The 72,089-nt window shown below is 36.1% G+C and overlaps 4 protein-coding genes across 7 annotated transcripts; 1 reads left to right on the top strand and 3 right to left on the bottom strand.

The window, feature by feature from the left end:
- Positions 1 to 29,569: 29,569 nt before the first annotated feature.
- LOC113300586 (39S ribosomal protein L46, mitochondrial-like) lies at positions 29,570 to 33,709 on the bottom strand. The gene is made up of 7 exons (XM_026549789.1): positions 33,571 to 33,709; positions 31,644 to 31,880; positions 31,420 to 31,485; positions 30,880 to 30,954; positions 30,301 to 30,430; positions 30,080 to 30,205; positions 29,570 to 29,971 (listed from the first exon to the last, which is right to left on the bottom strand). Exons 2-7 carry the CDS (start codon positions 31,796 to 31,798, stop codon positions 29,828 to 29,830), a joined length of 696 nt encoding a protein of 231 aa, XP_026405574.1. The 5' UTR covers positions 31,799 to 31,880; positions 33,571 to 33,709; the 3' UTR covers positions 29,570 to 29,827.
- An 8,290-nt stretch (positions 33,710 to 41,999) lies between these two features.
- On the bottom strand, positions 42,000 to 46,726 carry LOC113296676 (disease resistance protein RGA2-like). 2 transcript variants are annotated; one of them, XM_026544986.1, is made up of 4 exons: positions 46,635 to 46,726; positions 42,608 to 46,377; positions 42,461 to 42,514; positions 42,000 to 42,346 (listed from the first exon to the last, which is right to left on the bottom strand). In XM_026544986.1, the coding sequence occupies exon 2, from the start codon at positions 45,695 to 45,697 to the stop codon at positions 43,103 to 43,105; it is 2,595 nt and encodes an 864-aa protein (XP_026400771.1). In that variant the 5' UTR covers positions 45,698 to 46,377; positions 46,635 to 46,726; the 3' UTR covers positions 42,000 to 42,346; positions 42,461 to 42,514; positions 42,608 to 43,102. The 2 variants fall into 2 exon arrangements, with proteins under 2 accessions (XP_026400771.1, XP_026400770.1); XM_026544985.1 differs by having other exon boundaries at positions 42,608 to 46,170; positions 46,635 to 46,711.
- A 2,000-nt stretch (positions 46,727 to 48,726) lies between these two features.
- On the top strand, positions 48,727 to 50,551 carry LOC113292650 (E3 ubiquitin-protein ligase ORTHRUS 1-like). Of its 3 annotated transcripts, none has more exons than XM_026541536.1 (5): positions 48,727 to 48,948; positions 49,033 to 49,133; positions 49,255 to 49,571; positions 49,656 to 49,780; positions 49,867 to 50,551. In XM_026541536.1, the coding sequence occupies exons 1-5, from the start codon at positions 48,752 to 48,754 to the stop codon at positions 50,330 to 50,332; spliced, it is 1,206 nt and encodes a 401-aa protein (XP_026397321.1). In that variant the 5' UTR covers positions 48,727 to 48,751; the 3' UTR covers positions 50,333 to 50,551. The 3 variants fall into 3 exon arrangements, with proteins under 3 accessions (XP_026397321.1, XP_026397320.1, XP_026397319.1); XM_026541535.1 differs by having other exon boundaries at positions 49,252 to 49,571; XM_026541534.1 differs by having other exon boundaries at positions 49,228 to 49,571.
- A 3,332-nt stretch (positions 50,552 to 53,883) lies between these two features.
- Positions 53,884 to 55,438, bottom strand: LOC113294337. The gene is made up of 2 exons (XM_026542729.1): positions 54,331 to 55,438; positions 53,884 to 54,025 (listed from the first exon to the last, which is right to left on the bottom strand). The coding sequence occupies exons 1-2, from the start codon at positions 55,436 to 55,438 to the stop codon at positions 53,991 to 53,993; spliced, it is 1,143 nt and encodes a 380-aa protein (XP_026398514.1). The 3' UTR covers positions 53,884 to 53,990.
- Positions 55,439 to 72,089: the final 16,651 nt, after the last annotated feature.

The raw sequence follows: 72,089 nt of genomic DNA, 5'->3' as shown, positions 1-72,089 counted from the left end.
CATAATTTGATAATAAAAACTCTGGAAAGTTAAGAAACACAACAGTAAAATTTTCTTGTTCGATTCATACCAGCAAAAGTTGATTAAAAGAGAACGAGGTTGCTTACATGCCACTTGCAATATCATATGGTTGGGAGCTAAAATCCAACTTTTTCAAGTTAACATCACGACCGAAGAACTCATTAATTCGACGTTTAGTTGGAACATAATCACCATACTCATCATATTGGTTACTGGAAATAGAAAATATGTTCTTAGATAGGATTCAAAATAATAGTTAAAATAACAGGAGAATGACCTGAAAGAAGGAAGTCTGTGGGCACATCAGTGTTAAGGAACATTTCAACAATATCATACATAAATATCCATTTCAAAATCCATAATTTCAATTTCCCCTTGTAATAAGCTGGATCAATAAGCTGACTGTAAACTTGTACCACATTATCCGTGTAATCAAGGAAGCAAAGTGATCCTTCAATCTCAAGTAGCCTGGATATATAATTTGAACATCCTTCGGGGTATTTTATAGTGTGAAATACTTCGTTATTAACACCAATACTAAGTACTTCACTCTCACAAGTCAACCAACTAAAAGACCCACTTGCGAACACGTTTGTAAATTTTATTCCAAAATATGGACTCACTTTTAGGAAATCAACATCTCTCAATGGATCATTTCCAGTACCAAGAGTGGTAATTTTCAAGAAATAATTATCACTTCCCCGAGCAAACACATTACATACTGGAAGTTCATACGAATAACCAGTAATTGGATTATAAACATGATGATTGCTTTGGCAAGATATAAGTATTGAATCGTTCACGTAATCTTGAATGAATAGTTATTAGTCAAACAAACTACTTTCTGATGTACAATAAAAAATGTTTTCTTCTTTTTTTTTAATCAAAATCAAAGAGAACAATACCATTACACTATTTTGCTACGAAAATTCAATCGTTCACGTTTGTCTCCCATTATCATAGTTGTTGCTACGCATCCTGCACATAAGATCATATTAATGTTATGATGTTAATTAAGTTGGAAAGGTTGGATCCTATCATCAAGCCATCTGGTATGCATCATAAGTGGTATATATACGAAGAAAGCATCTCCTGCCTTTAATTAGCCTTTGCGGTATGGATCAAACTATAGAATTTTATGGTTATGTTTCCGAACTTTCCAGTGTTACATTGTCAAGTTATGTTTCAAGCTTTTACTAACAATAATATCAAAGCAACAATATCAAGTTATTTGACTCAGAGTTCAAACAATTTTTTCTAACAATATCAAAACCAAACATTTTGCGTATGGTTTTCTTCTCCTGTTAATTTATGTAAAACGTTTTATACAAAAAAGATTTATATAAACTAATATAAACATGATTTTTTCTTTTCTTTGACACATAAGTTATAAGTTTATTAGAGTTTAATATGGTATCCAACACCAGGATTTCTCATATATTTAGTTGTGATGATAAACAAACATTTGACCGATTTGATTGAATTAGTTAAATGTGGAATATATTTCTCAATGATTGATTGTGAGGCTAATTATGTGTACTCAAAATTCAAATATAAGCAGGAGTACATGTGTAACAAAACTGAACCACACATCATGAATTAATATTACAAAAAGTTGAAAGTTAACGAAACAACTTAGTTAAATAGTTGTGTAATAAAACTGTTTTGGGACTTTATTTTCTACTTTGAAATACGTGTCAACATATAAAGATAGGCCAAAACATAGTCGCACCGACTCAAAAACTTTTTTCGAGAAAATTCAAACTAGGTTTTCAGTGTCTTTGTAAATTTCTTGTTCTATAGGTAAGAATGAGATGAGAGAAGGTACATAAGAGTCTTCTCTGTTGTGTTCCAGTAAGTGGTTTCACCAATTTAGGGTTTTCCACGTAAACCCTTGTCTTGAGGGATTGATTTATTGTCTATCATTTATCTTGTACTTGTAAGTGTTATGATGAGAATTCCAGCAGGATTTTCTTCTAATTCTCGATGCAATAGTGGTGAACAAAAAGCAGAAGCTGATTCCAAGTCAACAAAAAGAAATATCGAACATAGTGATGATGACGAGTAACAACAAGATAGTTTGCAATGGTGATTCAGAAGGACGGATCAGTAATTCTTTTTCTCTTCCTCCTGATACCATCGTATATGATATACTAATAAGAATGCCAATTGATAGTTTAATACGATTCAGGTGTGTATGCAAATCATTATCTAAGCTAACCATCAATGATTCAAAGTTAACCAAATTAAATTATCATCGTGAAACTTATCGTAACCGTGAATTTATACGGCTTAATCAAAATTATAGTGCTGATGATGATGATATTGGAATTGTTGGAATATTATAATTTGTAATTGAGTATATCTAAGTTATCTAATATCTGAAGTAAAGAAAAGTTAGCAAATAACATTTTTCCAAGTCGGTTCTAGTGTGAACTATTTCAGATAGGCTACCAAGTGTACGTATATTTGCAAGTCAAGTATATTTGTAGTTTAAGTATTGTACTTGTACTCCAAGTTGTTATGCCTACAAAAAGGCAGATGAATATCAATTGTATTTGTATGAGCAAGAACTGAAATAATAAGAATAGAATTTTCAGAGAATTACTCTTGCTCCACCACAACTATCTATCTCTATCTACTAGGAGTTCTCTATGAGAAACTCCAATACTATGTCCATGCATTTCCATATGTGTTCCATCAATATATCGGAGTTTCAAACGACAAAAATTATCATGGTATCAGAGCTGATTCGATCCATATATGTGTCCAAAAATTTGGCACATTCGAATCAAATGAGATCGAAAAGAAAAAAGAAAACAAGAAAAAAGAATCACTTCCTGTTAAGTGACCAAAGAGAAGTTGAAGGGGATAAAAATCATTTTTTTTTGAAGTGAGAAGACATGAAGAAGAAAAAAAGTGATTAACTGAAGATATGAAATTTGAGAAAACTAGAAAATGAAATATACGACTTCCTATCATCCAAGTTCAGATTTATTCTTTCGTTTACAACCCAAGCAGAAGTTATCTGATCACCCAAATCCAAGTATAAGAAGAAGACAAAAAAAAAGAAGGAAATGTTGCTCGTGAAATTTTCTAAGTCGGAGTTGAAGTACTACCGAAGATGCAAAGTTTCTTTATGAAGAGGAAAAAAAATAAAAACAAGATAATCGAAAAAGTCACTTTCTAAGAAGTGGTCAGAGAATTTCGTTACAGTGTTTAGGTTAATGAGTTTCGATATATTAAATTTTTCTCACATACTATGCTCGCTCATATTTTCAAAAAAAAAAATTGTGTTGGAGGTGCACGTAGAGATTACATTTCCGATATTGATATTGAGGTAAGAGAGTCACAGATGTTTGCCTCCTCAATAGTCAAACGACAAAGTATTGACGAACTTTAAAGTCTGATATTGAGGGAAGAAATATAGTGCCGTGCTTCCTCATATTGAGGGAAGAGAGCGTCAATACGATTTCCTCCTCATGTTGACGGAAGAAACATCGACGAAGATGCCTCCACAATATTTAATGAAGAAGAAAAATGACCGAGAGCCAAATTTGTCACTAAAACACTAAGACCCTAAATACGAACAACGGTATCAAACAGGAAGATAACTGGTTGGACGAGAGTGTTTCTCATCCAAAAGGATAAATCTCAAAGGTCGCGGGGTGAAATGAGTCCATCCAGGTTGGTAAACATGTATCCACAGGGAGAAACTACCACTAAGCTAGCTAGAACTGGTGAAGAAGAAACACAAAGCAAAAGAGACACTACGAGAAGACAAGTCAAGAATGACGCGAAAACTGTCGGACCTGAAGACCCTACTCGACGAAGATAAAAAGCTGAAATCTAATGAAAATAAACAAAGTAATAATCAAAATCAAATATATTACCTCAATCACAAATTAAGAGGGGGCGTTGCAATATTATAATATGTAATTTAGTCTAGCTAAGTTATCTAATATCTAAAGGAAAGAATAATCAGCATACAACAGTTTGCCAAGTCGGTTCTAGTGTGAACTAGTTTAGATAGGTTACCAAGTCTATGTATACTTGTAAGTCGAGTATATTTGTAATTTAAGTATTATACTTGTAGTCCAAGTTGTTATGCCTACAAAAAGGCAGATGAATATAAATTGTATTTGTATGAGCAAGAGATGAAATAATAAGAAGAGAATTTACAGAGAATTACTCTTGCTCCGCCACAACTATCTATCTCTATCTACTAAGAGCTCTGTATGAGAAACTCTAATAATATGTTCATGCATCACCACATTTGTTCTATCAATATATCAGACTTTCAAACTATTAAAATTTATCATGGTATCAGAGCTGATTCGATCCACATGGGTGTCAAAAAAATTCGGCACAAGTGTTTCTGCACATTCGAATCAAATGAGATCGAAAAGAAAACAAGAAAAGAAGAAGAAAGAATCACTTCCTATTAAGTGACCAACGAGAAGTTGAAGGAGATAAAAATCATTTTTTTTTGAAGTGAGAAGACATGAAGAAGAAGGAAAAGTGATGAACTGAAGATATGAAATTTAAAAAAACTACAAAATGAAATATATGACTTCCTATAATCCGAGTTCAGATTTATCATTTGGTTTACAACCCAAGCAGAAGTTATCTGATCACCCAAGTCCAAGTATAAGAAGATGACCTAAAGAAGGAAAAACAAGAGAAGGAAATGTTGCTCGTGAAATTTTCTAAGTCGGAGTTGAAGTACTACCGAAGATGCAAAGCTTTTTTATGAAGAGGAAAAAAAAACAAAAAGAAGACAAACAAAAAAGTCACTATCCAAGAAGTTTTCAGAGAATTTCTTTACAGTGTTTAGGTTCATGAGTTTCCATATATTAAATCTTACTCACATAACATGCTCGCTCAGATTTTCAAAAACAAGTTGTGTTGGAGGTGCACGTAGAGATTTCATATCCGATAACTATATTGATATTGAGGTAAGAGAGTCACAGATGTTTGCCTCCTCAATAGTCAAACCAACAAAGTATTGACGGGTTTTAAAGTCTGAAAATGGGGGAAGAAATAAGATAGTGTCGTGCTTCCTCATATTGAGGGAAGAGAGCGTCAATATGATTTCCTCCTCATGTTGACGGAAGAAAAATCGACGAAGATGCCTCCACAACATTTAATGAAGAAGAAAAATGACCGAGAGCCAAATTTGTCACGAAAACACTAAGACACACAAATACCAACAATGGTATCAAACAGGAAGAAAACTGGTTGGACGAGAGTGTTTATCATCCAAAAAGATAAAACTCAAAGGCCGCGAGGAGAAATGAGTCCATCCCGGTTTGTGAACATGTATCCACAAGGAGAAACTACCACTAAGCTATCTAGAAATGACGAAGAAGAAATACAAAGCTAAGGAAACACTACGAGAAGACAAGACGACGATGACGCGAAAACTGTCGGACCTGAAGACCCTGCTCGAAGAAGATTAAAAGCTGAAATCTAATGAAGATCATAAAAAAAAACGAATATATTACCTCAATTACGAATTAAGAGGGGGTGTTGGAATATTATAATTTGTAATTGAGTCTAGCTAAGTTATTTAATATCTAAAGTAAAAAATAGTCAGCATACGACAGTTTGCCAAGTCGGTTCTAGTGTGAACTAGTTTAGATGGGATACCAAGTCTATGTATACTTGAAAGTCAAGTATACGTGTAGTTTAATTTTTATACTTGTTGTCCAAGTTGTTGTAACCTATAAAAAGGCATATGAATATTGATTGTAATTGTATGAGCAAGAACTAAAATAATAAGAAGGGAGTTAATAGAGAATTACCCATGCTTCACCACAAATATCTATCTCTACCTACTAGGAGCTCTGTATGAGAAACTCTAATATTATGCTCATGCAACTCTACATTTGTTCAATCAATATTAAAGGGTTCTAAATATCCAAATTGTATCACATTCAAAATTTTCTAATCCATTGGTATTGTTTTCTTTTATTTTGATAAAAAAGAAGAAAAAGTTTTTCATTTTAGACCGGAAAGTGGTTTATTTGATAAGAAATCGTTCATTATAGGTTCCCCAAATGGTTTAGTACTTTTATCTTGGCGCAAAGAATCTAGTGGTCGTCATGTTTATAATCCAATTACAAGGTACTTGTATAAACTTCCTGACTCCAATGAGTTTATTGGAAAAGGGAATGATCGTCTTTACTTTCATCTAGTATTCGATACAGTCAAGAAAAGGTATAAACTTCTTTTTTTATGTACGAGAGTAACCCGCAAAGGTAGTCAATATGTCTTGAAGATTTTCACTCTTGGTACTGGAAATGATTCATGGACAGATGTGGATTTTTCGAAAATGAATCCTTGTTTAGAAGATGGTTATACAGTTTTCACAAATGGGTCTTTTAATTGGTTGACTCATGAGATAGAAATACTTAGTATTAATGTTAGTAACGAAATATTTCACAAAATAAAATATATGAAGAGATGTTCGATACATGGATCCGGGCTACATGAGATTGAAGGATCACTATGTTTCTTTGACTACATGGATAATGTCATACAAGTGGAATTTTCTGAATATGTTGAAGTATCTGTTGTATATAAGCGGAAGTTGACATTATGGATTTTGAAGGATGAGGATGCAAAAGATAAATAATGGTCATCAACATGAATGGATAAAGACGCATAATTTTGTTAAAATTTCCGGTAACACTATTGTGCAACGAAAATTCAATCGTTCACATTTTTCTCCGATTATCATACTTGTTGTTACGCATCCTGCATATAAGATCATATTTGGTGACAATGTTATGATGTTAAGTTGGAAAGGTTGGATCCTATCATCAAGACATCTGGTATGCATCATAAGAGGTTTGTATACGAAGAAAGCATCTTCTGCATTTAATTAACCTTTGTGGTATGGATCAAAATAGATAATTTTATTTCTATGTTTCCAAACTTTCCAGTGTTACATTATCAAGTTATGTTTCAATTTTTTACTAACAATAATATCAAAACAACAACATCAAGTTATTTGACTAAGGATTCCAACAATTGTTTTCCAACAATATCAAAACCAACCATATTACGTATGGTTTTCTTTTCCTATTAATTTATGTAAAACTTTTTATACAAATTTATATAAACATGAAAAACATATGATAGCTAGCACCATGATTTTGTCTTTTCTTTGACACTTATGTTATAAGTTTATCAGAGTTTAATATGGTAGCTAACACCATGATTTCTCATATACTTAGTTGTGATGATAAACAAACATTTTCCCAAATTAATTTAATTTGTTAAATGTGAATTATATTTCTCAATGATTGATTGTGATGCTAACTATGTGTACTCAAAATTCAAAAATACAAGCGGTTGTACATGTGTAATAAAACTGAACCACATCGTGAATTAAGATTACGAAAAAGTAGGAAGTTAACAAAAAAACTTAGTTAAACAGTTGTGTAATAAAACTGTCTTAGGACTTTATTTTCTATTTTGCAATAGTGTCAACATATAAAGACGGACCACACTATAGTCGTACCGACTTAAAAACTTCTTGGGAGAAAGTTTAAACTAGGTTTTTCAGTGTCTTTGTAAATTTCTTGTTCTCTAGGTAAGAATGAGATGAGGGAAGGTAGATAAGAGTTGTGTTCCTGTCAGTGGTTTTACCAATTTAAGGTTTTCCATGTAAACCCTTGTCTTGAGGGATTGATTTATTATTTATCGTTTCTCTTGTACTTGTAGTGTTGTGCTGAGATTCCCAGCATGATTTTCTTCTAATTCTCGATGCAATAATAGCGAACAAAAAACAGAAACTGATTCCAAGTCAACAAGAAGAAACGCCGAAAAGAGTGATGATAACGAGTAACAACAAGAAAGTTTGCAATGGTGATTCAAAAGGACGACTCAGTAATTCTTTTTCTCTTACTCCTGATACCATCGTATATGATATACTAACAAGAGTGCATACTGATAGTTTAATGTGATTCAGATGTGTATGCAAATCATTATCTAAGCTAACCATCAATGATTCACAGTTTACCAAATTACACTATCATTGTCAAACTAATTGTAACCTTGGATTAATCCGGCTTGTCCAAAATTATAGTGTTGATGATGACGATACTGGAAAAGTTGGAATATTATAATTTGTAATTGAGTATATCTAAGTTATCTAATATTTGAAGTAAAGAAAAGTCAGCAAACAACAATTTTCCAAGTCGAGTTCTAGTGTTTAGATAGGATACTAAGTCTATGTATACTTGCAAGTCAAGTATATTGGTAGTTTAAGTATTATACTTGTATTCCAAGTTGTTATGCCCACAAAAAGGTAGATGAATATCAGTTGTAATTGTGTGAGCAAGAACTGAAATAATAAGAAGAGAATTTACAGATAATTACTCTTGCTCCACCACAACTATCTATCTCTAGCTGCTAGGAGATCTATATGAGAAACTCTAATACTATGTTGATGCATCTCCACATTTGTTAAATCAATATATTAGAGTTTTAAGCGACAAAAATTTATCATGGTATCAGAGATGATTCGATCTATATGGGCGTCAAAAAGATTCGACACAAGTGCTTCTGCACATTCGAATCAAATAAGATCGAAAAGAAGAAGAATGAATCACTTCCTAATAAGTGACCAAAGATAAGTTAAAGGACATAAAAATCAAATTTTTTGAAGTGAGAAGACATGATGAATAAAAAAAGTGATGAACTGAAGATATGAAATTTAAGAAAACTAGAAAATGAAAGATACGACTTCCTATCATCCAAGTTCAGATTTATTCTTTGGTTTACAACCCAAGAAGAAGTTATCTGATCACCCAAATCCAAGTATAAAAAAGACAAAAAAAAGGAAAAAAAAAGAGAAGGAAATGTTGCTCGAGAAATTTTCTAAGTCAGAGTTGAATTACTACCTAAGATACAAAGCTTCTTTATGTAGAGGGGTAAAAATGAAAAGAAGAGAAACGAAATGAAAAAGTCACTTTATAAGAAGTAACCAGAGAATTTCTTTATAGTGCGAGTTTCGATACACTAAATCTCTCTCACATACTATGCTCGTTCATATTTTCAGAAAAAAAAAGTTGTGTTGATGGTGCACGTAGAGATTGCATTTCCGATATTGATATTGAGGTAAGTGAGTGACAGATGTTTGCCTCCCCAATAGTCAAACGATAAAGTATTTACGGGCTTTAAAGTCTGATACTGAGGGAAGAGAGATAGTGTCATGCTTCCTCATATTGAGGGATGAGAGCGTCAATATGATTTCCTCCTCATGTTGACGGAAGAAACATCGACGAAGATGCCTCCTCAATATATAATGAAGAAGAAAAATGATCGGAGCCAAATTTTTCATGAAAGCACTAAGACCCTCAAATACCAACAATGGTATCAAACAGGAAAAAAACTGGTTGGACGAGAGTGTTTCTCATCGAAATGATACAACTTCACAAAGGCTGCAAGGAGAAATGAGTTCATCCCGGTTGGTGGACATGTATCCACAGAGAGAAACTACCACTAAACTAGCTAGAACTAATTAATGAACAAGATAGACAAAGCTAAGGTGACACTACGAGAAAACAATTCGACGGTGACGCAAAAATTGTCGGACCTGAAGACCCTACACGAAGAGATAAAAGGCTGAAATCTAATAAAGATCAGAAAAAAATAATCAAAATCAAATATATTAACCCAATTACAAATTAAGAGGGGGTGTTGGAATATTATAATTTTTAATTGAGTCTAGCTAAGTTATCTAATGTCTGAAGTAAAGAATAGTCAGCAAACAACAATTTCCCAAGTCGGTTCTAGTGTGAACCAGTTTAGATAGGCTACCAAGTCTATGTATACTTGCAAGTCAAGTATACTTGTAGTTTAAGTATTATACTTGTCGTCCAAGTTGTTGTAACCTACAAAAATGCAGATGAATATAATTGTAATTGTGTGAGCAAGAACTGAAATAATAAGAAGAGAGTTAATAGGAAATTACCCTTGCTCCACCACAACTATATATCTCTAGCTATTGGGAGATCTTTATGAGAAACTCTAATACTATGCCCATGCATCTCCACATTTGTTCAATCAATATTAAAGGTTTCCAAACATCTAAATTATATCGTATTCAAATTTTTCTAATTCATTAGTATTGTTTTCTTTCATTTTGATAAAAAAGAAGAAAAAACTTTTCATTTTTGACCAGAAAGTGGTTTATTGATAAGAAATTGCTCATTATAGGTTCCTCAAGTGGTTCAGTACTTTTATCTTTTCACACAGAATCTAGCAGTCATCATGTTTATAATCCAATTACAAGGTATGTAGGATCAGAATCTCGCAGCAATAATGCCTCAGCAAAATTATTAACAACACAACGCAACAGTGTCGCAGAACAACTTCAGAAACGAAATAATAAACGACGTCGGCTAAATCATGAGAAAAATGTGATGGTCCTGCAAAAATTAGGGAGTTTTGCAAGATTAACATTTATAAGGTTGCGATAATGTCGCAAGCTATTTCCGAAAATAAAGGATGGATTAGCTGTCATCCACTATGAAAAACTCTATATAAAGAGCCGATCAGCTGTGAGGAAGAGGGGGATTTTTTTCTGAGTGAGAAGCAAGTAAATAGGAGAGAGAAAATCTAGAGCAGTGGTTATTCTTGATTCTTTTATCTTTTCTTGTAAGATTGTTCAAAGATTCATCAATAAAGTTAAGATTGTTGATCCAAAAATGAGTTGAATGTTAATGAAATCTTATGAGGGGTGTAGTGTAGGATTTCTTGCAACTACATAATGGTGCTAGAAACAGGGAACTGAAGGTTGAAAATTGAAGATTGTTGTTGAGATTGTTCAAATCAAGAAAGTGATTAAACAAATCGGTGAACCAGTTAAAATAAAAATGATTAGAGTCAATGAAGATGACAAAATATTGGAGTGTAATATGATAAGAAAAACAATGGTTAATGAATTCCATGAAAACATCAAGGGAAGGATACATAAACGAGATTTCGAAGGAAGGAAGGTTATGGCGGTAGAAAAAACATCACCCTTGAAAGATTGGAAAAAGCAAAAAATCACATTCATGGCAGCAGAAATACCAAAAGAAAATTTGAGCCACACATCTCCATTGGTTATTACAGTACCTATTACACGAAAAGAGAAGGGGACAACAACAAAATCCATGGATGAATGGATATTGAACAGAACTTTAGTTGATATAGGAAGTTCAGTGGATATAATATTCTATCATGCGTTCAAAGGAATGGGATTCAAAGATGAAGAAATGTCTTGTTCAACATATATTGTTCATGGCTTTGGAAAATCCACAACAAAACCTAAAGGAGAAATAGTGGTGCGAATTCCACTAGGAGAGATCGAAACACAAGTAACACTATGCGTAGTGGATATGGAATCACCATATAACATGTTGTTGGGGAGGCCATGGATACACGCAATTAAAGCTGTAGCATCAACGTTGCATCAATGCATCAGATTCCCCATGCCAAATGGAGTAGGTGAAATTAGAGGAGATATTGACAATGCAAAATTATGTTATCAAATTGAAGTAAAAAATTGTGAAGGACGGGCAAAAAAGCGACAATTTCGCAGAAAAATAGCAAAGGAGGCAAAGAAAGAGGAAGAATTTAGAGTGTACATGATAAGAGAAAAAGAAGGTAAAGGAATACCCAGCGAAATTTCGGAGGAAGGAGATCGACCTGCGAAGATGATAAAAGAGCCAACACCAATGGGAGAACCCAAGGACAGTTACACTACGGCAGAACCAACAAAAGAAGTAAATGTTGGGACTATAGAAGAACCCCTAATATTGAGGATTGGAACCAAGATGGATGCAGATGAGGAAGAAAGAATTGTCAATCTTTTGCGGGAATATAAAAGATATTTTTGCGAGGAGCATGGATGAGATACCTGTAATAGATCCGTCAATTGCATGTCATAAGTTGGAGATTAACAAGAATGTGAGACCATTTAAACAGAGAGTAAGAAAAATCGCAACAACCTACCATCCTCAAATAGAAGAAGAATTAGAGAAAATGCTTGAGGAGGGAATTATAAGAGAAGCTAAATACCCAGAGTGGATAGCAAACATGGTTGTTGTTCCAAAGAAAAATAAAGGGATAAGAATTTGCATAGATTTCACTGATTTAAATAAGGCTTGCCCTAAAGATAGTTTTCCATTACCGGATATTCCTCAAATGGTTGAATCAGCAGCGGGAAATGATAGAGTGTCTTCTTTAGATGGGTACAAAGGTTATAACCAAATCCCTCTCGCTGAAGAAGATCAAGAACATACTATTTTTTCGCTCCAAGAGGTTTATACTGTTATACAAAAATGCTGTTTGGTTTGCGAAATGCAAGAGCAACGTATCAAAGAATGGTAGAGAAGGTGTTCGCGAAATGGATACACAAAATATTAGAGGTATATGTGGATGACATGTTAGTGAAGAGTAAAGAAGCTAAAAATCATGTACAATATTTGAGGGAGATTTTTGAACAGATGCGGCATTATAATATTAAACTGAACCCTGAAAAATGCATTTTTGGGGTTGCATCGGGAAAACTTTTAGGCTACATTGTATCAAAAGAAGGAATACAAGTTGATCCAGAAAAGGTACAAGCAGTTCGTGACATGCCAACACCAGCAACGGTAAAGGATGTACAAAAATTGAACGGACTTTTAGCTTCGCTAGGAAGATTCATTTCGCGATCATCAGACAAATGTAAACATTTTTTCAATATACTCAAGAAAGGTGTGAAATTCAAATGTACTGATGAATGTGAAAAAGCTTTTCAAGGGATCAAAGAACACCTTATGAATACATCTATTTTACAAAAGGCAGAACCAAGAGAAGAACTATTGATCTATCTTGCGACAACATCACATGCTTTAAGCGCTGTGTTATTGCGAACGGACGCAGAAGTGGAAAAGCTCATTTATTACAAAGATTGTCAGCGGCACGGAAAGAAAATACATACACCTGGAGCACCATTGTCATCTTCAACCAGTGTATGGCCTTTTGGAAAGTGGGGCTTGGATATTGTGGGGCCATTTTTACCAGGATCTGGATAAAGAAGATACTTAATAGTCGCAACAAATTATTTCACAAAATGGACAGAAGTAAAGGCAGTACAGCATATTCGCGACAAAGATATCTTTACATTCATATTCGAAAATATCATTTGCAGATTCGGAATTCCGGCGCAGTTGGTATCTGATAATGGGAAACAGTTTGAAGGACAGAACATAGAAATGTTACTTAATGCATTTAAAATAAAATGTGGAAAGTCTACTCCTCTGTATCCACAAGCTAACGGGAAGGCAGAGGCAACAAACAAAACAATTGCAAATATATTAAAGAAGAAATTATAAGGACATCATAGAGCATGGTGCGAACAAGTACATAATGCAGTATGGGCTTATAACACAGCTAGGAGAGAAGCTACTGGAATGTCACCTTTTTGTTTAACATGCGGAGTTGAAGCGGTGTTACCAACAGAAGTTGTTATTCCGACAACAAAGAGAGAAGCTTGGGAGAAAAATCTTAGTGCGGTTTTGATCTTAAGCAAACTTGATGAGTTAGAAGAAAAATAGAAAGAGCTTTACAGCATATGGAGAATTATCAACGAAGATTAGCCCGAGAATATAATAAACGTGTCAAATTACGCGAATTTCAACCAGGAGATTTAGTTCTGAGAGAGACACCAATATATCAGCGAGAAAATGGTGGAAAATTAGCGAAAATTGGGATGGACCTTACATCATTAAGGAGATAGTTGGGACAGGAGCTTATAAATTAATGGATCCAGAAGGTAGAGATGTTGGTCATAGACTTGACAGACCATGGAACATATTGTACTTAAAGAGATATTATCCATAAGAAGCTTTGAGAAGTTATGTATGACGTGATAGACGCATTTATATGTCTAATATATCTAAAATTGTATATAGTGTTAGTGCTCGATTCTATACTTATTTGGTTATTTTATTTATTTGTAGGTGTTTTTGGAGAAATAAGCTTTTACGGCGAAATTGGCTAAAAAAGTGGTTTTTGCGCTCGTGGGAGAAAACTACTATACGGACTCTCACATTGGATAAGGGGCAACCTAATTACTAAGGGGTGACCCATTTCCAGGCATCTGTTAAAGGGAGACCGGGACTGGTTAGGGGGACATCCTTCTCAAATTCAAATATTGAATTTTGGCGGGAAAAAGAAGTGTCACGTCTGGCACTTTTTGTGTTCGATTTCAAGCGAGTTTTAAGGAGATTAATGCCCGGATTTTCACTGGACTTGACTTCCTAGACTATAACAAGATCAGTACAACAAATTAGACCCAGCCAATTGGGCTGGACAAGTCGGAAGAATCAACCAAAGTTCAACAGGACACGAACTCTCTGTTTAGGGTTCAAATATTTTTGAGAGATTTGTGGAAGACTTCTACGCGTGGAAAAGGAATATATATCCTCTGGAATTACTATACGCTCAATTGGAGATATTTTAGGAAGGTTTGGACTGCTGAATATTGCGTAAGATAGTTTGGCAGAGAAATAAACACGGAACTTGCTGAGGAGATAAACGAAAATATTGGGGAAGATTTAATCGACTTATTGTGTATATAAAGGCTGTTTAAAGTCTTAGGAAGGGTTATCAAGAGTTTTGGGGTCGAGAGAATCGGAGCAGAGGCTGGGAGAGACGAAGAACAGGAGCAGAAGAAAAGTTCTCTGCTGCTGCTCGAGGAGGAGGAAGAAGATGAAGAACAGACGCTTCTGAAGCGTCGTTCTTCAACAGTGCCAGCTACAGAAGATAAGTGTCGCTCCTTTGCTGCAGTTCTGTTCTATCGTTTCTTTTTGGACGTGTTTTGTGAGTCTCAGAACCACTATTTTATAACTTTTGACTCTTTTAATCACACTTTGAACTTTGAATTAATATTTTGAGTGTGTGATTGATATGAATAGCTAAACCCCAATACTGGGATGATGGAGGAAGCCATATTTTACACATATAAAAATTATATTTAATTCTTTTATGACTTCTTGCAAATGTTTTATGATTTTTCTTAATTGATTGTCATTTCTTTTGATGGTTTATGCTTGGACTTAGTACTTTTGATATTCCATGCTTTCGATTTATAGTTAATCTTCTAAAAATCTACCTTGGCAAGAATTAGAGTCCCTATTTTTATGTGAGCTATAATTGTTTTGGAAATAAATATATTAATTATATGAATGATTATGGTGGAATCCTGGGTCCTAGTGTCTCTTGATCCTGTGATAATTTTTGTCCATATATTTTTAAATCTTTCAAGTCCGAGCATCGAACTCTTATTTACCGCAATCGAAATATTATAACAAAATGGCGCCGCCGATGGGGACTTGTATATAGATTTGTTTTTAGGTTTAATTTTTTATTTATTTATTATTATTTGTTCCTTTTTACGTTTCTTTTTGTGTCTTTAATTTACAGGTTCGAAGTGGAATACTAAGGACTTGGGAACAAAAAGCTTAAAGCTAAAAGCTAAAAGAGAAGAAAAAAAAAGACATAATTTTTTTTTAGGATTTAATTTTTATTATTATTTTTTTTTTGTATATAGATTTTATTTATTTATTTTTAGAATTTGTAAATAGGCTTTATTTTTCATAATTTTTGTAATTTTTGGACTTTTTATTTGGACTTTATTCTGGACTTTTGGACATTTTTTTTTTTTTTTTAACCCTACGGAAGGGTCTTATTATTAATAAAAAAAAAAAAAATGTTTGCAGGGATGACGATTACGATATCGTCTCGGCCCCTCGGGTTCGTACATGACATAGGAGTCGTGGCCCGAGTCGACTTCAACGGTTCATCCCCCGTCTGGTACGGGAGGTAAGTCCATCGAAACACTCGCGAATCTCCTGTAAGCGAGTTACTGTATTCCTTAAGGTGATTCATTGATTGAGGACGAATTTGGACTGTTTTTAATTTCCTAGTAAAGGGCAAGGCCTGGCCAAATCAAGATAAGGACTCGGATTTCATCACCGTTTCCTTCTTGCCCGCCTTAGGAAAACGAAACCAAACGCGAACCTAAGCCTAAAATTTTGAATAGAACGAGACCAATAGGGTAACGAGCTTAATAGGAAACTCGTTCGAAAAATATTGGTTGCTCTTTAAGCACACTTCAAAGTTCATGATGGTTTATGTGAGTTGAATGCGTGACTGCGCCGCCTTGTGATAGCGGTGAGGCCTTGGGTATCAAAGCTCCACTGAGCTTCCCTCGCCTCGATTCAACTTACATTAGCTCGGATTGATTCCATAGGGGTGTGCTCAAATTGTAACGAATTCCTTTTCGAAGGAATAAAAGCTGGTCTAGAAAACAATCTAAGTGGAGCCATCATGCTTTTTGTTTGCTAGATTCTATAGGTTTGATTTGGTCGAGTCAGCCTTGTTTGTGATTGTGTATATTTCCCTTGCATTTAAGAATGTCGAACTGGTATGATAGAAGCCAATACAATGAGTATCGACCTGAATTTGAATATGGACATCATCATTTTTATGACCATGGTGGGAATAGTAGTTGGGAACGCCAACCTTTTCAAGGTTATGGTTCATACCATGGTGAGCCCAATTACTATCCACACATGCATCAGTCTTACGAGCAAGAAGATTATAGTACTAGTTCTTCGTCTCTAGAGGATACAATCAAACTATTGAAAAGTAGTCCTTTTTATGATCCTTCTGATAATTCCTCTTTACTAGAGTCAACACGTAAGTTAGCTGAGTCGACGCGTAAGTTAGATGATATGAATAGTATAATTATAGACGAAAGAACTACAATAATGAGTGAACCTTCTTTAGAAGACCACCTCAAGCGGATAGCTGAGACGAACGAAAGAATTGCTCGAAATTACTTGAATTGCCAATATAGTGTATCCAATAATACCCTTGAGAATGAAGATAGTTATTTACGTAATCAAGATAACAAGGTTAGAATTGGTAGCAGTACTTGTTTTGATGAGGTTCGATATTTTTCATGTTATAATGATGATTATGATGAGGATAGTATTGATGAAGAACATGAAATATGTAGGAATAGTGATCAGGAAGCTAGTAATCCAATTGAGCTTTATAATGATTATATTATTTCTAGTTCAAATCCAAATAATTATTATGATTATTCACCTATTCAAAAGGACGAGAATTTGATTAGGGATTCCACCATTTTAGACGATGTAGTTTTTCCTGTTGATTACGAAGCCGATAGTGGTTTAGAGGAACCGGTTTATCTTGAAACTCCTGTTTTCGAGTCGAACGATTTAGAAACTGTAATCGATGATGGTTTTGAGGAACGGTTTTATCCTGAGAATACTGTTTTAGAGTCGTACGATTTAGAAACAATAGTCTTAGATGAACTCGTAGAGATTAATGAGGATGAACCTGACTTAGAAGAATCAATTGCCCATTTTCAGGAATCTGATGACCTAGAAATTAGGGAGATTGTGACTAGTCTAACTAGAGACACTGAAAACTATAAGTTTGGGGGTGATTATCAGTCTCCATGTTCTTTAACTCTTAGAAAGTTCCCTCGTGTAGGACTTGACATTTGTGGCTCAACCATCTTACAAGATTATCTTCGTACACTTTTACCTGAACCTAATGATGTCCAGAGAGAAGCTCAGTTGTTAGAAACCCATCCTCTGGTTGATGTGGTTAACCCAGTCTATGATACCCAGATTGACTTTGTTTTCCCACCAAATAGTTTTCTTCTAACTGTGGGAACGTTTCAAATGAGTCGAATATTAAGTTCTGAGACTAAACCTAAGTATTTTAGGTTAATAGAATCGACACATTTTCCTAAGAATGACCACTACTCTCACTGTGGTCAACTTTGTAAGTCATATCTGATTGACTTAGAGGATCCGCAATTATTTAGGTTATTACTTCGTGATTCTAAGTTCGTATTTGAGTTTTTACAGACTCTAAGACCTAGTGATTCGGATCCCATCTATGAAGAAACACAGCCAATGAAAATATTCTATTTAGGCCCTTTCATAGAACATGAACCTGAACCGCAATTAGCGATAGTTTTCAGGAAAATAGGTAAGGGCATGCTTTTCTTGTCCATTTTCTTGGTTCACTGCAGTTTCCTTTGGTTAGTTCTTTTTGGTTTTGAAGACCCACAGTTATTTCGACTGTTACTATATGATTCGAGGTGACTAATCTTTCCTAAGTCTGGCTGAAGACATTAAACTTAGCACTTCTTGGGAGGTAACCCAATATTCATGCGACACGGTAATATCTTTCCTTATCTCTTTTGCTTCAAATGGTAACAGTTTCTCCTTGTTCATGCTTTTAATTCCATCTTTAGAACATTGAGGACAATGTTAGATTTAAGTTTGGGGGTATGGGAGAAACTTTTTAGTTGCAATAAATAAACTCCAGAGCTTAGAAATTTATGCCTATTTAGGATTGCACTAACCAATCTAAGTGGATGGAAGCATTTTGGTTGTAGGAGTTGAGGAACTAATCTGATTAGATGGAAACATCTAGAAGAGTCTATTCATAAAAGCACAGAGCTCAGGTGTTAGAAATAACATGATAGTTTCACCATATCTCGTTGAGTCCTTTTCACTTCTATTTTTATTTTATTTTGTTTTTAAACTATGTTACTCTAAGTGATTAGGTGGGGCTCACGATTCAAGTTGTTACCAATGCTAGAGTGAATTAGAGTGATTGAGATACCAAGAAAAAAAAAAGTTGAAGAAAAAAGTTGGAAAAAAAGAAAAAAAAATTTGAAAAAAAAATTTGAAAAAAAAAAGTTGAAAAAAAAAGAAAAAAAAAAGAAATTGAGACCAGACCATTTGACCAAAAGGAATAAATTCAATAAAGTCGACCACTGGTACCCTTGTATATGCCAGTTGTGTTGACCTAGAGTTAGGTTATCGACCACTGGTACCCTTGTATATGCCAGTGTGTTGATATTAGTCAGACTAGTATCTCAATCCATTAGGATAGGTTCATTTTGGCGGAGGCCTTCAGACAGATATGGGAAACGCCGTTCACTTAGTAAACATCAAAACCATATATGTTTTTCTATATCCATCTTCTTGATCTATCCATGTGATTAGTTTTGACTCCGAATATGATGTCCATAGTGCAACTATCTGAGTAGAGCTCTGTCACTTTATATGAATTTTAGTATGCTTGAGTGCAAACTCGTGTACTACAATTGGAATTTCGCATCAGGGTACTTCTTCCTGTAGTCAATAAGTATGCCAACCAAGGAGATTCTTTAGTGCCTTCCAAGGTTCTGCGTATATAGCTAAGGTCTGGAGTACAGGTTTTGTGGGTATATCTCTTGTAAGCCCTCCCGAGATTGTAACTCGGCCACTAGGGCCACCTAGGGGTTTAAAGGCTTATTGCATACGCTAAATGCAATCGACGATGCCTGCGACAGTGAGTTAGGATTTTATTTTGTAGTTTTGATTTGCTCGGGACTAGCAAATAATAAGTTTGGGGGTATTTGATAGACGCATTTATGTGTCTAATATATCTCAATTGTATATAGTGTTAGTGCTCGATTCTATACTTATTTGGTTATTTTATTTATTTGTAGGTGTTTTTGGAGAAATAAGCTTTTACGGCGAAATTGGCTAAAAAAGTGGTTTTTGCGCTCGTGGGAGAAAACTACTATACGGACTCTCACATTGGATAAGGGGCAACCTAATTACTAAGGGGTGACCCATTTCCAGGCATCTGTTAAAGGGAGACCGGGACTGGTTAGGGGGACATCCTTCTCAAATTCAAATATTGAATTTTGGCGGGAAAAAGAAGTGTCACGTCTGGCACTTTTTGTGTTCGATTTCAAGCGAGTTTTAAGGAGATTAATGCCCGGATTTTCACTGGACTTGACTTCCTAGACTATAACAAGATCAGTAAAACAAATTAGACCCATCCAATTGGGCTGGACAAGTCGGAAGAGTCAACCAAAGTTCAACAGGACACGAACTCTCTGTTTAGGGTTCAAATATTTTTGAGAGATTTGTGGAAGACTTCTACGCGTGGAAAAGGAATATATATCCTCTGGAATTACTATACGCTCAATTGGAGATATTTTAGGAAGGTTTGGACTGCTGAATATTGCGTAAGAGAGTTTGGCAGAGAAATAAACACGGAACTTGCTGAGGAGATAAACGAAAATATTGGGGAAGATTTAATCGACTTATTGTGTATATAAAGGCTGTTTAAAGTCTTAGGAAGGGTTATCAAGAGTTTTGGGGTCGAGAGAATCGGAGCAGAGGCTAGGAGAGACGAAGAACATGAGCAGAAGAAAAGTTCTCTGCTGCTGCTCGAGGAGGAGGAAGAAGATGAAGAACAGACGCTTCTGAAGCGTCGTTCTTCAACAGTGCCAGCTACAGAAGATAAGTATCGCTCCTTTGCTGCAGTTCTGTTCTATCGTTTCTCTTTGGACCTGTTTTGTGAGTCTCAGAACCACTATTTTATAACTTTTGACTCTTTTAATCACACTTTGAACTTTGAATTAATATTTTGTGTGTGTGATTGATATGAATAGCTAAACCCCAATACTGGGATGATGGAGGAAGCCATATTTTACACATATAAAAATTATATTTAATTCTTTTATGACTTCTTGCATTTTTATTAAATGTTTTATGATTTTTCTTAATTGATTGTCATTTCTTTTGATGGTTTATGCTTGGTCTTAGTACTTTTGATATGCCATGCTTTCGATTTACAGTTAATCTTCTAAAAATCTACCTTGGCAAGAATTAGAGTCCCTATTTTTATGTGAGCTATAATTGTTTTGGAAATAAATATATTAATTATATGAATGATTATGGTGGAATCCTGAGTCCTAGTGTCTCTTGATCCTGTGATAATTTTTGTCCATATATTTTTAAATCTTTCAAGTCCGAGCATCGAACTCTTATTTACCGCAATCGAAATATTATAACATGACGCAACAAAACGATTGCGCATAAACATTCAATGAAAAGAATAGTTGCGAGATTATTCATATCAAAACAAGATCATGATATACGAGAACTTCGCAGAGATAATAAATTCTACAAAAGACAATCAGAGAACAATGACAAAAGAGAAAGGGGCGAACCTTTATGGCGTACACCCTAGTTCGTGAATAAAATTTCGCAAGAGGCAAATGTAAGACCTAAAGTACGTCATATAAGGGGGTACCTGTTGCATGGCTCAGGGGAAGGCTACACCGCTACCGGAACCCGAGTCATGGATATTTGGGGTCAATATAGCCCATCCGGAAGAGGCACCTTAGATTCTCAGCTTAAGCATAAGACTTAGGTTGGGCGACTAAGGTAATAAGGACTCTCCCAAGGAGTGCAGAATCTGACCAAGGCGCCTAGGTACACGGTTTAGTCAAGAGTTCCAGGGGCGTCTGGAGCGTACCTTGCCATTCTTGACAAGTCTTGGCTTATACTGCACTCGTCCCGAAGAAAACCCCACTTAGGGTGCAGTCTCATAACCATAAACCCTATAGGTAAAAGGGATAAGAGGCTACGAAAACAACTGGTTGTTGTTAAGACCGGATTGGAGGAGCCAACATTGTATGGTAGAGGTACGCCTCCTTGAAGGGGCAACCAGGGGGGAGATAAGGGCGGCACCCTCCATTAGGGAGCTGATAAGTGTCTTAAGACGCAAATGTCATGAGGATTTTTACTCGCAAGGGTATTAAGGCTTGTCATATTTGTGCGACAATCCTGAAGAGGCAATAATACTAAAGAGAAAGATAAGACGAGATCGACGGGTTTTCGCATGAAAGTGCGAAGACGTCCTGCGATTTCGTCGCACGACGACAATGTCATGGGGCTTTATTTTCGCAAGAATATTTAGGCCTGTCATATTGTCGCAACAATCCTGAAGATGCAATAATACAAAATAAAAAGTTAAGTCAAGATCAATGGGTTTTTGCATGAAAATGCAAGGACGTCCTGCGATTTTGTCGCAATGACAAGAGGTGGCATAATAAGACCTTTAATTAGGAAGGCAAAATAAGACCACATGACAAAACAAAATATTTATAAGTATTCATAACAGATCATTTCTCGCAAGAAAGATAATGAGAGGCAAGTATGGCATTATCTTTCTCGCCAGCAAAATGCGAAATTATTAACAACACAACACAACAGTGTCGCAGAACAACTTCAGAAACGAAATAATAAACGACATCAGCTAAATCATGAGAAAAATGTGACGGTCCTGCTAAAATTAGGGAGTTTTGCGAGATTAACATTTATAAGGTTGCGATAATGTCGCAAGCCATTTCCGAAAATAAAGGATGGATTAGCTGTCATCCACTATGAAAAACTCTATATAAAGAGCCGAACAACTGTGAGGAAGAGGGAGATCTTTTTCTGAGTGAGAAGCAAGTAAATAGGAGAGAGAAAATCTAGAGCAGTGGTTATTCTTGATTCCTTTATCTTTTCTTGTAAGATTGTTCAAAGATTCATTAATAAAGTTAAGATTGTTAATCCAAAAATGAGTTGAATGTTAATGAAATCTTATGAGGGGTGTAGTGTAGGATTTCTTGCAACTACAAGGTACTTGTATAAACTTCCCGTCTCTGTTCGGAAAGGGGATGATCGTCTTTACTTTCATCTAGTATTCGATACATTCAAGAAAATGCATAAAGTTCTTTGTTTATGTATGAGATTATCTCGCACATGTAATCAATATTTCTTGAATATTGTCACTCTTGGTATTGGAAATGATTCATAGACAAATGTGGATTTTTCGAAAATGAATCCTCATTTAGAATATGGTTGTACCATTTTCACAAATGGGTCTTTTAACTGGTTCACTCATGATATGGAAATACTTAGTATTAACGTTAGTAACGAAATATTTTACAAAATAAAATATTTGAAAGGATGTTCGATACAAGGATCCAGGCTACTTGAGATTGAAGGATCACTATGTTTCCTTGATTACATGGATAATGTCGTACAAGCGGAATTTTCTGAATATGTTGAAGTATCTGTTGCATACAAACGAAAGTTGATATTATGAATTTTGAAGGAGAAGGATGTAAAAAATAAATAATGGGCATCAACATGAACAGATCAAGATGCATAATTTTGTTGATATGTCTGATAACACTAATTTGCAACGAAAATTCAATCGTTCACGTTTTTCTCCCATTATCATAGTTGTTGTTACGCATCCTGCACATAAGATCATATTTGGTGACAATGTTATGATGTTAAGTTGGAAAGGTTGGATCAGATCATCAAGCCTTTTGGCATGCATCATAAGTGGTATGTATACGATGAAAGCATCTCCCGTCTTTAATCAACCTTTGCGGTATGGATCAAACTAGAGAATTTTATTGCTATGTTTCCAAACTTTCCAGTGTTACATTTTCAAGTTATGTTTCAAGTTTTTAGTAGGTGCTTTGTACAACATTATTTATTTTTTGTTTTCTTGTCTATTTTACTGAATTTCATCGCCGTCAGAAAGAGTGATAATGATTATGTATATGTATTCAATAATGAATTAAAAGTTTGATGCCTACACCATAATTTTCTACTTTGCAATGACAAAAAAACTATGTGTCTGGTGAAATTGTTATATGGGCAGGTTCCAATAACATAGTTACAATGACATGGTGATGTCATTTTTTCTACAAAACCCGAACGACATTGAGTTTGAAGTTAATTTTTTTGGTGACATGATCCTGTTATAAAGCTCTACGCTCCAACAAAAAATGAGTGTGTTTCGAAACGTATAATATTACCACCTACAATTTTGAATATTAATCTTTGAAGATTAACGGTTAAAATTAAAAAAAAAATGGATGGTAAAGTTTCGTATTTCTGAATACTCTCATTTTTGGTAGGAAGGTAAGAATTTCATAAGAGGAACGTGTCACCAAAATATTAGTTTTAAATTCATTGTCGTTTGGATTTTCTTGAACAAATGGCATCACCATGTCATCATATCCTTCCCCATTGTTATAAATGTTTATAGAGAGATTTCAAACCTATAAAACGAATAACGAGATCAAAATTACCTGGAGAATGAGTCCACTGCCGGAGTTTTGACAAACCATTAAAACTAAGTCAAGGTTCTTAGACTTTATGTTGGTTTAGCAACAAATCAGTTTGGCTTAAGGTAATCCTATTTAGCTTAAGGTAATCATCTTTTGGTTAATCTGGGTTAATGCTAATTAGGATTGCAATTAGCAGCTTAGGTGTCCTATGACTCACCTGTTGAGGTGTCATCCAACTAATGATGGATAGGTTGAATGACACATAGCTATTGACTCGGCCCTTTTCTAGCCTCTTATACAAATCTATTCTTCTTATAATCCATTAATGAAAAAATGAGAGGAAATAGAAGTAGAAGCTAAGTCATGTCTGTTTCATGATGTTTTTGTTTCCTTTAATCTAGTTGTTTCATATTGTATTGAAGCTTATGTATATGCATGTGTTTATGTGAGTTGTTCATGAACTGAATATACCTTATATGTGTTATATTATGAGCTACAGAACATGTTAATACTAGGGTTATGCTTATTTCAGTTTAAGGATACTTATAATCATGTTTTAACATAAAGATATGGTGATTATAAAGATGAAATTCCAACATTCTACTTCTATTCCACCTAGCTATTTCATGTTCTTCATCTAGGTTATAAACTGAATTCTCTTGGTTAAGTTATTTATGGATATTGTTGCTGATAGCATGAATTGTTGATAACACGAGAATTCATTATTGTTTCTGATCTTCATATTTGTAGTCGTGTTCTGGTGTTTAAGCATAATTGTTTAATTGGTTTCAAGCTTACAATTATGAGCATGTTAGACTACAAAGATGGCAGCATCCCTGTTCAGTTTTTTGTTCTTCTTTTCAAGAAGATAATGATAAGTTAAATCTTGGTCATTGATGTTATAAGGATGAATAAGTGTGGATGCTATGTGGTTTTCCATTTAGTAGTTTAATTCGGCTATTGAATGAATCAGGTATGTGTTATCATCGGGTTTATGGTTTTGAATCTGTGTGCTTCATATTATGGGATTTTCCTTCACTCTAGCATGATTAACTAAGCTTAATCTAAGATTTACTACTGTGAAAAATCAATGTTAGATACTCTGTTTAGTTCAGACTTACATCTGAAACCTCTTTAGATAGTAACTTTTATCACTACATCAGATTGTATGTTGTGGTAGTTGGAAAATATTCAAGTTACGATTGGTCTACTTTTTTAGACTTGTGGCAGTGGGTAGTCTAGTGGTCATGTTTTAATGTGTATATGCATGAACATACGCATCTAAGCCATGTTTGATTTCATGCTGACTAAGGATTTGCTTGTTTGTATGAATGTCTTCAAATGACTGCTAATTATTATTGTCCACTCTTAAATGATTGGTTGTTCTTTGTTTGTGAGCCAAGTGTGTTTCGAGAATGCATATTCAGTTATTAGATGAGCTTGTACTGCTACTGCATCTATTCTTTGTAAGGTTCCTGGTGTATGTATTGTTGTTATTGTAAAAAAAAGGGTTACTAGTGACCTAATTTATTCATTAGGAGCATGGTTCCTTTGGATAGCATACATGTGATGTAGCTTGGGAAATGAAATATGCTAATCATGTTTGTATTTTTTTATACATATCTACTGGTGTTAAATGAATAATGATATGTATGTGTGGTCATTCTATGACTTCTGTTTTGAACCATTGTTGATGTTGTTCATACCCAACTTACTGCGTCAAATGAGCAGTTTCACACCAGATTCTTGCTCGTGCAATCTCTGTAGAGAATTGGTGTGGGTATTTTGAATGGGTTCTAGAGTTGATGATATAAAATTCCACAAATTGGGTAATCATGTATTATGCAAATCAGTGGGAGACATGTTGGTTGTGCAAATGAATAGAAGTCAAGTTTTGAGGTTTGGAGTTAGTAAAAGCTTTTCCTGGATGTGCCCGACCTCTTATTTCTCAAGTTTTAACTTTTCTATCAGACCCAAAGGTTTGATAGTCAAGTTTAAGGTATGTCATTCTCTTTAAGGTACAGATTCGACTTGAGTCATAATCATTTGATTTCGATTGTCTGAAAGTTGTTATTAAAGATATTTTGTGTCTTCCATTACTCAACTAAGTCTCGCCAAAGTGATACTTTGAGAGTCTGGAAGGGTTTTCTAGTGAGAATGAAGATTTTTTTGTAGTCTAGTTGTTTTGCAAGGGTTATTGCAGAAAAGCAATACTGAAAGTGTTGTACTACAAGTCACAGTTGCATGTGTTAAGGAAGGAAACGTAGCTGCAAAGCCTTATGAATTGGCAGAAGTTGGAGTTTGAGGGAGGTCATCTTGTACCCATGTATCTAACTGGAGATGCACGTTCGGTGGCATTCTTCAGCTCTGTGGCGTTCAGCTGACCCACCATTGAAGAATTCTTTCCAAGTCATTTCTCAACTTCTAAGTCATTCTTTTCGGTAGTAGTCAGGTATATGCTTTTACTTTACAAATCAAATTTGGACTTCGGCTGTCACAGTGAAGATAATCTGTACTTTTATTACTTGACAAGCATTGCCAAAGTGATGATTTGAGAGTAATGAGAGTGTTTTAATTATGTTGAAGTTTTTTCCTGTGGTTTAGTTAGTCGGGAAGTTACTACAAAACTCAATGCCAGAAGTGTTGCGATAGAAAGTTTTGGTTGCATGTGGAAAGAACCAAGATGTAGATACAGTGGTGAACGGTTTTGGTGGTTATGCACCAGATGTTGAGTCAAGTAGTGGAAGAATGTCTGGTAAAAGGAAAAAATGGTTTTTACAGTCCCACATAACTATATGTCATGAAGAAAAGGGTGCTGGCTCTAATGGCTGCATGATAAAATCAGTCAAGTTCAACGTATTGTTTTACCTTTGAGGTTAATAAAGAGATGAAGATGCTGGTTGTACAAACCATGGAAACCATAAAGTATCAAAGAATCTCTTCATCAGTTTTCAGTAAAAGAAAGGTTTGTTATAATTTTCATCCTCTATTAGGCCCAAAGATCTAATAGTTAAAGTTTGAGGTATGCTTTTCCTTAAGGTGCAGGCTTGATTTCAAAGTACACCAGAGAAATGGAACTGTGTTGTTTGCCTTTTAATTTCTGAAAGTATGACTAAATATTTTATACTTTTCATTACTCAACTAAGTGTCGCCAAGCGATATTTCGAGAGTATGAAAAGGTGCTCTAATGTGAATGGATTTTTCTTTGGAAGCATTACCACAGAGAATCAATGCTGAAAGTTTCTAGGTAAAGTCTCTGGAAGTATGTGGCTAGTTTGAGAAAGAGATGAAGAGTCTTGTGGTTCAGACCACGGAAACCAAAAAGTAGCTAAGAATTCTTCATCAATTATGGTTAAAGAAAGTTTTGTCTATGATTTATTTCGAATGTTACGAGTATAATTTTTTCCCAAAGGTAATTCAGATTTGTGATATTTGGAATGAATCATGTTTCCTACTTATTGAATATTGTGCTCTATTGGACCCAAAGGTTTATAGAGTTGTTATCTCAATGCATTAAAAACTAATCTCAAACTTGTTAGGATTTGACTCATGTATGTCGCAATTCTGCCCAAAGGTGTCTTGCGATGATACCGAGTCTTGTATTTTGAAATTTAAGATGTTTATTTGTGCTTATTCGTAGGCCATCTGTTTGCGTTTGTATGTATCGCTGTTTAAGGTGATAATAAGCATGTATGTTATGAAATAAAGTTTTTGAAACTGGAAGTAAAGATCATTATACATCATGGTCTACCCAAAGGTGCACCTGATGGAAATGAATCTATTCTAATGTTTCATTTGTGTATAATAAAAGTGTTGACAACATTGCATATGGCAGAGTTATGAAGAACAATGGGAGTGTGATAACATTGTTTTGTTTATCATCTTAAATAAGTACTTGTTCTTGCTATTTAACTTGTTTGTTGTTTATGGTGTTTAAGGAACGGAAAATCAGTGGGAGATCATACAGAAAGTCCCTTTCGCGACATAGCTTGTAATGAGCACAGATTACGTCTCGAGTGAGACACAGACAAAGATATCTTCGGAGATCAAGGTCTCGAGTGAGACACAAATGATCTTTTCGGAGACATAGCTCTTTTGAGCACAGTTAAGGATCTCTTCGGAGATCAAGGTCCCATTTGAGACATAGAATAAATATTTCAGAGATTAATCCAATAAAGAGATGAATAAAGGGTCTTGACGGAGACATGTTTCATTTTGAGACAAAATTTTTTCTATTCGGAGATATATCTCTTATTGGGCAGGTCTGTATGCATGTCTCGACGGAGATGTTACTCATTAACTGAGCCAGTTAAATGTTTCGACAGACATACCTTAATTGAGCTAGTTGAATCTCTTCAGAGATGTCTCTCCGGAGATGTTAAATGTCTTGTCGGACATATCTCAATTGAGTCAGATGAATCTCTTCAGGGATGTCTCTTCGGAGATGTTAAATGTCTTGTCGGACATATCTCAATTGAGTCAGGTGTATACTTGTTATATGTTTCGACGGAAACATGCCTCTTAATTGAGTCAGATGTATACTTGTCTCGACGGAGATGTATCTAGAAATCATATTTGATTGCGGTAAGAACATATAAAGTTGCGGTGAAAGCAAATAAAGATGGATTCAAGTTTAAGTTTTCTAGTTTTGAAAAAAAATGTTTAAAGTTCAGTTTGTTTTGGCATAAGGTTAAGCCATTTAAAGTGTATGCATAAAGTTTAAAGTGCAGTTTACTTAAGTATAAAATGGCCCGTCTAGTTTTCTGATTGTAGAAATGACGTATGCATCTCTTAAATGGTGTGTGGGTCTCTATGGTCGAATCCTAGCATACCTTTTAGACTTAAGCGTGCAGTTTAAGTAAAGTTTTTATTGCTAACCAATGTGGGAGAATGTTAGACTTTATGTTGGTTTAGCAACAAATCAGTTTGGCTTAAGGTAATCCCATTTAACTTAAGGTAATCATCTTTTGGTTAATCTGGGTTGATGCTAATTAGGATTGCAATCAGCAGCTTAGGTGTCCTATGACTCACCTGCTGAGGTGTCATCCAACTAATGATGGATAGGTTGAATATCACATAGCTATTGACTCAGCCCTCTTCTAGCCTCTTATACATATCTATTCTTCTGATAATCCATTAATGAAAAAATGAGGAAATAGAAGTAGAAGTTAAGTCATGTCTGTTTCATGATGTTTTTGTTTCCTTTAATCTAGTTGTTTTCATATTGTATTGAAGCTTATGTATATGCATGTGCTTATGTGACTTGTTCATGAACTGAATATACCTTATATGTGCTATATTATGAGCTATATGACATGTTAATATTAGGGTTATGCTTATTTCAGTTTAAGATACTTATAATCATGTTTTAGCATAAAGGTATGGTGATTATAAAGATGAAATTCCAACAAAGGTAACCTAACTATGCAGTAGCCTATCTTTTTCAGTGTCTTGATAAAACAACAGCAAAGCATTCTTCACATGTTATCAGGAAAAAAGGAAAGAAGGTTTGAATGTATATTGACAAATGTTCAAAAGAAAACGAACAGACATTTAAATCAGTAGAATGGCGGTTGTTTCATATAGGCTATTTGAAACAAGGAGAGAATTATTGAACAAAATTTTGGATCCACAAAAAGGGAGGCAAAAATACCGACACAGCTTAATTTTAGTACCAAAAACATAAATTAGGCTTTCTGAACCAAAAGAAAACAAACAAACTAATGCTGTGTGATACGAAACCTAATTGAGGATTCATCAAAGAATTAATAACCCAAATCAGCTAATGATCATCTTATTAAGGAAAGCTGCTTGCTCAGGATAATACTCCAGCAACTCGTCCTTGGTCACCCAAACATAGTCCTCACATTTCCCGACGTTAAACTTGTTAGCAGCAATTACTTGAGACTTGAAAAAGAATCTCTGTAATGAAAAAGAAAAGACGATTTTTGAGTGACTTTGTGCTTCAACAAATAGAAAGGGAGAGAGAGAGAGAGTCGTTGAAAAGGGGTACCATTTGAAAACAAATACCTTAAGCAATGGAACGTCATTCGAATCTTCCTTGGGTGGTATAATCATGTGAGCAAAAGGAGCATTTCCAACAAAGTATGTATGTGAAAGATCCCCAATAACAGATTGTAGTGCTGACTCTGCACACTGCAAAACAAAACATATTAATTACATTTTACACGAGAAACACGATAGTCAATCTAAAAAAATCTTACCAGAAAATAACAAACTGCTATATTTACCTTACGCAGTGTCTCTTCCTTCTCATAGATTTTTTCTGGAAAATGCCAGACAGGCTTTCCTGCAGGAGAGTCGTAGCTGTTTCCATAGAGAAGAAGGTAAAGTCTTCTATCAAGTGCTCGTTGTAGTGACCTTGAAAGATGAAAGGAGACCAACCATTAGGATAATGCAAGCTTAACAGATTTATTAACAATGAATTCCCTACTTCTTCTATGTTTTTTACTTTTGTAACGACCATTGTCACACTCTGTTCTCTGTGATATTGTTATCAAATCTCATATTTAAAAGGAAAAATGAATATTTTGCTGGCACAGTAAGATGAACATGATAGAATTCCTGTTGTTAACTAAGCATAATCCAGGATTTCAGGGGTGCAAGGCCATGATAATCAAACCAAGAATCAAGCACCTAGTTATATATGCCAGCTGAAATGGGGATTTCGACTTACTCCAACACCAACACCAAAACTAATGATCATGACATTGGTAATAAAAACATGTCCCAGATAAGCCATTTCCTCAGTAAGACTGCTAGCATTCCCTCTGTGCAATACAAGATGAACAGCTGAAAAAACTACTTACTTTCTGTCGTTATTCTTGTCCGCTTCAGTTATCCTTGGAGCTGGTACATATTCAATTTGGATATCACCTTTCCCCCTGGTTAAAATGAGCCCAAGTTAATGCATAAACAAGAAAAAATAGTTGAAGTTTGGCCCCTTAAGCTTCTGATTATTAACAGTCTGCTCTCATGTACGTGCAGATTTACAACATCAGCTAAAAATAATTGAAGTTTTATTTAACACAGCCTATACTAAAGGGGGCAGCAATAGAAGATGAACTGGAGAAAGATCTCAAAGCAGAGATCTGTGATTTAAGTCACCCAGAAGAAAACGGTGCTATAGCCGAGGAAATGAACAAGTCGATGAAAAAGAGGACTATTTTTACAGCTCGAAAGGCCTGTAAGACGCTAACTTATACAGCTGAACCCACAATATATGAAAATCAATAGAGCAAAGTATTGTACATGGAAATATTAATCGACAACATATAAAGCATAGACACATGTGCGGTGTAAGGAACCTTAGGCATGTAAGTCCAGCATTAAAATCAAACTTGGTTTACCTGGCATCAGATTTTCCTAAAACATCATCAGGATACTTACGCCGGTATTGCTGTCCCCACCGGTACCTAAAGAACAAAGGACAAAATCAGCTGCTTAAACACTCATTTTCAACTTGGAAACACCAAATTAGCTAATTTTTCTCTAAACGTGTACGATATTCTAGCAATATGTTGACCTAATTTTTATACAGCAAAAACTGGAGATAAAGGCAGACAAACATTACGAGAATTCTTGAAATGCATAAACCACTGGGTCAATCTTTGGAACAACAACTGGTAATCTCTCGAATAATACAGCAGCAACGATCTTATCAGCACTGGTTGTGCAGAATCCTCTCGTTGTTTTTAGTGATCGAGAGAAAGAAGCAAGTCTCTGCATTTCTCTAGATTAGAGTTTTAGTGGACTTGGCAATACCCTCCTTAAAACCCCTGGAAGTAGTAGTCTAGCGAAATCCAGTTTCCTGTATAAGAAAGAAATGTATGGAGTGATTAACGACCCTACTTATCACACGCATCAATTTCCTGAAGTAATTCAAAAAGATCTGCACAGTCTCATACCAGTTGCAATCGAACATATTATTGCTTCAAATTATCAACAAGAATTATAATTATTACTCATGGCCAATAGAACTACATAATATCAACTGATGTATCCAGAATACAGATACAATATTCCAAAGAATCTAAAATTCCCCACTACCACGTGTTATTAGTTAAGCATGGATTACATGATGGATGTCCCCATTAATAAGGTACAGGTCCGACTAGCTATATGATTCCTAAAGTACCTTACGAGCTAAACACCCATGTTAAATGAAGATCAAAAGAGGAAACGTTCCTGGAGTAATTATGGAGTGATTAACGACCCTACTAATCACAAGCATCATTTTCCAGGAAGACCGCATGCAACTTTAAAGGTCTCTTTACTTCAAGAAGATCCACACAGTCTCTACCAGTTCCAATCGAACATATTACTTCCAATTTCTCGACAAGGTTTACAATTATTAATCACGGCCAATAGAAGTACATAATACTATTTTTTTTTTGTGTGTGTGTGTACTAATTAACATATCCAGAATACAGGTACTATACTCCAAAGAAGCTGGAAATTCCCCACTACCACATGTTATTAAAAGTTAAACATGGATTCAAGATGTATATCCCCTATAATAAGGTACAACTGTACAAGGCTGAGTAGCTAAATGATTCCTAAAGTGCCTTACGTGCTAAACACCCATGTTAAGCAGCTTAAAGGAAGACCAAAAGATGCCTTCACAAACAAAACATTTAACATATATAGTAAATGACATGTAGCTAGCAACCTATACATCTCCACTACCAAACAGGATTTATATGGCTCCTGGTGTTATCCATGTTGGAAAAACATAAAAGCGAGTAGGGGGAGCATAAGCCTTCTATACAGAGGACGGAGCATATAACTAGTGCCAGTAGGGGGGAGGCCTTATATGCACATACATGTGCTGCCTCCAGTCATTTCATAACATTGCATTCATACCACCCCCAGCACTGGCCCAAATTATCAGTACATTCAAGCATCAAGCAATACCCACTATAAAAGGGGAGACACAGAGACATCACAGACCCTGATAAGAAAGAAAGAACCTCTTTTTTCGGAAGATGTAAAATTACAAGGAAAGGGAAGCTATTGAATTTCTTTTTTTCTTTTTTTTTTTGGTTTAGCTGAACCCTGATAAGAAAGAACCTCTTACTGTTTTTTTGCACTTAAGTTCCACAAATTATAAACCCTAACAAATACTCTCTACTAATTTAACTGAACTCTCACAAATCCACATGTGGTTCATTTCAATAACCAACCAACCATTACTAAAATTTTGATGATCTTCATAACCACTTACAGTATAAGATGAACCCAAAGATTTTCTAAGCAAATAAATCAATTTTCGTGATAATCCATAACTCTAAAACCCTAAACTGGACAAAACCCACTTTTCAAAATCACTTAAGAAAACCTAAACTATAAGCAATTCAAAAGCACATGATAGTAGTAATTTCTTCAAGACATTTCATCAAACAGTGACTGAGCACTGTACCAAAATGTTCTTCAAAGGAAAAAAAAAGACAGAATAATGTAATCACACCAACAAATGAAACTGACAAATTAAAAATTACCTTGGGTTTCTGAATCGATCATCAATTAAAAACGTCTCCACGAATCTGAAAGATATCAATCAAATCAAGTTTGAGCTGAGGGTTTTAGATTTTTTCGGTTTCACTTAGAACTGAGAAGAAGAAGAAGACTCGAATTTCTCTCGACTGAATAATAGTAGTGGGCTTGGTTAATAAACTCAAAATGTGCAAAACAAAGGGTATAATAGTCATATACGCAAATTGGCATTGCCAGCGGACAGCTTCCTAAGGGCGGTGTACCGGCCATTCCTTATACTGGTTATTGCTTTAAAGGTTTACTGGTTACCGCTACCTCTGTTTCAGGAAAAGTGATATTTTGGCTTATTTTTCCTCGCGTTTTTAGGGGCCATCCGAAAGGATTTAGGGGCCATCAATTTAAACCCAGCCAAAGACTCTAGTTAAGGGGTACCCTATATGATATTGAAGTTACATAAATGCCCTTCTGGTAAACTGTATAAAAACCAAATCAAAAAAAATTCTACTCATTTCAACTCTTCTTCTTCCAGTTTCATATTATCTTCCGATTGTGGAAAAAAAAAAACTTTCCCTCGTTCTTGTGTTCAACCGAAACATCGCCGCGAATCGTAAAATCAAAACATCGTCGATTCGTTTATAAAACAATGGATAAGGAAAATGAAACCCACAGACCTAGAACCAAAAACGTTGCTCGGGGTATCGATCCAAAGATTGGGATTTTAGCAAGAAATAAAGAAATTGTTGCTGCAAATGAAGAAGAACGTGAAGAACGCGAAGAAGAAGTACCCGTCGATGTAGTCGGTTGTTGCGATTCCGATAGTCAAACACTTCGTCAACTTCAAATGACCCCAATTAGGTAAGAATCTATCATTTTTGGGGTTTATTTCGCTTTAATTCGACGAATCGAGAAAAAAAAATTCAAGGGTTTTCGGTTATTTATCCAGATTCGGGCGATATTCATGCTTATTTACTTCCGAATGTAGTCGTGTTCTTCATTTCTCAAGAACATCGACAGTATTCGGGAGAAATATTTGATGGTTATCGGCCGAATATTGTTGGCCATATCTTCCTGGATACAAACTGGTAATAATCGGTAGTTTAATGAATTTTTTGGCTCCCGAATATGTTTAAGTAGACACACAGTATTCGGAAGTACACTCACTACCGAATATATATATATATATTGAAAAAATCTCAAAATTTCTGATATAGGAAAAATCCCATTTTGGGGCCAGTATTTATTCGGAAGACAATATAATGTTTTATACCTCCGATTGTGTAGGATAAAATTTTAGAGTTTCTGAACTCCAGTTGATGAATATTCGGTTGTAAACATGTTTAGTTATATTCCGATTGTTTTTCATTCGGGAAAAATATGTGTCTTCTTACTTCCGAATTTGTTCATTCGGGTTATAGTTGTGTACTTTGTCTTCCGATTGTGTAGGATGAAAAATTTAGAGCTTCTGAACTCCAATTGATGCATATTCGGTTGTAAATATGTTTAGTTAGCTTTCGATTGTTTTGTATTCGGGAACAGTATGTGTCTTCTTACGTACGAATGTGTACATTCGGGTTATATTTCCATACTTTGTCTTCCGATTGTATAGTTTGTAAATATTGTTCCTTTCTTTGTTGTTTAGACAAAGTCGAGAAAGGAGGAAGAAAGTGACAGCTAGTGCAAGGAGGGAAAGGAGTGCCAAAGATAATTCAAGTGCTCAACAAAGCTTACAAGAACAAAGCAGTCAACAAGGAGTGCAACCAAGTGCTGAACAAAGTGTAGAACAACAAGGCAGTGAACAAGGGGTGCAACCAAGTGTTGAACAAGCCGCTCAACAAAGTGCAGAACCAACTGCTCCACAATATACACCCCACCATGAAATTGAACCAGTTGATCCAGTGCCAAGAGTAGAAGAAGAAGGACAACCAAGTGGTACCCAAAAAGCCAAAAAAGGAAAAGATGGTGTAAAGAAGGATATTGCTAAGAAAGCATCACATCTTGTCCCTCAGCACTTGAAGAAGAAGGGTATTCCAGCAGGCACAATCCTTGGGCTACCGGCGGATGGAGGAAAATTGCTATTTGGATACAAAGACTCATGGGCCAGAGAAATATACGAAACCGAGGTAATAAAATTACTATTTTTTATTAATGTATTGTCTATGTGTTATATCGTAATATTTGTATTAAGGATTTTTTTATGTACTTTAATAGGATCATCAAGATGTGTTCCGTCTACTCAAACCTACAGCCGCACCAACAAAAATGCTTGCGTGGCCTTTATCCGGTGAATGTGAAAGGTTCAAGTCAATTGTTTCCAACTCGGGGTTAGCTAATGCCGCCGAGAATTCATTGTTGGAACATGATCGTGTGGCCATATCGGCGTTCGTGGAGAGAATGTATCCTGAGATCGATACTTTCCATATGCCGTTTGGGGAGATGACGATTACTCCGGATGATGTTGTGCAGATTCTTAACCTTCCCGACCAAGGCACAACTGTGAAGTATAACTACACAAAGCAGTTAAGTTGGGCACAACTTTATGCTCTAACTAAAAAGTGCTTAGGTTGGGATGAAGAGACAACAACAGCAGAGTTTAGGAGGCATGCAAGTTACAGAACAAGACAGATCAACATTACAGCTTTGATGAATATGTTCCGAGGCACCTTGGAGAAGGAAAAGAATGGAACGTTAATTGATGAGCAAGTGAACCACGCTGCCACCGCATATCTCCTTTGTGTATTGGGATGTGTCACATTCCCCAATACTTCTGGCAACCGGATCGACGCCAACCTTATACAACTTTTGGATCCTCTCTATGAAGTCGGTGACTATTCTTGGGGCACGACATGCCTAGAATTCTTGATGGAAGAGTTGAGAAAGGCTTCGAGGCTAGGAACCTGCCAAGTTTCCGAGAACGTGGCTCTATTGCAGGTTTTTTCTTTAACTCTATAACTCACTCTATAGTTATTCGGTAGACAATACATATGATGCATATTCATAACTCCAAATGACGCATATTTGGTAGGAAATGATCCATCTCTTTTTCCGAATGTTGGTTATTCGGTGGCTAGGTACTTATTTTGTTTTCCGATTATATATATAATCGGAAGTATTCTTTTGATATTAGAACCGAATATACAGGACAGAAAAACTATAGGTTACTGAACTCCAAATGACGCATATTCGGTAGGAAATGATCCATCTCTTTTTCCGAATGTTGGTTATTCGGTGGCTAGGTACTTAGTTTTATTTCCGATTATATGTAATCGGAAATATTCTTTTGATATTACTACCGAATACACATGCCAGAAAAACTATAGGTTACCGAACTCCAAATGACGCATATTCGTTAGGAAATGATCCATATCTATTTCCGAATGTTGGGTATTCGGTGGATAGGTACTCAGTTTTATTTCCGATTAAATATAATCGGAAATAATGTTTGGAAATTACTACCGAATATACACAATCTATTTACTAAAACTTGGTTTCTTATGTATATAGGCATGGATCTATGACCACTTCCCTATCCTGAAGTTGGCCGGAGAGAACCCGGGGTGGTGCAAAGGTACTCCTAGAGGAACAAAGTATATATTTGAAGACAACCGTTCTAGGACAAAAGAGCAGCAGTTGATTCGCATGAGGGAGATTTTGGACCAATTGAAGGCCTCAGACGTATGCTTTGATCCATACAAGGAAGATCGAGCCAGTGGGCATATAAATGTTCGGTCGGACTTGTCCCTTTATTTTGGACCATTGTGGCACCCCACAGGATATGTGATGTATAACCCCTCTAGGGTGATGCGACAACACGGGTATATACAACATCAACCTGTGGAGAAAATGGGGGATTACTACAAATTGGAGTTGGAGTTGTGATCTTCTAGTGGTGACAATCTCACGATTGTTCACACAGGCCCACCTACTGTTCTTGATAACTGGGATAAGAGGAATGACTTCATTATCGACACTGGTAGACGAACCACCCGAGGTGATGAAAATTCTCCAGACAATATGAGTTGGTATAACAACGTATCACCTCCTTTGGTTATCCGTAAAATCAAATCCAACACTACTGCGGCGGGTTCAAGTTATAATTGTATCATCAAAGACAAACCAACTGGTTATGATAGACTGGTGTGTGTTCTTATATTTTTGTTCATTTTATATTATTCCTATAAATCTTAGGTAATTACCGTTTGATGTTATGTCATTACGTATAAAAAACAGGTGAATAGGTTCAAGCGTGTTTCCTAAATGTTAACTGCATGCCTGAAGAGCGGAGATCCCATGCCAGCTGAGAAGATCAAAGAGGCTAGTGACCTGGTTGATAATATGGATAACGAAGATTATGCTGCCCAGTTTGGGGAGAAAGTCACGAAGAGGCATCCACCCAAGGTGGCAGTATCAAAGACGGGTAAAAGAACTCGAGCTTCATCAAGCGCTGAAGGTGCTCCAACTGAAGGTGCTCAAACCCGTGGTCGTGCAGGACTGGGAGGTAGTCACGGTCGTAAAGTAAAGAAGAGCAGATAAATGACAATGATTTGTGTTGTACATTCGGAAGTTTGGGTAACTAAGTTTACTTCCGATTATTGCAAGTTCAAAATTTGAAAAGTATCAGTTTTTCCCAAATTATGATTTTTGGGCCATCGTACGTTCGGGACTTTACAAAAAAAAATTATCCTCCGAATATTACAAGTTCAAAACAAACCATGCCATGGCTCTAGATGGTTCCAAGGGCCAATATAGAAGGTTAGACAACCCATATTCGGAAGTTTGGCTAACTAAGTTTACTTCAGATTATTGCAAGTTCAAAATTTGAAAAGTATCAGTTTTTCCCAAATTCTGATTTTTGGGCCATCGTACATTCGGGACTTTACAAAAAAAAATTATCCTCCGAATATTACAAGTTCAAAACAAACCATGTCATGGCTCTAGATGGTTCCAAGGGCCAATATAGAAGGTTAGACAACCCATATTCGGAAGTTTGGGTAACTAAGTTTACTTCCGATTATTGCAAGTTCAAAATTTGAAAAGTATCAGTTTTTCCCAAATTCTGATTTTTGGGTCATCGTACATTCGGGACTTTACAAAAAAAAATTATCCTCCGAATATTACAAGTTCAAAACAAACCATGCCATGGCTCTAGGTGGTTCCAAGGGCCAATATAGAAGGTTAGACAACCCATATTCGGAAGTTTGGGTAACTAAGTTTACTTCCGATCATTTCAAGTTCAAAATTTGAAAAGTATCAGTTTTTCCCAAATTCTGATTTTTGGGCCATCGTACATTCGGGACTTTACAAAAAAAATTTATCCTCCGAATATTACAAGTTCAAAACAAACCATGCCATGGCTCTAGGTGGTTCCAAGGGCCAATATAGAAGGTTAGACAACCCATATTCGGAAGTTTTGGTAACTAAGTTAACTTCCGATTATTTCAAGTTCAAAATTTGAAAAGTATCAGTTTTTCCCAAATTCTGATTTTTGGGCCATCGTACATTCGGGACTTTACAAAAAACATTATCCTCCGAATATTACAAGTTCAAAACAAACCATGCCATGGCTCTAGGTGGTTCCAAGGGCCAATATAGAAGGTTAGACAGCCCATATTCGGAAGTTTTGGTAACTAAGTTAACTTCCGATTATTTCAAGTTCAAAATTTGAAAAGTATCAGTTTTTCCCAAATTCTGATTTTTGGGCCATCGTACATTCGGGACTTTACAAAAAAAAATATCCTCCGAATATTACAAGTTCAAAACAAACCATGCCATGGCTCTAGGTTGTTCCAAGGGCCAATATAGAAGGTTAGACAGCCCATATTCGGAAATTTTGGTAACTAAGTTAACTTCCGATTATTTCAAGTTCAAAATTTGAAAAGTATCAGTTTTTCCCAAATTCTGATTTTTGGGCCATCGTACATTCGGGACTTTACAAAAAAAAATTATCCTCCGAATATTACAAGTTCAAAACAAACCATGCCATGGCTCTAGGTGGTTCCAAGGGCCAATATAGAAGGTTAGACAGCCCATATTCGGAAGTTTTGGTAACTAAGTTAACTTCCGATTATTTCAAGTTCAAAATTTGAAAAGTATCAGTTTTTCCCAAATTCTGATTTTTGGGTCATCGTACATTCGGGACTTTACAAAAAAAATTATCCTCCGAATATTACAAGTTCAAAACAAACCATGCCATGGCTCTAGGTGGTTCCAAGGGCCAATATAGAAGGTTAGACAACCCATATTCGGAAGTTTGGGTAACTAAGTTTACTTCCGATTATTGCAAGTTCAAAATTTGAAAAGTATCAGTTTTTCCCAAATTTTGATTTTTGGGTCATCATACATTCGGGACTTTACAAAAAAAAAATTATCCTCCGAATATTACAAGTTCAAAACAAACCATGCCATGGCTCTAGGTGGTTCCAAGGGCCAATATAGAAGGTTAGACAACCCAAATTCGGAAGTTTGGGTAACTAAGTTTACTTCCGATTATTGCAAGTTCAAAATTTGAAAAGTATCAGTTTTTCCCAAATTCTGATTTTTGGGCCATCGTACATTCGGGACTTTACAAAAAAAAATTATCCTCCGAATATTACAAGTTCAAAACAAACCATGTCATGGCTCTAGATGGTTCCAAGGGCCAATATAGAAGGTTAGACAACCCATATTCGGAAGTTTGGGTAACTAAGCTTACTTCCGATTGTTGCAAGTTCAAAATTTGAAAAGTATCAATTTTTCCCAAATTCTGATTTTTGCGCCATCGTACATTCGGGACTTTACAAAAAAAAATTATCCTCTGAATATTACAATTTCAAAACAAACCATGCCATGGCTCTAGGTGGTTCCAAGGGCCAATATAGAAGGTTAGACAACCCATATTCGGAAGTTTGGGTAACTAAGTTTACTTCCGATTATTGCAAGTTCAAAATTTGAAAAGTATCAGTTTTTCCCAAATGAGTATACCAAATCGTTTGCATAGTATAGGAAAGTGTCGGGCCTCAAATAGAAATCATCAACAAACTCTTCAACGGCCTGCATATGAAAGCAACAAATTATTATACAATAATCGGAGGTTATTAAATAAGTCAAACTTCCGAATATACTATATTTAGAATCTTATCGGTTACCCAAAATACCCGATTTATGCAAATGAATGTACACAGTTTACTGAGTGCAAAAAATGTTATAATCGGAATCTAAAATATATAGTAAAACAGCCGAATATAAATAACCGGGAGATAACTTTAATCGATAAACATCCGATTTTCAAGTTTTCGGAAATTTTATTTTGAGTCCACTGTTATATTCGGCAGTCAAATAATGTTAAACTATTACCGATTGTAAAGGATAAGAATACTGAGTTTTGAAATTTTTTGAGGAATTCGTTTTTGGGGCCATTCGGAGGTAAATAACTCTACATAACTACCGAATGTAGATTTTTTTGGAAAACCAGTTTGGGTTTTTTTTCTCATATTCGGCAGTAAACTACTATCTTGGAACTACCGAATATACATATTTGGTACTCAGTGTGTTATATTCGTAAGTTTATTCGAGAAATTATCTACCGAATCTGGGTAGTTCATGGCATTCAATGCATGCAATAATCGGTTTTTCTAGTTTACAAAAGCACACAAACGCATGCAAATCGAGTATTTGATTTTCTTAACACAATACTCGTGTTTTACATGCATCGTTAGCTTCAATATTAGGCGATTCTCCATTTTCTTCCATGAAAGGGTCGTCTAGGTTTTCCTCTCCACAAAAGTTTGGATCATTCAACATATACCCCAAATCGTTTTCGCCATGATTCTCACCTTCTTCTTCATATCCATCCATTTTTGTAGTGATAAAATGGGTTTTCCTTTTTTTTCCTTCACCTTCTTCTCTATAACTCTAACAACTCAAAAATGAAAAAAGAAATGGGAAAAATGAAACATAAATCATTCTAATACTGCACCGACTACAATCGGAAGTCTGGGTAAATTTTTTTCTTCCGATTGAAATCGGAGGATAAAAATGTTATCATATCCTCCGAATATATAAGAGTAATTTTGCCATTACGAATTACGCCAGATAAGAGCTGGCTACATTTTCCCTTTGGGTGACCTTTTTTGTTTTATTGTTGGCCCCCTAAATCCTTTTGAGTGGCCCCTAAAAATGCGAGGTTATTTTTAGGAAAAAAAATATGAAAGTATCATTTTTCTAGAACCGAAGGGAGTATATAAGTCAATTTTTAAAGCCTGTTGTGGACTTCTGGTTTTGTTTCTTGTTTAATCATGTCAATGAATGTGCATTTCATTAAAGAAAAAAAAATTAATATTCAGCAATTTAGCAACACTGGGCACTTATATGTGTCAAAAAAAAAAAAAAAATTGGGCACTTATTCTTTCTTTGACAATAACAACAACAGGACAGAAAAGTCTGCAGAAAGCAAAAGAAATAGCGAGTAAACAAGACTTTAGCATTGTAAGCATCCTATGCTGACTGCAAGCCAACTACACCAATTATCATTTGCAGAAGAAAGCAAACACCAGAAATTTACCAAAACAAATTATCAGATTCATCCACAAAGGGGTACAAAAATTCATCCACCAAGGGGTACAACATCCTGTGTAATGCTTTAAGACATTTTGCAACTTCTTGCCTCTTGTTTTTTCTTCATACTGACCACTTCATACGGGATAAAGCTGCCAAGTTCAGTTTCAATGCTGATCCAGAGAGAAGCTGAAACACCACGGCATGGGACGACTTATATACTCTCCACCCACTTTGCCACCTCCGGAAGTTCTACAACAATAATAAGATTCATGGTATCACCACAAGACCAAAAATTACATATTCTTACAGTAATAAATCTCCTAGGCTTGAAGCAAACATGATTATTTTGTTAAAATTAATTACCTATCTATCTCATCCCTGTCATCTCCATTATCATGCGGCTGCGTGATTCGAGTTCTGAAAGTTGGGAGAATTAAATATCTATTAGCTACGACCAAAAAATGTACAATTCACATACCATTTTATATACAGATGAAAGAGAGAACTAACCTTTGCAGCCAACATATTCCTCAACAAAATGAACTTGCAGGTCTTTGACAAAGGTGAGGGAACTGAGATCATAGGGTATGGAATTCTTCAGTTTGTTGCAACCTTTGATGTATAATTCCCGCAGAGAAGTACATAGTCGCAAATCAGGTAGATAAGTTAGAACAGGGCAATCTTCTAATTGCAATAAGCGGAGAGAGCTACTGAAGGGGGTGCCATTGACTTCAGGAGATGAGGATAATAGTGCTGCTTCACTGCTATCTTGAGAACGAAAACCTTGAAAATTTATGCAGCCATAGATTCTGAGAGAATGAAGATGAGTACTGTTTTGGAGTGCCCCAAGTGGGAAACATATAAGCTCCAGAGAAAAATATATATCAATGGATGTGAGTGAGGCCAAGCCGCCTCCTCTGCTGTCTAAAATGGAGCTGAGTATTCTACTGTTGGTACTCTTCAATTCCAATGCTTCAAGAGAAGAAAATGAGCTTGGCGTGGTTCTCAATCTTTCGCAGCCATCGATACACAGCCTCTTAAGGGAGGGAAAGAAATACAAGTCGGAGGAGGATCAGCCCATTCTTCTAAAGCGCACATATTGAGAATTCCAAAGTAAGTCAAGGAAGGGAACAATGTTCTGGCTGTTGTTACAGTAAAACTTTCAGTACTGCTACCACTTTCTTCTTCTCTTTGGCTGCTTTCTTGGTAATAGAATTCATCACCCAAGCTCTTCAACGAATAAAACTGGTACAACTCAAGAACTCTAAGACATGGAAGTAGTCCGAGCGTGGGAAGCCGCTCACAAAAGCAATTCACGATGTACAGTTCCACCAAATGAGGAAGGCAATAAGGCGAACCAATCCACTTTGGAAGCGTTAAACCCCCAAATCCATCTATGCTTAATTCTTTCAAATTAGAGTGAGGTTGCAGTCCCTTCAACACCATATCATCATTGAGCATGCTTGTACCATCACCACATGAACTCCAATATAGAAACAAACCCTGAATGTGTTGCTTGTCCTTTAACTTCGCTTTCTCTGCGTCTATTTTGCCTCTGACATTTTCGAGATTTCTTATCTCTAAAACCCTGAGGAAGTTTAGGCCTTCTAAATCTTCAATCCCACTACAGACCTCTTCTTTCCTTACCAAGTAAGACCGTAACTCTTCAAGGCAAGTTAGTCTTTCTATACCTCTAGGCATTATCATTCTATCAGCATCATCACTATACCCAGGGCTGGGTAAAAATAGTTGTCTCAGTTTCGGCCAATTCCTTATCTCCTTCGGAAGCTCACACTCATTTCCTGGCTCAACTATCTCCAAATTGCAGAGACTGTTAATGCAAGATTCGGGCAGTTCTTTAATACTAGTACCTCTCACCTTAAGGCACCTTAAACGTGTCAATGCTCCAAGGTCTTGAGGTAATGATTTTAAAGACCAGCAATCCTCAAAACTCAACCCCCTTAGATTTTCAATGCAAGTGAGTGAAACAGGTAATGCCGTAATTGATGTGCCTCTAACATCGAGAGACCTTAAATGTTTCAAAGACCCAATATTTAGAGGCAAGGCTTCCAAACTGCAGCAATTACTGAGATCTAACTTCTGTAGGTTTGTGAGGCTTACAATAGAATCAGGAAGTACTTGAGCGTCAGAGAACCATGGACTAAGATGCCTTAAGTTTCTCAAAGATCCGATGTCTTTGAGAATCTTGTGAACGTTTTGGCATCGAGAAAGTACCAGTGTCTGCAAATGGTAAAGTTGATAGATGGAAACTTCAATCATACAAAATGACAAATTAAGGTACCTCAGATGCTTAAACGTTAATGTCGAAGACATAATACTTGGAATATCCTCCGCACCAAGCAAACAGACAACCCGCAGAAAACAATTACTACTAAATAAACTTCTAACTCCAGTTCCCGAATGCTCGTCTTCTATGGAAAAAATTGTCTGCAGTTTTCTTGCCTTACTCAAGAGTTTGGAAAATATTTTTGATGCTTCTTCGTCTAAAACCAACCGCAAACGACGAATTTCAGAAATATTTTCCAATCCGCTAGCACAGAGAGTAGTGGTTTCGTGAACACCGACAACAGTTTGTGCAAGATCATGTACTAAGTCATGCGTCTTGCACGTAAGGATGTCGCCTAGTGGATCCTTTACTACATTGTGAAAGAATGAACTTGATAACAAACATTGAAAATAATTGCTTCCAACATCTTCAATGGATCTTCTACTAACTCTAGAAGATGGCTGAAGGAACCCTTCAGCCATCCACAATTGAATCAGAGTTTCTCTATCAATCACCCAATTTTTAGGAAACAAGGTGCAGTAAGAGAAACACTGTTTCAGCTGCGAGGACAAGTTATCATAACTCAATTTCAATACTGACATGATTTTGCTGTGACCTTCTGTTTCATTAAAGACATCATTATCTCGGATTCGCAACCAATCTCTCTCGTCTCTTTTTAAGAACATAAGACTACCGAGAAATTTGGCTGCAAGTGGTAATCCGGCACATTTTCTTGCTATCTGTTGTCCTATACATGCCATGCTTGCAGTCTCAAATGCTCCACCAGGAGAAAAGGTTCTGTTTGTGATGATAGACCAACATTCTTCTTCATGTAAGGTTTTTAAGTCGTATGGTGGAACTATACCCCTAACCACAGAAGCAACTTGGTCACTACGTGTAGTAACCAAGATTTTGCTCCCATAAGCACCAACACGGAGCATACCCCTAAGTTTCTCCCAGTTCTCCGCATTCTCGTTCCACAGATCATCGAGTACTAGTAAATATTTTTTGCTTCTCAGCATTTCCTGAACTTTACTAACCAAGACCACCACAACATTTGACACATCCTCACACTTTCTTTCAGTAATGGACTCGATTATATTCATTAAGATCTTTTTTATATCAAAGACATCAGCTACACAAACCCACATTCTTGGTTCAAAGTTTCTCATTACTGAGTCATCTTGGTAGACCAACTGAGCTAATGTGGTCTTCCCTAGTCCCCCCATTCCCACTATGGATACCACGGAAACCTTTTCATGTTGACTAGAATATACAGATGACGACGATGATGTGTGGACTGTCATTAGCATCTTTATTATCGCTAATTATCATTCTCTCTACCAAATACTCTAAGTTCATCTACATGGGATGCAGTTAGCCGGTTTTGTTGCTCAATATATTGATCATGCTCATCATCACTAGTGCTACTACTCTCTTCCAAGTGAAACTTAGCGATGTCACTAGAAATTCCATCTAAGTTTTTATTGATATCTTTAATTTTATTTGACATCTTGATACGAAATGAAAGTGGGTTGGAGAATGAAAGAAAGCCCCGTACCTTATCCTTCTTACCATTCTTTTCATACCGCCGGATGGCTTCATAGGATAACTCATCTAAAACCTTATTAGCATCATAAACAACATCCTTGAGCCTTCTTAACCAAAGTCTCACAGCAGCATCCTTTACTTGCTTTCTCTCAGCATCATTTGTGACAGCCTCAATCATCTCTAGAGTGTTTTTGAGCTTCTTGAGATCGTCCGCAACTCCCCAAGCTACACCAACCTGTTCAGTGACAAGAGAACCCAAGCTTTTCAATATGCTTGTTGCACCACTGACAAGCATTTCTTCAACCGCCATATTGATAACTAAGATGGACGATGATATGCAGAAGCGTTTGAGTTGACTTTAGATATTGCAGAATTGTGAAGATTTCTGTGCAATAATGCAATTCCAAATTCGCAAATGGACCTTGCCGTTCCCAAACACAAACTGGGATACCTAATTCTTTGTTAAATGTATGACGCATGCCAATTGATTGGAAAAAAAAAACTGAGTGAAGGGCTGACATTTTTCTTGAATGATTCATCTGATGACGATGATTTTGAAGTATTCTATTTCAATTTGATCAAATTTAATTGAATGACAGCAACTTCAAATTAAAACTATTATAGATAATTCATAACAATTCATTCGTATAAAAATAATCAGAGTAAAAAGAAAAAGAACATAAAAATGTATTTACTTACTTCTACTTCGCCATGTAATTCTCCATGGATGACAATGTGGAACCGTTGCCTCTTTATGGCGCAGACTCGCAGTGAACATGATGGCAAATGAGAATTCTGAAAGTGTAAACAAACAAGGAGCCACCAAAAAGAATTGGCTTTAGGCCTCCAGAAACACAGGACCGGGCCTGATGTATGGGCCTCACTTTCACCCATTGATGATTATAATAACAATAACACAGAACGATTTTTTGGGGACCATGGTTTTTTTGCGGGACTATGATTTTATTTTGGGTAAAGGCATTAGAAGTAATTTTAGATCACTCCATATCTAGTTATTTATTTAATACCTAATCTACCCTCTTAATTAATTTTAGGTTATGATCAGTGAATGATTTAGTTAAAAACAATTAGTGAGATTAAATTAAAATATGGGTTTATTATTAGTTGAGTAGAATTATTGAGAGAGTAGAGTTAGAGAAAATGAAGGAGAAAAACATGGAAAATAATTTTTTTTTCCAATTCACTAAGTTTGAATATTCAAATGATGAAAACTCATCTGATTCTTCATCTTCATCCTCTCCTAGAATAATTGTTAATCTTCAAAATGATCCGGATTTGAACTGGATTTTGAACAGTTCAGTTACTTTATATGAAGAACAAGTAACCGAACTCATCTGAAGCTGTAGTTCGATTGCCTCGTGAGATGAACAAGTAACCGAACTCATCTGAAAGTGTAGTTCGGTTACTTGTTCCAAACACGCAGGTACCGAACTCTCAAATAATAGAATTTCTAGGAGTTACAGCGTTATGTTCGGTTGGTTCTCAACTAACTGAACTTTGGTGTACAAAGTTTGGTTGGTTCGCAAACTGCATGCACTTTTGATCTAACCGAACTTTACGTAATATAAGAGTATATAAGTTTACAAAGTTCGGTTCTTTCGCAAACTTGAACCTAACAGTTAACCGACCGAACTCTGAGTTCGGTTTCTGCGATAAAATTGTGAAATTACCGAACTTAACAAACAAAAAAAATGTGAAGTTTCAGCTCTATTGGCTAAGTTCGGTTACTTTATAGTTTTAAAAGTTTTTGCGAACAAACCGAACTCTATTGGCTAAGTTCGGTTATTTTGGAACTCAACATAGTGGCCACAACAACACAGTTCGGTTAGACTGGATTTGTTTTTTTTTCGGTTCTAAGGGTGGAGTTCGGTTACTTTGTAGTTTTAAATTTTTTTGCGAAACAACCGAACAAAGAGTTCGGTGACTTAGTTTTAAATCCAATAGAACCGAACTGTTCTTCGTGTTCTTCATTTTCAAGAAGTTCGGTTAGTAAACTAGGGTTTTTTGGAAAATCGGCCTAACCGAACATGGCTCTGTAACTCCTATTAAAACCCTATTTTAATGATTTATATTCGATTGAAGCAATCAAAATCAAATTAAAGTGAAGGATTTGTTGGAAAATACCTCCGGAGTGGTCCCATGGAAAAATCAGGTTGCGGCTGGCGTCTTTTATACTCGATAAAATTATTATGTAACCGAACTAAATTGTGATTGCATTGATGTTGTTACATTTCTTAAATAGGCGGTGGCGGTGGTGGTGGGAGGAGGTGGTGGTGGTAATCGGTGGTTGGTGGTGGTGATAATCGGAGGTGGTGGTGATGGTAATCGGCGGTGATGTGCGGTGGTGGTGGTGGTGGTAATCGGTGGTTGGTGGTGGTGATAATCGGAGGTGGTGATGGTGGTAATCGGCGGTGGTGGTGGGAGGAGGTGGTGGTTATATATATATATAGGTGGTTATTAGGTTGGTTTTAAATTAAATTAGGTTAAGGATAGGTTAGTCATTTCAACATTTTAGAACACCCATTATCACTATAGGGAAGGTGGCCTAATAAAACCATGGTCCCCTCAAAAAAAAAAACCGTTTCGTAACAAAACCTAGTCATCAAAGTCTAATAGATTTCCTCGTACACTTCCTAGTATCCCGTAATAGAGCCGTTAACAAAAGATTCCAATCTTAAATACAAAATTCAAAATTTTCGACCGTTAAACCATATTCATAACCTTTTCTTCTTCGTCTCTTTTCAATATCGAGGTTTTCTTTATTCTTTCTCCAAACACAAAGAAACTAAACAAAAATGGCGACGGAGGAATTCCAAAGCCCTCAAAACCATAAAAATGTTGTTCACAGAGACATCATCATCAGTCCTGGGTTCAGATCTGTGGCTGCGATGGCTGGTTGGGATGAAGAAGCCTTATTAGCAGCATCAGAAGAAGTAGCTGAAGATACACCAGAAAAAGAATCATCAAAATCCCCGCAAACTTATTCAATAAGGTAACGATTTGCACAATTGTTTTTGGGATTATCATCGTTTTTCTTTTCTGAGTTCACAAAGTTTTCAATTGATTATTATTACAGGAAACGTAGGAGATATAGTCCTGTTACAAACCCTGTATTAGTTCTTAACCTTGATGATGAAGCAAGAGCTACACACCATGACGGGCCTGTTGCTGGCAAAGGTATTGATTTGTTTAAAATTGAGTGAAGATTTGTTTAATTGAATCAGTTTTAGAAATTGGGTTTTTGTTGAAATTCGATTTGTGTTTTATATGGAACCACAAATTGAATCTCTGAAAGAAGAGAGGAAACAAGCCGATCCCAAATCTGAGGAAATGCCGCCTGCAAATCTTCCTTGTATGAGGGAAGAATCATCTTGTGCTGCAAGTGGAAATTTAGAACCACGAATTGAATCTCTGAATAAAAAGAGGAAACAAGCGGAGCCCAAATCTGACGAAACGCCGCCTGCAAATCTTCCTTGTACTGTAAGTGGAAATTTAGAACCACAAATTGAATTTCTGAAAGAAAAGAGGGAACAAGCCGAGCCCAAATCTGATGAAATGCCGCCTGCTGCTAATCTTCCTTGTATGGATAAATTGAAGGAAGAATTATCTTGTGCTGTAAGTGGAAATTTCTTGATTCTGAATGTTAAATTGATCAAATCAAATGTGGATTTTTCTTAATTGATTTTACCATATTTACAGATTTGCTTGGAGATTTGCTATGAACCAAGTACTACTCCTTGTGGTCACAGTTTTTGCAAGAAATGTTTGAAATCTGCAGCGGATAAATGCGGTAAAAAGTGCCCGAAATGCAGACAACTGATTGGGTATGTCTTTAATTTTATTGGGTTTACTAAACTTTGTAGCTTTTTAGTGTATTAAAGTTTTTAGGTTATGTGCTGCTGATTTGCAGAAATGGAAGATCTTGTATTGTGAATACAAGTCTTTGGAACACAATACAGCTTTTGTTTCCACAAGAAGTAGAAGCAAGGAAAGCTGTTGCGGCCAAAAACAGTCGAGAACAAGTCAAGGCTCAGAGTACTGTAGGAGGAGAGGATTCTATTTCAAGAAGACGAAGTGGTAGGACTAATTCAATGGTGATGATGACAAATCCAAGTAACATTAGAGTGAGTTCTAGTTCAGGAAATCAAAGTGGTAGGTCTAATTTTACGGGGAATTCAGTAAGATTGAGCAGCTCAGCGAGGAACAGAAGAGATAGGCCTAGTCAAGCCGAGGATGCTGCATTAGCTTTGAGATTACAAAGAGAGGAGTTTATGGCGGCTTTTAGGGCCGCAGAAGAAGCCTCAACTGCCAGAGAAAACCTTAGAGCACTGGCTTCAAGAGCTGTTGACATCCGTCTTGGAAGAAGACTGACATAGTTCTTTTGAATTTTTAGCTTCTGAGATTCTAGTATTTTCATGCTGAAAACTTATTGTTTGTTTGTACGTAATATTTGATCAAGCAACCATGGTATGGTTGTTTATTTAGTGGATTGCCGCGAATTAAGGTACGGGTTTTTTAAACAGAAGACCCTTTTGAATGTAATGTGCATCGAGTATACTTAAATCCCATGTAGTCAAGTAATGTGGCTGCTTTGATTCTTCCAAAACTTTGTGTGGTTTGATTGTGCACTTTGAGATTTGCCGAACAGCTTTCTTAGTTTCTTGATTCATTTGGTGAATAACGGCAATCGAAGGTATTTCTTAGAATACAAAACTTGTATATGGAAAGTTTGTATATGGAATAGTTTTCACCAATGTGTCCACTATCATCTTTTATTGAGTATATATATGTTTACAAATATAGTGAATATATCACAGCAAATTCCTAGGATCTAAAACAACTAATGGAGATAATACAGGAAAGTTAGAGCTACCATAACGGTGTACACAAGACTCGGAGTTTACATAAGACTCGGATTGTACACAAGACCTGCGCTGTGGGTACACGCCAACTTGCTTGGTAGTACGTTGTTGCAGTTTGCCACTGCTCTGGCAGTAAAACATGGCCAACTTGTTTGGTAGTTTGCCACTGCTGTGGCAGGTTATGTGCAGACGTCCAATACCCCCCCTCAAGTTGGAGCGGGAGGATTATGAGGCCGAACGCCCAACTTGCTGACAAGACGTTTGAAGTGATCCACACCAAGCGGTTTAGTGAAGAGATCAGCCAATTGAGCTACATATGGAATATAGGTTGGTTTTATAAGACCAGACATCAATTTTTCACGAACAAAATAACAATCGATTTCGATATGTTTAGTGCGTTCGTGAAACACCGGATTTTCAGAAATGTGGATAGCAGCCTGGTTGTCACAATAGACTAGAATTGGCTTCGGAATGGTAACACGAAGATCAGTGAATAAATAATGTAACCATTGTAACTCAGAAGTTACCCTGGCTAAAGCGCGATATTCTGCCTCAGCAGAAGAGAGAGAAATAGTGGATTGCTTCTTGGATTTCCAAGAGAGAGGACTATCGCCCAGCATGGTGAAATATCCTGCCGTGGAACGACGAGTAATTGGACAACCTGCCCAATCCGAATCAGTGTAACCAGCGAGTGACAAAGAGCTGGTGGCAGAGAGAAATATGCCATGACTAACAGTACCTTTGAGATAAAGGACCACACGATAAGCAGCATCCAAGTGACCAGAACAAGGCTGTTGCAGAAATTGACTTAAATAATTCACAGAATAAGTGATATCAGGACGAGTTACCTGAAGGTAGAGTAGTCGACCAATTAAGCGCCGATAAATACTCGGATCAGGTAGAGGATTTCCTGAGTCTGGTAATAATTTAAGATGTTGTTCCATAGGAGAAGCAACAGGTTTAGCTCCCAAGAGACCAGAATCCTGAACAATGTCTAGAATATACTTACGTTGTCCAAGAAAAATACCTTTTGGAGAACGAGAAACTTCAATGCCTAGAAAGTATTGCAGACGTCCAAGGTTTTTGAGCGAGAATTTTGCTTCCAGTTTATGTTTAAGATCTTGGATGACAAAGGTATTATTACCTGTAATAATGATATCGTCGACATAAACCAAAACATAAATAGAAACTGCGCCTTTGTGAAAAAGAAAAAGCGAATAATCAGCACGTGACTGTATAAAACCTTCCTCAAGTAATGCAGTAGAAAATTTAGCAAACCATTGACGAGATGCTTGCTTAAGACCATATAGAGATTTATTGAGTTTATAAACACGAGTATCTCCCTTTTTCTGAAAACCAGGAGGTAGTTTCATATAAATTTCTTCATGAAGATCGCCTTGTAGAAAAGCATTATTGACATCTAGTTGGTGTAGAGGCCAATTGAAAATGGCAGCAATAGACAATAAAACACGAACAGTGACCAATTTAGCAACATGAGCAAAAGTGTCATGGTAGTCAATACCTTCCTGTTGTGTGTATCCTTTTGCAACCAGGCGTGCCTTACGACGCTCAATGTCACCATTCGGTTTATATTTAATTTTGAATACCCATTTACAGCCAATGGCAGATTTTCCAGGGGGAAGAGTAGTTATAGTAAAGGTATCATTATCTTTTAGAGCAGTATGCTCTCGAAGTATGGCATCACGCCACTCTGGAATTTTAATGGCCTCCGTAAATGATCGTGGTTCATCATTGGTAATAACAGAAGAGAGAAAAGCACGATGTTGCGGAGTGAATTTATCAAAAGAAATATAATTTGTAAGAGGATATAGAGAGTGGGATGTACCTTTGTTAACAGAGCAAATGTAATCTTTCAAGTGAGAAGGGCGATGATGTTCCCTGGTGGATCTGCGTAAAATATTGTCAGTAGTATGAATAGGGTGAGAAGAAACTATGGCATCAGGAATTACTCCCGGAGAACTGGGTATAGAGTCATCCACATGAGAGGTAGCGTCACTTGGAGCTTCTGTGAATGAACCAGAGTTAGCATCCTGCAAAGGAGGTGAGAAGCTAGGAGATGATATATCTATCACAGGGTCTGGTGGAACATCAGACCTGGATTCCTCATAGGAAAAAATCAGAATCTATAGAGGGGACAATAACATTGTCAGATGTTAACTTAGCATCTTTGAAAGGAAATAGATGCTCATGAAAAATAACATCTCTGGATACAAATGTTGTCTTTGTTAGAAGATCCAAAATAATGTAACCTTTGTGATTATAAGGATATCCCAGAAATATACCAGGCTTAGCTCGAGGATCAAATTTAGAAGTGATTTTTGTGTTCCGAGCATAACATAAACAACCAAAAATACGTAGATGTCGATAATTAGGGACAGTACCAAGGAGAACCTCATGTGGAGTTTTATGTTGCAAAACAGGAGTAGGCATTTTATTAATAAGATAGCATGCTGTAAGTAAACATTCACTCCAATAAGTGATTGGTAAATGGGATTGAAAACGTAGAGCACGGGCTACGCTAAGGAGATGACGGTGTTTACGTTCCACAACACCATTCTGTTGAGGTGTGGAAACACAACTCCGTTGATGATGAATACCATGGTCTCGAAACCATGTTTGTATTTCTCGGGATAAAAACTCCGAGCCATTATCAGATTGCAGTTTTTGCAAGGATGAAAGAAATGGAATTTGAATACCACTGGAGATTTGATTAATTTTGTTAGAATATTGGGTAATAACAAAATTAAAAAAATACTTAATAAATTTAAAAGTTTCACTTTTGGTGTGCATGAGATAAATCCACGTACAGCGTGAAAAATCATCGACTATGGTGAGAAAATATTTAGCACCTGTGAGTGAAGGTGTCATAAAAGGACCCCATATATCGCAATGAATAAGTTCAAAACAGCGTTTCGAAGACAATCAAACTTTATTAAAAGATAAACGACTTTGTTTTGCCAATGGACATACATCACAGAAGTGAGTAGAATTAGATTTAATATAATCAAAATTACGACAAAGAAATTTGAGACGGTCTGGGCTAGGATGACCTAGCCTGCAATGCCAAACATCGGCAAACGCTTTATTACATAAGATTGTATTGGAAGACTGCTGAGGATGAACTTGGAGATGATAGAGACCAGAGATAAAATCAGCCTGACCAATCATTGTTTTCGTGACACGGTCCTGAAAGAAGCAGACATTGTCGAAGAAATAAGCGACACAATTAGTTTGGCGAGTTAACTGACTCACAGAAATAAGATTGAATTTGAAATTAGGGATATGATGCACATTTGACAGTTTAAGGGTAGGCGAGAAAACAACTTCGCCAATATGCTTAACAACGGAGAATGATCCATCCGGTAGTTGCATTTGAATCAGTGATTTAACAGGCATATAGGAATGAAAATAATGCAATGAGTTACAGATGTGGTGTGTGGCACCACTGTCCACAAACCAAGGATCGGAAAAAGATATTGATAAAGAGATACCTGCGAAATTGGCACGAGGTTCAAGCTGTGCAGATTCTGGCGCAGGGTTGATTAAGGCCAAAAGACGTGCATATTGGTCAGCAGACAGCGTCGGAAGAGCATGCGGAATGGCAGACGCATCAGCTGGTGTAACTGCAGTTGCTGCAGTGAGATGCATATTGCTGTTAGCCGGAGATGGAGAGCTACTGGTGCTGGCAGGAAAACCATGAAGTCGATAACACTTGTCTCTGACATGACCAAGTCTGTTACAATAGTCACAGAATGGACGCTGACGTTTATTCTGGTTCGCTGGAGGTCGAGAACTGGAGGAGAAGTGACGATTGGAACTGAGAGCAGCAACATCAATTGTTGGAAAAGGAGCAGCAGTGATGTTTTGTTGTTCTTCCTCTTGCTGAACAAGGTTGAAAATACGGAGTGCAGTGGGGAAAGGGTCCATGGTTAGGATTTGGCTGCGAAGGTTAGAAAACCTGTCGTGCAGACCCTGCAGAAACTCCATGGCACGCTCCATTTCAAGTCTCTCAATCATGTGCTTTCCAGCACCACAAATACAAGCTTCAGTAGAAGCAACCAGGGAATCATATTGATCCCACAGTGTCTTGATTTTTGTATAGTAGAGAGAAACAGGCATGGATTCCTGTTTGATGGAAGCAATAGAGGACTTTAAACGGAAAAGAATCGGAGCATTGGAAACACAAAACCTCACCTGTAAATCCTTCCAGATAGCATGAGAATTGGGGGCATATAAACAGCTAGCCCTGATGTCTGGTTGGCAGGAGTTTAGAAGCCAACTGCCTACAAGGTCGTCACATCTCTTCCAACATTGAAACTGCAACGCATCTGTTGGGGGAGGGAGAGAACCATCAACAAAACCAAGCTTACCCTTAGCATTCAGGGATTTTGTGATTCCTCTCACCCAGGAACCATAATTATCCCCTTGCAAAAGAGGAGAAGACAACACTGTTGCAGGGTTATCACTAGGATGAATTATGTAAGGGTCTAGGGTTCTAGGATTTCCTGAAGGATTGATGTGGGTTTCATTGGTTTGTGTGGGATTTCCGGAAGAGTTGTGAGATGGAGAGTTTGGGGATGAATGATCGGATGCAGTCATTGTGAATGAAGAGAAAATAAGGACAGATATGAAGCGGAAGATTTGATATTAAGGTTCCTAGGATCTACAAGGATACCATCTTAGAATACAAAACTTGTATATGGAAAGTTTGTATATGGAATAGTTTTCACCAATGTGTCGACTATCATCTTTTATTGAGTATATATATGTTTACAAATATAGTGAATATATCACAGCAAATTCCTAGGATCTAAAACAACTAATGGAAATAATACAGGAAAGTTAGAGCTACCATAACGGTGTACACAAGACTCGGAGTTTACATAAGACTCGGATTGTACACAAGACCTGCGTTGTGGGTACACGCCAACTTGCTTGGTAGTACGTTGTTGCAGTTTGCCACTGCTCTGGCAGTAAAACATGGCCAACTTGTTTGGTAGTTTGCCACTGCTGTGGCAGGTTATGTGCAGACGTCCAATAGTATTAGAGATCTTGGTTGTTATTGAAATTTCAAGAATCAGGTAAAAAGAAAAAAAGGTTCTTGCAAGAAGTGAGCTAGTTTTGTACTATGTTATCTTTTTGATATTCGGTAAGAAGTGAGCTAGTTCTGCACTCAAACATCTTTTAATAAACGAAACAAAATGTGTGGTTATGGCACAACTAACAATGCCTCATCCTCTTTAATACCCCAACACGAGTGGTTTGGACAACATATAGCTAGTGGCTTACATTGGAGATCAGAAAGGCATCTGGGGGTCCTAGACTCCTAGGCCAAGAAAGTGGAGATATGATTCCAGAGACTATGGACTTTAGAAGATATAAAAGAACAATAATTCTAGAATGATTGGGGAAAAAATAGTCTCGTAGGAAAATCTATTGGCTACGTGCTCAAAAAAATTCACAGGATTTTCCCCGAAATTCCACCTGGTTGGTGCAGCATTGTAGCATGACTCGCTCTATGCAAAAGGAGTACTCAAAAAAGTAGCAAAAAAAAAATGCTCTTCTCTCGATTAAGTTGAAGGATCATTACTCATAATCATAGATATTAGGACACCAGCGTCATGGTGGAGAGGGCTGACCGAAGAAAAACGAAACACCGCTGATTGCATAACGCTTTATACATCCTTTTTTTTGTTGGATTGTTAAACGATTTATGCATCCTTTTTTGAGGCATATATATCGTTTTAGGGGTTGCATAACCAAATTAGTTGATGCATGAACCAAAACACAACTGTATAAACTATCATGCATCCTTTGTGGTGGCTCCATAATTCATTATGCATCTTTTTTTTGTTCGAATGATATTTTTAGTCATATACTACCTCCATTTCATAAAAGGAGATACTTTCACATATTCATTTTTACCTGAAATAGGCAAAATTGAAAAGGTAAAAGTATCACTTTCCCTGACACGGGGTGGAAGTATCACTTTTCGTGACACATGGGGTGAAAGTACCACTTTTCCAGAAACGGGGTGAAAGTATCAATTTTTCTGACACAAAGCGAAAGTATCAATTTTCCAGAAACAGGATGAAAATATCACTCTTCCAGAAACGGGGTGAAAGTATCAATTTTCCTGACACAGAGCGAAAGTATCATTTTTCCTGAAACGGGGTGAAAGTATCATTTTTCCTGACACTGCGTGAAAGTATCACTTTTCCTAAAACGAGGTGAAAGTATCACTTTTTCTGACACGGAGCGAAAGTATCATTTTTCCTGACACGGCGCGAAAGTATCATTTTCCCTCGCATGGGGCGAAGATAACATTTTTCCTGACACGGCGCAAAAGTATCATTTTTGTCAACATGGAGTGAGAGTATCATTTTTCCGGACACGGCATGAAAGTTTCATTTTTCCTGACACGGAGTGAAATTATCATATTTCGTGACAAGGGGTGAAAATATCACTTTTCCTATTTATTGGGCCGACCGACCGAAGCGAGGGAGGACCCTATATATGGTGACTTTGTGTCAATGTAAAGCATGATTTTTTTTCCAATTTGACACAAAAAAATTGAATTTGGTTTAACCAAACTTTTGTTGGTTGTTTTTTCGCTTCCAAAAATACCCCTCCTTTTTATTCCAATTATTATAATTTTTTATATATCCTGTTTTTTCCGGAAAAAGTGTTACTTTCACCCCCATGTCAGGAAAATTGATACTTTCGCCCCATTTCAGGAAAAGTGATATTTTCGCTCCGTTTCAGAAAAAGTGATACTTTCGCCTCCATTTCAGAAAAAGTGACACTTTCACCCGTTTCAGAAAAGTGTTACTTTCGCTCCGTTTCAGAAAAGTGTTACTTTCGCTTTGTTTCAAGAAAAGTGATATTTTCTCCCCGTTTTAAGAAAAGTGATACTTTCGCCCAGTTTCAGAAAATTGATATTTTCGTCCCGTTTCAGAGAAAGTGATACTTTCGCCTGTTTCAGAAAAGTGATACTTTCTCTCTGTTTCAAAAGAAGTGTTATTCGGCTCCGTTTTAGAAAAAGTGATACTTTCACCCCGTTTCAGAAAAAGTGATACTTTGGCCCCGTTTCAGGAAAAATGATACTTTCTCCCAAGTTTCAGAAAAAGTGATACTTTCACCCGTTTCAGAAAAAGTGATATTTTCCCACCGTTTCAGGAAAAGTGATATTTTCGCCCCGTTTCAGGAAAAGTGATACTTTCGCCCCGTTTCAGGAAAAGTGATACTTTCGCTCCATTTCAGAAAAAGTGATACTTTCATGCCCCCCGTTTCAGAAAAGTGATACTTTCTCTCGTTTCAGTAAAAGTGATATTTTCTCTCTGTTTCAGAAAAAGTGATACTTTCGCCCCATTTCAGATAAAATGATACTTTTGCCCCTGTTTCAGAATAAGTGATGCTTTCACTTTTTGAATTCGGCCTATTCTAGGCAAAAATGAAACTGTGAAAGTATCCATTGTTTCTGAAACAGACGAAGTATATACCTAAAAATATCATTCCAACAAAAATAAAAATAAAAATGCATAACAAATTATGGAGCCACCACAAAGGATATATAACAGTTTATACCGTCGTGATTTGGTTCATGATGAAAAACCGGAGGTCTAACAACCACACCCAATATTTCGTTTAAGCAATCTGTATGGAAAAACTCCAATATATTTCCAAGAGAATCAGTTAGACAGTCCAACTCAATCAAGGAAAATACATCCAAGAGTTATATCTCATTTTTTTCAAATCAATCTACAAGTGAACAGATGGAAATCTGTGAGCCGGATTAATTAATATGAGAAATAACTTGGATGGTACCAAAGACCAATATCCAAGCGTCAATCAATTTCAATCAACAACCAAAGGTTGGATTCACCAATTGATTGAACTACGCACAACCTGTGATATTTGAATTATATAAGAATATAATTCGGAAAAGAAATAACACGGACGCCAGAAATTTTGTTAATGAGAAAACCGCAAATGCAGAAACCCCCGGGACCTAGTCCATATTTGAACACCACACTGTATTAAGTCGCTACAGACTCTAGCATACCACAAGTTAACTTCAGACTGGAATATAGTTTAGCCCTAACCAATCCCACACTGATTAAAGTACAGTCGCGTTCCTTACGCCTCTTGAACTACGCCGGATTCTGCGCACTTGATTCCCTTAGCTGATCTCACCCACAACTAAGAGTTACTATGACCCAAAGTCGAAGACTTGATAAACAAATCTGTCTCACACAGAAAAGTCTATTGAATAGATAAATCTGTCTCCCACAGAAATACCTACGAGTTTTTGTTCCGTATTTTGATAAATCAAGGTGAACAGGAACCAATTGACACAACAGACTTATATTCCTGAAGAACATCCTAGTAATATCAATCACCTCACAATAATCTTACTCGTATGGAAGCGAAATAAGATATTGTGGAATCACAAACGATGGGACGAAGATGTTTGTGACTACTTTTTATCTTACCAATCGGAGATTAAATCTCGAGCAAATCTTAGAGAAGATAGTACTCAGTACGATAGAACAAAGTAAGATCAGTACACGCAACTACAGAGAAAATAGTTGGGTCTGGCTTCAAAATCCCAATGAAGTCTTTAAGTCGTTAATCTTATAATGGTTTTAGGAAAAACCTAGGTTTAAGGAGAATCGACTCTAGCCGCAACTAGTATCACACAGAAAGTGTGGGGATTAGGTTTCCCAGTTGCTAGAGTTCTCCCTTATATATCCGGGTTTGCAATCAATGCTACCTTGGTAACAAAGCATTCAATATTCACCGTTAGATGAAAACCTGATTAGATTCAAGCTAATATCTTTCAACTGTTAGATCGAACTTAGCTTGTTATACACAAATGAAATGTGACTTCATTTAGGTATGATTAACCATACCTAAACGTGTGCACATGGTTGGATCAACAATAGTTAACCGAAATTAGTCATATGAACACTTTCATATCAACCTTGTTCATCTTAATCACAACTAGTTCAAATGACTCAAATGAAACTAGTTATGGAGTTGTTCAATTGTTTATATTCTCATAGAAGTATACAAGACACAATTGAAGCAAAATCGATTTTGATTCACTCGAAGCAATTCATGAACATTATAGCCACGGTTTGCAAAAGATTGAATTCCTTATTATATAAATGTATTTGTTCATGAAAAAACCGATTTTAGAACTTAACCCACTCAAGTGTGCAAACAGGTACGCATACTTAGAATCCCGGACTTGGTCTTGGTTCGCCAGTATGCGAACGGGTACGCATACTGTCGTACGTGACCAAACTCAGGTGAATTCCAGGACCTAAACGTTTCAGCCGGTACGCATATGGGTATGCATACTAAGTTCCCGGACTTCAAGTATCAAACCAGTACGCATGCGGGTATGCACACTATAGTTCCCGGACTTTGAATAACTTGCAACAGTTAGCATACAACTACGCATACTGTGTTATATCAAATCAATGGTTAATCGTTCTAAACTCCATGTTAATTATTGAAACATTCTTGGAAGATGGGAATAGCTGACTCACATAAACTATTAGCATCAAAGCAATTTCAAAGTGATCAATAGATCAATACGAAACATTCCGAGTCTACATCAAATGATTGTCTCACACAAATCATGTAAGATGTTACCAAGTGATTTTCACATGATCATCTTTTGACTTTCGTCAAGAATAAAGATGAACTTGGTTAAAGCGAAAGCTTACCAACACATATTTCGAGAAATATGTAAGTGAGTTAACTCAGTTCGAAATATCAAATGTGTATAGAATAAAGTCTATATATCTATACGACTTTTGTTTGAATATAAGATAGAATAGAAATGGAATTCTAAGTGATAGATGAGCTCAAGTCTCCACATACCTTTAGTTGATGAAGTTCCACAAGCTCCCCTTAGTAGTTCTTCTTCTTGAATCGATGAACGCCGTGAAGTCTAATGCCCAACTACACATTCTATCCTAATCCGAGACATAGCTATAAGTAGACTAGAAATCAAGACTTATAGTTTTGACAACTAAACTTGACAAACAAGCTTGAGATAGCAATGCTTGCGAGTTCGATCGAGCAGTGCTCTAACAATCTCCCCCTTTGTCAATTTTATTGGCAAATATATCAATACATATGGATTACAAAATAAATAAACTTTGTAGCTTCTCATCCAAATGCTTGATTTCATTGGTTCTTCAACATTACTCGAAATCTTCGTCACTTCCAAGTACCCCAGTGATTCTGAACGTGTTCAATTCAGCATCATAGTTGTTGAAGATCTGTATCCAACAAAAAATAAAAAAACCATTGTTCTTAATTATTGTTATACAATATTATTACACAGCATCAAAGTCCAATTGTATCACAACTTTTACAATAATACTACGATGATATGTATCACGCCACCTTAGTCAATACTTCATCTCACAATGAAAACCACTCCCCCTTACATAATGATCCATACACAACATGTATTTCTAGTATGAACTACATAATAATTTTCCCCCTATTTGTCAATATAAATTGGCAAAGATACGAAAACTAGCGGGATCATAATGAAATTCTTATAGAGATACTTCATGACTAAAAGAGAACATATCAACTTTGTTTCGATGATTTCACATAGTCGAAACTTAGTGTATTCATCAAGTAGTTTATAAAAATACAAGAAAACCCCTACAATATTCCACAGACGTACTCCCCACAAAGATTTGGCAATTAAGCACAAGTTCAATTAAGAACTCTCCCCCATAAAATGTCATTCCTGAAAGGAACAACAAGAGCGACTTTACTTTCACAAGAAAAGAAGGATTTCTTTGGACATTAACAAATTACATGAAATATGAATTCGTATCCAGAAAACTCAATTAAATTAACCACAAGAGAACCCATGATTAATTTAATCGGAAATACTCAACATAAGAAAACTTACGGAGCCATACAGTACTTTCACATAGAAGTAGATCAGGGAAAGATCAATACTACGGAATATTCAAAGATTCATTCTATTTTTCATCAATATTTGCATAATGATATCATAGACTTAATCTTTGCAAACAAAATTTCATTCTATTTCCCATCACTGTTTGCATAATGACATAATAAACTTAACTTTTGACATATATGGGACAATCATAGTTCACGGACGCAAACACACATATTCCATAACAATTTTTGCAATATATAAAACCAATAACAATCATAGTTCATCTTCCAAATAAACTTTAGAATTTAAATTAATAAATCTAAAAATATTGCAAGATGAAAATCATTGGCAATAGCAATGTGTAATCACAAAATAAGCTAGTTCAAACCCTAGTTAGCCTTTTTAAAACACAAGAATAAATTCTCATAAGAAGTTTCCTAGACAAAATAAAAACCAACAAGCTAAAAACAAAAAAAAGGACTCCTAACCGATCATGAAATGAAATCAAAGAGCTTTTCCGGAACCCTCACGAGTCTTGAGACCTTTGAGCTTAAGATTGACAACATCCACTGTTTCTTCAGAGAACATATCCTCATTGAGAAGATCTTTAATACGTGTTTTCATGAGAACAATTTCAAAGTTACCCTTTTTCAAACTCAGTTCTTAACACATCGAGACCCTTCATAGTATCAACAAGCTGCAGTTTTGCTTCCTCAAAATATTTAAGAAAATCATGAACCACTTTGGCCGAAACCATCTCCTCATTTTCAACATATTGATGAGAATAGGCATAGTAGCATGAGGTATCAGGATTTTGACCATCAACATCTACTAAGGTTCTTTTCTTCCTCCCTTTGGACTCGAAACCAATACCTTTATCAAGAAAACCTCTTGCAAAACCACAAGTGCGAGAAGGTGAAGACATTCTTGATAAAAAGAAAATATCCTAGAGTACGCGTACGTGACTCAATAGGTTTGGTATTTAAATGGTTTCTTAGGGACGTAACTTTTAGGGTTTCTAAAGACAGTACGTGACAAGTAAGTCATGGGTACCCGTACGAACACAACCCGAACCCAAAATAAAAAACAAAACGAAACTGTAATGAACCCTTTTACAAGTTATAATTTTGCTAAGTGAAGATTCTATTTCACAATTTTTGGCTCAATAAATTTTATATATCCACAAAGAAAAAATTTAGATAACAACAGTAGAAGGCAACATAGTTGCAACAAAAACTTTTTCAAAAATAAAAAAGACGACAATCGAAGAGATTCTCGAGACACAAACAATACTTGGGCAACACTTATTTGTAGACAATAGTTTAGCTATGGACGATAAGAGAATAGCTCAACTAAGCAGAAAGCATTTTACCAATAAGTATACCTGATTATTAGTAAAACTTACTCAACATGATTTTTGTGAGTAAGGATTCAACCCTCATGACTAATTAACACAGGTATGAGCTTAACGCTCATCGAATGAATATTATCCATGGTTGATCCTCTTTTTCCTTCTAATTTTTGGAGGAAACCCTTTGTGATGTGAGAAAATATCATAAAACTTACTATCATCAAAGTATGAGAATAAGTTTGAATACTTACCAAAAGAAGTTTGTATGGAGAATTTTGACAGCCTGTTGATAAGATCCTTGTACCCCTCAATTATCAGATTAAGGTTGTTCTTCATATTTCCACTGTTGCTTCCACAAAATGGTACCTTTTTCACATCTTGAACATCATTCTTCACATTAGGTTGAGAAGAACCTCTCTGAAATCTCCTTGAACGTTTTGTATTATTTCCACAATTGGTTCGAACGTTCGATGAGCATATTGAACTGACTTTCATGGAAGAATTCACAGGGACGAGTACTAAAGCCAATAGGTTTATACATCTGAATGTCAGTTACACCTTTGAGTATTAAATTTAAGGTGTGCTGAAGTCGACGAAAGTAATTCTCATTCTTCAGTTTGCTCTTTCATTGAACATGTCTTTTTAAATCACAAAAAAGACACACTTTCTGATCACCAGAGTGATTAGAGTGTGTAGCATTAGACACATCATTAGAATATTTCTTCCTTCCATGAGACGTGGTAAATCCATGATCAGTGGAAGAACCACGCACTTCTTTAGCTATAGGAAGGATTTGCAGTTTAGCTTCTGAAGTTGTTTTTATTAGAGAAACATGATTAGAACTAGCCACGTTTTCTAATATTATGGCAGATTCAGAAGTGATTGGTATGACAGACTCCACAGAATGACCTTTGTCTTGAATAGAGAGATTACTCAATAGTCGTTCTATTTCAGGGGCATCTTCTTTGAGTTTAGCCTCGAGTAAGGTTCTGGAAGAACAAACAACAACATTTTCCTCACGAAGAACCTTTAATTGGGAATCAAGATCTTCTACCATACCAACCATAGTATTGACCTTGTGTGTCAGCCTATTGATTTCAACTGTCTGGATTCTAAAAAGTTTTAGAATCGCTGCACTTTCTTGGGCTGCTTCCCTTTCTACTTCAAAGTCAGACTCGTCAGTAAGAAAATCAGGATAACACATATCAATACTAGTCCGTTTTGTGTAAACTGCATATTAATCTATATGTGACATAGACAAGTCTTTCTCTTTCATAGATTTCGTAGAAACAGAACTTTTATTTCTAGTGATGCGTTTTTCAGAGATAGAAAAATTGTCCGTAGAGCCAGATTGCTACTGAAAATGCGAGGGTACCCAAATATACCTCAAGCTAAAACTTTTCCTTCCTATAAGTCCTTTTTCTAAAAGTGATTGTCTATGGACTGAGTCGATACAATACAACAAATCGGTTCATACTTCGTGTAATCGTCTATGGATACGAGATCGAGACAATACAACAACGAAGTATGTTTACTTGATACAAAGGTTCGGACTTAACCAAACACAATAGGATTGCTTATCAAGTAAATAGGAAGTAACGTTTGTGTAATTTACTTTAATTATAATAAAACAATTATAATGCGGAAAATATAAAGTAAATGACACAGCAAGATTTTGTTAACGAGGAAAAACGCAAATGAAGAAAACCCCGGGACCTTATCCAGAATTGAATACTCTCAGGATTAAGCCGCTATATAAAATAAACCAACTTCGTATAGTTGAGACCAAACAACTAAACCTATAGTTCACCTAGTTCCGTCTGTATTCCCACGCTTCCGACCTGTAAACAAGTCACGTACTTGGACCAATTCCTTTGGTTCGTATTCCAAACAGTAAAGGAACAACAAATTTGTTTGGTATAAACTCTCTTCAACCAAGTGATATGAGTTGGACAAATGCTCTTATGTTTATCTTAACATAAACTCCTTTGCCAGGTTCCAAGATCTATCTTATGTTCAATTACCAAAAGGTAATCGTTAAGATTTTGCAATCAATACCTTTAATCCCAAGGAAATGTATTGATGCCGATCTACACAACTATTCTATCAAAATACCACAAAGATATATCGATTATAGTTGGATCCTCTTTTACCGAAACAAGTATTGTGCACACCAAAGATTTATATAACCAAGTCAGAAATATTTTATCTCTTCTTTGTCTTCAAATCTTCTTAGATCTTCAATAAACACCTGCACGCAACTACTTGAATCTCTTGTGATCAATCACACACAGAACGGAGTCTGTTAACAATGGATTATCACAAGATCGTCTTTAGCACTAAGAACAGTCTAAAGGTCCCTGTCGAAACCTTGAACTAGTTTGAGTGAATCTTATATCAGAAGAGAAGGTTCTCAAGCATAAACAAACTAGGTGCAATCAAAGTTCAACCACCGTTAGTCAATCAAATCAATATGAAAACAAAATATAAACCACAATTATCTAGTTTCCCACCAACGGTACGCGCTAGAGCTTCTCAATCCCAAAGAAGAATTTAAACTGAGCGGTCGTAAGAGATTTCGCCTAATTAGGTTACTCTCCTCTCCGAATAGGCGGCTTCACTAGTAACAATACAATAGAGGAAGTTTACTGTCACGAAGGATTAGTTTGCCCGAAATGCAAACTTCAAGTATTTATAGACAAGGAAGTTTGGACACCAAGGAATTTCCGAAACCAAAAATATTCTCAAGATATTCTATAATAATTTCCATATTCGGTTTTCATAATTCCTGTGAATGATCTGTCCAAAATAATGATCGAAAATCTCCTTGGAAAATCTTTAACTAGAAAATGCACATTACTAATTCTTATTTTCCATATATAATTAAAAAACTTAATTAAAAGATTCTTAACTTATTTAATTTCGATCCTGGGATTTACTTCCTTCTTAGCCGTTAAGGAATATTTTTGAACAATAAAAAAATATACGCATTACTGCATGTGTTCAAAGTGTGTCGACATCCTTTCTTTGTAAGTCCTCTTTCATACTTACTCACTTGAAACCGAAACTACAGAGTAATTATGTTTTGATATGTTATCATGGATATAATTGCCCGACGCAATTTTCCCAAATAGTTTAGCAAACCAAAAATCAACTAATCACAGTAGTTCCTTTGCTACACCGATTGTATAAATACAACCGCTTCATTCGATAAGACCAAAAAAAAAATAAACTCTATTTTTCTCATCAGGTTCTAATTATCCATATAACTTAGACCTTTAAATTTTAAAGAAGCCAAATACTAGGTTAGTTAACTAGCATTTCCTTGTTTAGGCATTCGATTAGACTTGAATAACCGAAACCTCCACTTTGATAAGTCTAATTAAGATCAGAATTAACTTAGTTTATCTTATCGGAATCGAATTGGACTAAACAACTCATCCCGTCAACATATTCTTTTGTCAAGCCATAAATAATTCATACAAACCAAAACAAATTAACTTGCATAATTATTCACCTCAACCGAAAGCAATTGAAACAACATAAACATTAAAGCATTGCAATTGCACCGTAAAATTTTGTAAGCCTAAACGATTGATACCACACAACAAAGTAAGATAACAATAGTTTTTCTTAACCGGAACCAATTGACTCACATACACATCCATACACATATAATGGAATAAAAATATCAATTGTAACGAAATTTTGTTAAGCAAAAGCAAAAAGATATAAGCAATAACATTAGGCTTTTCTTAAACAGGAAAACAATTAACTAACAAGATTGTTACCTCACTTTCGCATCCAACTTCTCCAATATGATCGCATCTTCTTCTTCCAGGTAGAATTGATATCGAAATACCATTATGTTGTCATCTTTATGCAAAACAAAAGAATAACAACAACCAATCTTTACCAGAGAAAGGTTGAAACTCGGTTTTTAACTATTGCAAGCAAAAGTTGAAAACCTGCAAAACACGTATGCTTTTATGCTAAATCAAAACCGATTCAACATATTGTGACTTTTTCACATATTGTTTCTATCAGAACCCCTCATGATCCTTTGATAAAACCTACCAACATGGGATAGAACTTAATCCCGCTAAATCAAAAAGTCACCCAAACCATAAGGGTTCACACCATATTATGAGACCGAATATCAAGGTAATAAAACCGAAATCAAACATACTATAAACATTCATAGCAATAAATAAAGCATTCAAGCACAGGCTATGAAAATCAAAAACTATCACAAGAAAAATTATAAATCAAATAACTTTATTCATAATAGTTTTTATTCATAATAGACTTAATACAATCAATGAAAGAAATCAAAAATTGATGTCTATTTTTCTAGATTAAGTATTATAGTAAATAACTTAATCTCTAGTGGTGCTCTTGTTGTTCACCGAGGTTTCTTCAGTGTTCAAACTGTTAAAGTATGTCTCAAGAGACTTGTCTGCTAATGGGGTATCGTAGGCTCAACAAATTAATAATCTTATTTGCACACAATTAACTGGTAATATAATGGAAGCAAGGATCGTTCCCACGAAGAGCAGGGAGTTTAGTTGTCAAAAATGTCACAAATGGGGTTTTTTGTTTTAGATTCAAAAGCTAAATAAATAATAAAGCAATGAGAAGTAATTAAGATTGCAAGCAAAATGGAGTGAGATGATCGAGGAATCCTTCTTCGTAACTAAATATTCATCAAAGTAGTATATTCATCCATTCATCATTAATCATAGATTATTACTAACCGTAAGATAACAAATACGCTTAGCTATCTCCAAAATCCCTTAATCCACTAGACAACAGGTACGCTTAGTCGCCAGAGTCTATCCGTCTGAACCACCTTGAGGTACGCTTACAAGGTGTAATTCAGTCGAATGCTTTATGGTCTGTGAATTTAGGTTTAATCCTAGTAGTTAGACTCAGTACGCTCGGTCTACTTTCTAGTGTTGTGTTTACACGCGATTGCTTTACGGAATCCCTCCGCAAATTCTCACGTTCTCTACTTGTGTAAGAAATTATTCAACAATTACGGGTATCCTAACCCTTATTAGCATTAGATTGAGTTAACAAATATACTCAGTTGGCCACCTAAACAATCTATCAATCAATCATATTCATTTTTAATAATAAACACAAACAATAATCATATGAAGAAATCAGAACAGATTCATATACTAAATAAAATCATATATAGTACTTAGAATTCATCCTCAATCAAATAAGTAAATTAGCTAGACATAATGGAGTTTATAGAAAGCAAACTGTAGTTGTAGAAGAACTCTATCTACTGTTGCTTCTGTTGCAGGAGATCAGCCACTGTCGCCTTGTTGGAAGAAAACTTTAGCTACTACTGCCTCTGTTGCAAAAGATCAGCCACTGTCTCCTTGTTGCTATAACCTTTCTGCTACTAGTGCATATGTGAAGTCTTTATGCTTCTGTTCTTATCTGGAGAATTTTATCGAGCAGTTTATGGGCGTGAAAGTGAGGGTGAGGAGATGACTTTCTGTGGTGATTCGAGCTTCTATTTATAGGATTTTATTCCTCAAATTTCGAATCTGATAATCACAAATATTCCTTAGCCGACTCAAACCCTAAAATTGTCTTGAATCCTCAATGTTCATCTTGAAATTCAACGGCAAAAGCATCACTCGGTGGATATATTCAAGCTTTTGAAACTTATCGAAACTTCTCTTCCTTAGCTGCCAAGTCGAATTGGATAACAACCCAATCTTCCTAACCGCCACAACCTAATATATCGTTCGTAACTTCTTCATGCGAACTCGGAATTACTTCATCCTTTCGCCGTTGGCTTTATACTTTAGTCCTATTCAAGATGAAAAGTAAAAATCTTGTACTTGGACAAGTTCCATTGGTCTTTGGCCATTCTCCATTTGTAGCTAGCTTCTTTTATTGCACAATTAAGTGTCAATTCACTTCCTTTGGATGATTCGCCTAATAAAACATAAAATAAGAGAAAACAAGCGTAATGTACAATAATTTGCAAGAATATAAACAATTACTAGCATGGAATTAACACTAAATATATGTAAAATATGCACTTATCAAATTCCCCCACACTTGGCTTTTGCTAGTCCTCGAGCAAACTACCTAACTTAAAACAAAATACAACAACTCCATTTCGCCGAGGATATGGTTACACTTAGCATGTGCAACAAGCCTTTAAACCCCTAGGTGTCCCTAATGGACGAGTTATAGTCTCGTGAGGGCTTACGAGAGGTATACCTACAAAACCTACTCCAACTTCAAAGCGTTCCATCTTCCCAAGCATCCAAAGAGCTATGAGGACATAGAGTTTCTGCATGCTAGTAATAAGAAGTTAGAAACATCAAAGAACATATTCATTCTTAAATCTTGAGTGAGAAATAACCACACCATAATGAGAGAACGCGTGTTTGAGAGCGATCAATAAGCATTTCGCCTCGACTTCTGCCTCACTGAAAAGGATTTTATGATAATTGCACTCAATAAGACAGCTTTTTTATGGGTCTCACTTGTGTGCAGGTAGGAATGAAGAGAGAATCCTACACACGTTGAATGGTGGAAAGGAAACCTTCCGAATTATTTCTGGAGACCCCACAAGATCGAGGGAAATAAATATATTTTCTGATGATCTCTAAGAAAGGAAATCAACCACTATAGCAAGGATGGGAGTACTTACCACCTTCACATCCGATCGGCAGTGACGAAAGCACCACTCTCACAGCATCCAATAGAAGCGTAGTCTTCAGCTCGTCTTCTTCATCTTCTCGGTCTTCGTCTTCGGCTTCAACTGTTGATGATAAACTCTTGAACTTCGCAGAACTTTGACAATTTGTAACTCTTTTCCTCAATTTTCTTGTTGTTTGAAACTTCTTTATATGTTTTTCTTCCACATGGCCTTATTGATGAAATAACAACCTAAATGAAAATCTCTTTGTATTATTATTATTATTATTATTATTATGAAATGTGCCTCTGAGGGCTTTTATTGAAAATAGGAAAAATAGTAATATTACATGGAAGGTGTTAGTATTATTATTATTATTATTATTTTTATTTTTTATTTTTTTTTGAAAAGAGATTGCAACTAATACAATAAATATGAAATACAATTAACATGGCCATGTGAGAAGTATGTTACCACTTTGATCTTCACAACTTGTAATGTCTTTGTATCATAAACTTCAATAATTCTCATCTTTTGATTTTCTTTGCTCTTGTAATAAGTCTTCAACATGTATATAAAAATCCGCTCACTGTTGTTTTTACTTGGATATGAAATTTTTGCTCTTCCTTGAATTGTTGCTTGTAAACCTCAAACGTCTTCAACTTCCCTTGTAGATTCTGATGTCGCTCCACTTGTTGATGATGATGGTGTGTTTCTATGGAGCTGTCGTTGGCGAGAGAGAATGGTGCTAACTGCAAATCAAACTACAAGAAGGTGGTTTTCATCTATAGACGTCACCCTCATGATTGACAAAATTAGCACTCAAGAGATCAAAAGTAGTTCTTCTATTAGTGGGAGGTTGGGTAGCTCACCATTCTACCCGGAATTAACGTGCGGTGACACTCACTCAGAAAAAAGCTCTTTAGTCGTTTATAAAAAAGAAATCTGGTCTGGTGCCTCAGTTGATATGAAAATGGGTAGTCTCCACTAATGATTGATCAGCAATTTTAATAATGCATTTCTCCCTGCACCTCATTTGCATCACCGGCATGATTAAATCCATTATTTAACACTCCAATTCGTAAGAAATCCGAACGTAGTTCCCTAACACTTCCAAATTCAGTTATGTCGGTCAGAATTCTCTATGTAAACATACCTAGAAGTATGCTAGTGACTCTAAAATATCTACAATTTGAAGGTTTTATGCAAAAAAAAAAAAAAAAAAATGAAAAATCTATATGCAAAATACTCCCCCACACTTAAACTTCACATTGTCCTCAATGTGTAAAACCGAAAATTCTGCAGCAGATAAAACGCAAAAACTGTGCAAATTGGTGAGGAATTTGGAAAAACTCCGTTTCACAAAAGTTGTTCATATAAGTGTTTTCTACAAAGTGTCAAAAGGTCACAATGTTTCGATAAACAGTCTGACAGTTATGGTCTCTGAACTGAACTACGCACAGTTTGAATATTTCTGACGAAAAGGTATTCGTCATAATTCTCTTATAAGATAGATTCCGTGTTCAATGAAATTAAACATGGGGATGAAAATATGATATGAAATAAAAACAGAAAATAAAATGGTTTAAGATACAAAACCTATGGGTTGCCTCCCATTAGCGCTTGGTTTAAAGTCGTCATCCCGACTGGGCAGTCTCCTTACTACTCCTCCAGAGGGAGTAAATCTTGAAGTCTAATTGCGTACCCGCTTTGTCATACTCCATGTGGCACATCTTTACTGCCCATAAATCCTTATGCTCAAGTTCAACTGGGAGATGGCAAGCTTTTCCATAAACCAATCGATACGGAGACATACCAATCGACGTCTTGTATGCTGTTCTATAAGCCCATAATGCATCGTTTAGTCTAAAACTCCAATCCTTTCGTGTGGTGTTAACGGTTTTCTCCAAGATGGACTTGATCTCACGATTTGAAATTTCAGCTTACCCACTAGTCTGTGGGTGATATGGCGTACCGACCTTGTGCGTAATGTTGTACTTCTTGAGGAGAGCGTGAAAGGATTTCTTGAAGTGCGAGCCTCCATCACTGATAACCACTCTTGGTGTACCATGTCTAGAGAAAATATATTCCTTCACAAACTCACATATAACTTGAGAATCATTAGTAGGGGTGGCTTTTGCTTCCACCCATTTAGAAACATAATCCACAGCAAGAAGTATATAAAATTTTCCATTCGAATTAACAAAAGGACCCATAAAATCAATGCCCCACACATCAAAAATCTCGACAGTGAGAATAGGATTGAGGGGCA

Source organism: Papaver somniferum, chromosome 7 (genome assembly GCF_003573695.1).
Source record: "Papaver somniferum cultivar HN1 chromosome 7, ASM357369v1, whole genome shotgun sequence".
In the NCBI taxonomy this organism is placed as follows: Eukaryota; Viridiplantae; Streptophyta; class Magnoliopsida; order Ranunculales; family Papaveraceae; genus Papaver; species Papaver somniferum.
This window is presented reverse-complemented; position numbering and strand designations above follow the sequence as displayed.

Coding starts and splice junctions, on each gene's coding strand:
- LOC113300586 (XM_026549789.1), bottom strand. CDS start 31,798: ATGCAGAGACTTGCTTCTTTCTCTCGATCACTAAAAACAACGAGAGGA. Junction 31,486..31,643: donor TATGCATTTCAAGAATTCTC/GTAATGTTTGTC, acceptor TTTGTTCTTTAG/GTACCGGTGGGGACAGCAAT. Junction 30,955..31,419: donor TTAGGAAAATCTGATGCCAG/GTAAACCAAGTT, acceptor CATTTTAACCAG/GGGGAAAGGTGATATCCAAA.
- LOC113296676 (XM_026544986.1), bottom strand. CDS start 45,697: ATGCTAATGACAGTCCACACATCATCGTCGTCATCTGTATATTCTAGT.
- LOC113292650 (XM_026541534.1), top strand. CDS start 48,752: ATGGCGACGGAGGAATTCCAAAGCCCTCAAAACCATAAAAATGTTGTT. Junction 49,134..49,227: donor CGGGCCTGTTGCTGGCAAAG/GTATTGATTTGT, acceptor TGTTTTATATGG/AACCACAAATTGAATCTCTG. Junction 49,572..49,655: donor AGGAAGAATTATCTTGTGCT/GTAAGTGGAAAT, acceptor CCATATTTACAG/ATTTGCTTGGAGATTTGCTA.
- LOC113294337 (XM_026542729.1), bottom strand. CDS start 55,438: ATGACTGCATCCGATCATTCATCCCCAAACTCTCCATCTCACAACTCT. Junction 54,026..54,330: donor ACCTCGTGCCAATTTCGCAG/GTATCTCTTTAT, acceptor TGCTTCTTTCAG/GACCGTGTCACGAAAACAAT.